The sequence below is a fragment of the Pleurodeles waltl genome, chromosome 5, assembly GCF_031143425.1.
Source record: "Pleurodeles waltl isolate 20211129_DDA chromosome 5, aPleWal1.hap1.20221129, whole genome shotgun sequence".
Taxonomy (NCBI): domain Eukaryota; kingdom Metazoa; phylum Chordata; class Amphibia; order Caudata; family Salamandridae; genus Pleurodeles; species Pleurodeles waltl.
In genome coordinates, this window is record NC_090444.1 from 365,799,340 (window position 1) to 365,871,428 (window position 72,089).

Consider the following 72,089-nt stretch of genomic DNA (forward strand, 5'->3'; position numbering starts at 1 on the left):
CAGCCTTGAGAGTGTATTTCAATGCCACACAAGTATTCTTTGGGAGGGGAGCATAGTTTACTACTAGAAAAGGAAACGTTATAAGTGTTTTCTGTGCAGAAACTTACTTGGAAATGAAGAAGATGAATACTACTGAAGTCTGGATTCTTTTGTGGAGTGAAGGGGTACACTACAATTTCCACATTGCACTTTGCAATGTCACATATTCACAGATGAATGTTAATTAAAACAGTGCCCAGTACAATACAATGCAAAGAAGCTCAAATCTGGAGTAAGCAATGAAAGTTCATGCAGCTTCGGTTTGAGGAGTTGTGATTGCTGTTATTATGAATTCCCATGTGCACATCATACAAAACAAAGGTAGCTTTCAAGGGAGATGGAATCTCATTCCTCAGTGCTTCTCCTTGACTCACGGGGGAGCGGTTTGATTGCATTGAAATAGCAGCTTTTTCAGAAGGGTGAAAGAAGTATGACCAGAAAGAGGAATAGTTCCCCTTTTCAAAGGATACCTCCTCTAAGCCATTTTTTTACCTTTTGATAGTGGCTGCATTTTAAAAGTGCAAAGGGGGCATCCATGGTAGAGCTGTTTGCTAGAGCACAAGGTTATTTTTATGAAGAGGTGGTTGAATATCAAAAAAATAGGCCAAACTCCTTGTGAGAAATTGAGTTGTTGGTTGACTGGGGTATGAGTTCTGGTCAAGCAGCAACCACAATTCTTGTCAGGGTAAGGCCCACGCAAACCCCAAATTAACCTGTGCTCACCCTCTGGTAGCTTGGCATAGAGCAATCAGGCATAACTTGAAGGCAATGTGTAAAGTATTTGTGCAACAATTCAAACAGCAACTCAGTGAACCACCATACAAAAAGAATCCCATGCCAGGTTAGGAAATTAGAACTTAATCTAATAAATAAAACAAGACCAAAATGACAAAAACACAATCAGTAGAACTTGAGTTATGAATTTTGAAGAATAATCTGTAGAATAGTGACTGAAAGCAAAAAGCACCAACTGGGGATATCTGGTCACACCAGATAGGGACAAAGTCAAAAGTACATTCCAACCACAATAAAGCATGGAGTGGCTACAGAGATCTAGTTAGGCCTGCTGAACAAAGTGCCTAAAATACTGGTTGCAGAGCATTGCATGGATCTGAGTCAAAGATGCATTGCACACCAAAGGCGATGCTTCAGTGCTGACATGTGGTGAGGCTATGGAGTGTGGTCCTGTTGCATCAGCATCGAGGATCCTGTTTACGGGGCTTGCAATACGAAGGCCTGCGGATGGGGATGCAATGCAGCGGTTCTGCTGAGTGGTGAAGCTGTGATGTGGAGCTTCGGGGTTGTCATTGAGGTTACCGTAAGATGCGCGGGCCTGCTCCAGGAAAGTGCAGCGCAGTGGAAGTTCCGAAGATGATGCGTTAAACCCAAGGTATTCGGTACAGAGGCCATGCAAGTCTTTTGTGCCTGGTCCAATCCATGCAGCTGCAGTGATGTGTCAGTGCTGCTTGAGGATCCGCTGCTCAGCCGAGGAGATGCATCAGTTTTGTTTAAAGATACACCAGCCAGGAGGGATACATCGGTTCCGCTGTCAAGCACCTTAGGCACATGGCTAAAGTTTCCAGAATAGGGTGGCACCATTTGACAGGGTTCACTGACAGGTGGCAGAGTCCAGGCGCAAGAAGCAGAGTGGTTGGAAGTCTTTTATGCCCCTAAGACGTCAGATCAGTATGCCAGCCAACTAGCCCTTGGAGTCACTCCAGGTTCTGGGTTGGAGTGATGCAGGTTCATTCTTCCCTTCAAGACAAGAAGACAGCAGGCAGCAAGTCACCATAGCAAACCAGGAGTCCAGCAGAGTGGCAGCCGTTCAGCAGCAAAGCAATCCTTCTTCATGGCAGACTATCCACAGATCCAGACGTTTCACTGAAGTGGTGGTGTCTGATGTCCATTTCTTATTCCCAGTGGTGCCATTGATGTAGGGAGACTTCAAAGATATACTTTTGGAGTGCACGAATGTCCTGCCCTCCCTGCCCTGGCTGCAGATTAACTACAGGTGGTATGCAGCCCTTTGTGTGGGTACAGGACACAACCTATTAAGGTGTAAGTGAGGGTTTGTTCTAAAAAGGAAATTCCTCTCTCTTATTTCAATTACAAAAATTATTTACACCTCTAAGTCAGAAAAAACATATGTTTCATAGAAAATTGAAAAATATTTTTATTTTTGATAATAATAAAAGATAAGAAAACACCTATATAAACTAAACGTAAGACATGAAATTACAACCAAACATGGACAACACATAAAGACTCAAGACAACTCACATAACACAACAAATACGACAGATTCAAACTCACACATAGTATTTACATAATGTATCAAAATACAATACTTGCAAAATCACACAAATAATGTCAAATTCAAAAAAATTATTCTTCAAATGGTCTATCAACCCTCAACCAATCTATATCTGAATCTTCCTTTATCCGTACTGTCAACTCGCTCTGCTTTTCATAGTCTTTAAATTTTCATTCACTCATTAATGTCTTTTGTCCCAAAGTGTTTCCATACATTTACAATGAAATATAGATGAAAATGTTCTATTTCAGCTGTAATGTTGTTGCCCACTTTATTTGGATGTAAACTGTGAGAAACTGGGGCTGATTGCAGAGGCCCCATAACTTTTTGCCCCCATTTTCCACTTTATGCTGGTGTTTTCCTGACTCTGATGGTGCCCTGGGTACTGCTAACCAGTCCCAGGGCCTGTGCTCTGTGTAAAATGGATATGCAAATTAGGCTAATTATAATTGGCTAAGTAAACCTACCTATAAGTCCCTAGTATATGGTAGGGCATGTACGTTTAGGGACCACAGCATAGGTGGTGCACACCTAGGTGCATTGCTGAGGTGCCCAGTGTCATTTTAAAAGCAAGCCTGCCTTACTGGCTGCTTTTAAATTAAAGTTATATGCAAATTCGACTTTGGAATTAAAGGTACTTCCAAAGTCTTAAACTACCTTATTTTTACATATAAGTCACCCCTAAGGTGTGCCCTATGTGCCCCTAGGGCTGGGTGCCATGTAACTATAAGCAGGGACTTTATAAAAATAGATTTATAAGCCCTGGTGAGGTAAAAACAGCCAAATTCGTTTTCCCTCATTGAAGTAAATGGCCTTCATAGGCTAGAATGGGCAGACTTTATTTTAAATTTTAAAGTCTCCTTAAATGTTACATACCAAGAATTTGGTATCAAATTGATTGTTATAATAAATCCCACAACTTCCAGTTGTTGGATTTAATATAACTAGTGCAGGTAAAAAGTTTAGACTTTACCTAAAAAGTTGCCAATTTCAGCTCTGCATTGTTTTTGCTGCTGTGCTCTGATTGGCCAGCCTGCAGCAGCTTCTGCCAGGCTACTTTAATGAGGTGTGAAGTGGCCTGACTTCACACAAAGGAATGTGCTTGGGGGAGAGAATCTCCCCTCAGCAGATGGTGAGGCAGGAAGGGGGAGGGCTGCCAAACTGGTCTTCAAAGGCAGAGAAGGACATTTGCAGCACCCAGCAACACCCCCACATCCTGCAACCCCAGACAATTAGGTGCCCCCTTGATTAGATTAGGAGAGGGCAGGAGAGGGGTGTGTTTATGATTTTTAGCCACACCAGTGGGTGGGCTCAGCCAGATCTCTCCTCCAAAAATCAGATTCATCCATTTTGGATTTTTAGAGACTGTTGCCTTCTGGGATGGATTTTTGCCACACTTCTCAGGAAGTGGTCATCACAGGGGGACGACCCTGTCCCTGATTGGAGAACCAGGGCCCCCCTGCTTTTCACCCAGGAGCAAGGATAAAACTGGCAGACCTGCACCCACGCCTCAGATCCCCTCCAGAATTCAACAAGAAAGGAACTAAGGAAGAAGAAGGACTGCCCTGCTGGACCCCTGGCCTGCACCTGGACCCTGCACTCAGAAGGACTGCACCAGCTGCACACTTGGGCTTCACCACAAGAAGGACTTTGCCTGGCTTCAACTGGTTCAAGGAGGGACTCCCTGTTTGCTACAGGTGAAAAATTGCTAACCAGAGTCCCCTGCACCAACTCCTGAAAGAAGCGACCAGCTGACCACTGCCCAGTGGCCAAAAAGGAGTTTGCGCCAGGTGCATTCTGGGAGTTGAAGTCCTCACCCCCAAGGACCATCACAGAACTTCTGGACCCTTGGGGTGAGCTGTGGACCCCAAAAGAACCTTGAAAGAACATCTGGGTGAAGCCCCAGAAGTTTGGAAAAGATTGGAGAATTTTTGGAAAAAAGCTCCATAAAGTGACCGACCCGACGCGGAAATTCTAGCCGGCTTGCTTCAACCGCGACCCGGCCTGACTTCGTGGTTCGTCCCGGTAAAGAAAAACATCCAAAAAAGAGACTAAGTCCGAACGTAAAAAGTTGACCGGGACCTTCCAGCCATCGTATCCGAGAAGGGCTCCACGGACGTCGGATCAAGATCCAGGTTTACCCCGGGCGAAGGATTTTCATCTCGAAAAAACGACTAAGTCCGAAGGTAAAAATCACCACCGAGGAAACCGACTTCGCGTATCCGGACAAGGGCTCCAGGAGGTCGGATCCAACTGGCAGGTTCGTCCCGGTGAAGAAAAACTTCAAAATAAAGACTAAGTCAGAAGGTAACTTTTTAACCGAGGCTTCCCGCGACCTGTAGCCGAGCAGGGCTCCATCGCGGTCGGCCTGAAAGTTTGACTTTGCCCCGGTCCTGGTGCAACCAGATGACCCGATTGGCGCTTTTTGTTTCTAAGCGCTAGAAAATAATAATACTTTAAAAATTCATATCTCCGGTTCCCCTGAACCGATTTTAATCGTTTTTGTGTCATTTTAAAGATAAAAATATAAGCTATTTTTATAAATTGGTTTTGGATTTTTAAACTGTTTCCTGTGTTTTATTTAATTACTGTTTTGTGATATCTGAATGCTTTACACTTTGTCTCCTAAGTTAAGCCTTGACGCTCGATGCCAAGCTACCAAGGGTAGAGCTGGGATTAATTTACTGAGACCTAACTGTACCTATGTGGAGGTTAGTGGCTTGTTGCTAGGTGTAGGTACCTACCTGCCCTACCAATAACCCATTTTCCAACATAATTGGAAGCAGCGACGGGATCCTGTACTTGTGTTCAATATCACGTTACAGTTTTAGATAAAACAAATTAAAAATCCTTTAAATTGTCCTAGTGCAAAAATTGTTTTTAATTTTTAATTTTAATTTTTTTTTTAAAGTTAATTTGGATTAATTTCAATTATTGAATTTTTGTAATTTTTCTAAATTCTTGTTTCCAATTTTTGCAAAAAGTTTTTGTTGACACAAAACTAGGGAACCATGGAGCTTGATCTGGCTAGCCTACCCACACTGACAGTAGTCCAGTTGTGTATTGAAAGAGGGTTGCCTGCAACCACTGATCTCAGGAAGCAAATCCTGATCACATCCCTGACAGCGTGGGCTGAGGCCCAAGAGGTAGAGTCAGAAGAAGCTCCAGAGGAGGGAGAAAGAAGGGAGGATGCAAGCACTAACCACTCAGGGGAGGGAAGGCATCTGAGCCCAAGTGAGGAAGAGGAGGAACGGTCCTCACTGGATACAGTCACTAGGGGCAGACCCAAAGCTAGTGGTAGGAAGAGGGTCCTTTCAGGAGGAGAGAACCCATCCATCAGGGAAAGAGAGCTGGAAGCCCAGCTAGCCTACATAGCTTTGGAAGCAGAGAAGCTGGCCCTAGAAAAGAAAAGGTGGGCATACAAAGAGAAAAGAGATGGAAGCAGCGATAAAGAAGCTGAGGTGTCCATGGGTGGGGGAGTTTGCCCCAGATTACCCAAGGGGGTGGTTCCTGCTTTTGTAGAGGGGGATGACATAGATAAGTGGCTGGGGGCCTTTGAGAGGGCCCTCCAGATGAGGAAAGTCAAGCCTCAGTACTGGGGTTCACTCCTTTGGGAGTTAGTTCCCAACTCAGGGAGGGATAGGCTTCTGACCTTAAGGGGGGAGGAGGCAGATTCATACCCTAGTATGAAGAGGTGCTTAGTCAAGAAGTTTGGTCTGACCCCAGAGCAATATAGAATGAAGTTCAGGGACACCCAGAAGGTCAGTACCCAGTCTTGGGTTGACTTTGTAGACACCTCACTAAAGGCACTAGAGGGCTGGATTATTGGCAACAAAGTAAATACTTATGAGGGGTTATACAATCTGATCATGAGAGAGCACATCTTGACCAATTGTATCCAAGAAAGGTTACGCCAGCATCTAGTGGACTCTAAGCAGACCAACCCTAGAGAGCTAGGGGAGGCAGCTGATGAGTGGTTGAGAACCAGGGTGGTTGTCAAGTCCCAGGGGGGAGACTCCAAGAAGGGGGGGTCAGGTCCCCAAAAACCTAAGGAGGGAGGTGGTAAGCCCACCACAGAGACTCCCTCTGTACCCCAGAACCCTAAGAAGGAGGAGAGTAAATCCCACTCCCACTCTGACATGCAGAGACAGGGAGACCCAGGGTTAAAAAAGCTCTTGGACAGTAGGGCTTGCTTTGACTGTCAGCAGACAGGTCACTTCAGAGGAGATGCAGCCTGTCCAAAGAAGGTGGTTAGCACTGGGCTGTCCAGTGTAGCCATAGAGGAGGATTCCTCAGATGATGAAGTCCTCCTAGCATTGTGCTGGGAGACAGGACCAGATGGTAAGCTGGTGATCCCTGAGGGTGGGAGTAGGCACTTCCACCACATTCAAGTGAATGGGATCCCTACCACTGGCCTGAGAGACACCTGTGCCAGTCACACTGTAGTGAGTGACCGGTTAGTGACCCCAGACATGTATGTCCCAGGAAAGACAAAGAAAGTCAGGATAGCCACAGGGGAGGTCACCTCCAAACCTGTAGCCATAGTGCCCCTAGAGAGGGAGGGTATCCTTGACTGGATTAGGGTGGTAGTCAGTGCTGACCTTCCCCTAGATTGTATCCTGGGCAATAACCTCCCAGAGGTGAGTCTGGTCACAGATGGGGTGGTCGCCCAGGGCGCCCCCCCAACCCAAAGTCCTGGGGAGTCAGTCCCTACAGTTAGGAGACAGGGGTCCCCAAGAAAAGGAAAGAAGAAAAGGAAGGGTAGGCCACTCTTAAAGAGAGTTCCAGGGAGCCAAAGGCCTTCTGCCCCAGTAGGGGGGGAGCCCAGAGTTGGCACTGGTGAGGCCTCACCTGACCCCAAGGAAGTCCTGAGTAGTCAGGCAGCTGTCCAGATGCAAGGTGTTGCCCCTGCACTGACAGAAGGGACAGTGGAAGGAGGGTGTCTGCCACAGGAGGTGGTAGCCCCCCACTCTAGACAGCAAGAGGGGTGCCAGGACCCCAAAGATGCCCCTAAAGCAGCTCAGCCACCTGTCAGTGGAGAGCTTAGGGTGTGGTTCTGGGTACTGACAGCTGTCAGTAGCCTCTGCTGGGTGCTAGCCTTCCAGGCAGCACTGTACTTGGCCTGGGAGGCAGACCCCAGGGCCAATAGCAAAGTAGGCCCCCTGACCCTGTTGGTCATGGTGGGGTTGCTCAAGTGTTGGGTGACCTCTTTGGGTAAGCTAGGTGTTGCCCTAGCAAAGTTAGGAGTAGGGGAGGTGGGCACCTCACTACCAAAGTTGGCAGAGAGAGAGGAGGAAGACCCCCCTAGAGGGAAGTTTCAGTTTGAAATGGGTCCTTTCATTGTTGGGGTGGGTTCACTACCCAGAGGGAGAGACCCTGACAGGAGGATGTAAGGCAGAGTAGGCCCTGCAAAGGGACAGCCAGTTTTCTTCACTGTCTTCCTCGCCTAACAAGCCAGGAAGACTCTCCCAGGGTTGGGCTGAGTCTCCTGGGCGTGTGGGCTGGGGGGGGTTGTGTGAGAAAACAAGTATTACTTCCCAGTAAGTGAGGGTTTGTCCATCTCCTCCCTCCCATCCTGTTCAGGATGACCTATAGAATCATACTTAAGCTCTGATTGTGTGGCTGTCTAGGAGGGATACACAAAGCCCCAGTCATGTGATCAGAGACAGGCTACAAGCACCAGATGGCTAAAGCAAGAAAAGGCCATCTTTCTAAAAGTGGCATTTTCAGAATTGCAAGTTAAAATCTGAATTCATCATAAGTTGGGCTTTTAAACTGTGATTCCAGAGACACCAAACTTGAATAGGTATCTCTTCCCATTTGGATATTAGGCTTATACAGTGTAATAAGGCATTTCAAATGTTAACCTTTGGGAGCGATAGGCCTTGCAGTGGTAAAAAGAAGATTTAAGGGTTTTTCACCACCAGAACATAAAAAACTAAACTAAAAAGTACATAGCCTTTGTTTTAAATCCATTGAACCCTGCCCACTGGGCTGTCTAGGACCTACGCTAGGGGTGGCTTATAAGAAGCAGAAAGGAAGGTTTGGGCCTGGCAAAAGGTTTATTTTGACTGGTCAAAAGGGCAGTTCAAAACTGCACACACAGGCTGTGCATTGGCAGGCCTGAGACTATTACCACTTCATTAAAGTGGCAATAAGTAGGGACAATTATTTATAAGTTTCTATACATTTTTTAAAAATTTGCAGAGTACCCCCGGTACTTCTTAGGAAGTACCACAGTAGTTAAATTCCTAAATAAATAAATCTGGAAAAAATGAAATATAAACTATACTACACTATGCTTTAGAAATATAGGGCCTGATTACGACCTTGGCGGATGGGCTACTCCTTCACAAAAGTGATCGACATCCCGCCCGCCATTTTAGAAGTTCCTTATGATATGATGGAACTTGTACTACGGCGGACGGGATATCTGTCACTTTGTGACAGAGTAGCCCATCCGCCAAGGTCGTAATCAGGCCCATAGTGTACTACAGTGCATTGATTTTCATGTACATATTTAATTCTTTAAAAAACAAGTCTACGAGTACTGCAGTAATACCTACGAATAACCACACAACTTAAGACAAATTACAAAAAGACTACATTTGTTTAAAAAAATTATAACTAAATACGCTATACTACACTATATTTCACTGATTGAGTATACTAAAGTGTATTTTAAATTTTTATTATATATTATTTCCTGTATCTACTCTAGTACTTTGTAGGTACTAGTGCAGTTTTCTGTAAACTACTTAAAAATTATATAGAAAAGTATAAATGAACAGCAAAAAACCTAATACTTACTTATATCTAAGGCCCTAAACTGAAACACAGCCAAAGTATCCTGAAAACGACGCAACTGCATTTATGTTTTGTAAAGACACACATTAGCTGATCATATACTGTCTTGCCATTAGCCTGTGCATGCTACACTGTGAAGCTACCATGGTATACCAAGGCATATTATATGACTTAGTAGTTTTACACTTATACCTTCAACACTAATTATAACTATAATTACATCTACTACCAAAAATAAGCATTTACACTCCTTACTTTATATTCCTGCCTTGTTGAATCTACCTCCATTCACACACTTTCATTCTATGTTGGTTTAAACTACTACGCTACACTCTACACTATTCCACTGTAGGTAACGCCACTCTATGCCATTATAATCTGTAATTTTACTCTAAACCAGTTCACTCTATGCCACTCCAATGTATGCTATTCCGCAGTATGCCACTTCACTCTACACCACTCCACTCTACGCCACTTCACTGTACGCTACTGCAATTCACCTCGACTCTATGCAAATCTACTGTAAACAACTCCACGATATGCTATTCCACTCTACACCACCACACTGTACCCCTCTACACTCTACGCCACTCCATTATACACTGCTCCACTGTCTGCAACTACACTCCATGCCACTCCACTCTATGCAATTTCACTCGACACCACTACACTCTACACCACTCTACTTTATGCTATTCCACTGTACACCACTCAACTATATGCCACTCTCCTATATGCCACTTTACAGTATGACTCTCCACTACACGCACTTCCCCCCATGCCACTTCACCCTATGCTACTCTGTGTTGTTGCACTGTACCCTGGCCTACAATACAGTATTCTACTGTAGGCCACTCCTCTCTACACCACTGCCCTGTATGCTACTCCACTGTACATTATTGCACATTATTCCACACCACTCCACAATACATCACTCTATTATACGCCACTCCACTCTACACTAGCTCACTGTGTGCCACTCCACTCTACCCCAATCCACTCCATTCTAGGCCATTCCACTGTATGCTATTACACTGTACACCATTCTATTGTAGGACACTCCATTCTATGCCACTCCCCTGTACATTCCTCCACTGTATGCCACTCCAGTTTATGCCACTTTACTGTTTGTCACTCCACTATATGACACTTCAATCTATGACACTCCATTTTACACTGTTACTCTCTACACCACTCCACTGTAAGTTATTCTACTGTATGCCACTCAACTGTACACCCCTCCAGTCTACACCACTCCTCTGTACCCTACTCCAAGTTATGCCACTCCATTATACGCTATTCTACTTTATGCAAATACTCTCTATGTGACTCCACTTTACGTGATTCCACTTTATGCCTCCCCACTCTACCCTGCTCCACCCTACCCAACTCTACTGTATGCTATTCCACTGTGCGCCAATCCACTGTACGCCACTCCACTTTACGCCACTCCAATGTATACCACTCAACTCTACACGACTCCACTCAACGCTTTTCCACACTATATCACTCCAATCTACACCACTCCACTGTATGCTTTTACTCTCTATGCTACTCCATTATACCCTATTTCACGTTACTCCATTCTACTGTATACTGTTCTAATGTATGACACTCCACTATATGCCACTCCCCTGTACAACACTCCACTGTACACTATTCCACTGTACACCAATCCATTCTAGCACACTCCACTCTACTCCACTTTACACCACTCCACTCTATACCACTCCACTCTTTTCACTACAGTAAATGCCACTCCACTGTATGCCACTCCACTGTATTTCACTCTACTCTGTGCTATTCAACTGTCCATAACTCCACTCTATTCCACTCCAAACTTTGCTATTCCACACTACACCACTAAAACTCTATGCCACTCCATTCTATTTCACTACACTGTACGCCATTCCAGTCTACTCTATTCCAGTATATGTCACTCCACTGTACCCAACCACACTCCACTCCACTGTACTCGGGTCAACAACATTTTATTCCACTCAATGACAGTCTATGCCTCTCCACTCTACCACACTATACCCCACTCAATAGTATCCTACTGTACAATAATGTTTTCCTCTCAAGTGTAGCGCACTCTACTTTACTCTAAGACACTGTATGACACTGTACTCCACTCTGTGCTACTCTATGCAACTCCCTCTTTGCCACTCCACACCACTTTATGATACTCTACTATATGAGATACTACTCCACTTTACTCCACTATATTCCAATACTGTACTGTAAGCCACTCTATTGTATGCCATTCAACTCTATCTCTATCTCAGTCTATACCACTCCACTGTTCAACAATGTAACCAATCCAACTCCACTGTACAACACTTTCTGACTCTCTACAACATGCCAGTCCACTGCACTGGATAACACACCACTCCACTTCACTGTACGTTATGCCACTCAACTGTACTCCACTACACACCACTCTACTATACACCACACTACTCCACTCTATGCTGTATCACTCCACTAGACTCCACTCTATTACACTGTATGAAACATTACCCCACTCTATGCCACTGTATGACACTCCACTCTACACCCCTCCAGTTTATCACACTCCACTCTATTCAACTCCACTCTACAAGATTGTACTACACTCTGTGCCACTATAACACAGTGTACTCCACTATATGCTCCTACACTACACATTACACCCTCTACTCCACTCTATGTCCCTACACTCCACTGTACAGCACTCTACTCCACTCTACAACACTTTCCAACACTCTAGGACACATCAATTTACTGTACAGCACAAGGCGCCACTCCAATTTTATGACAGTTTAATTAACTCTACACCATGCCTCCTTACTCTACTGCACTCCAAGCCACTATATGGTACAAAACAAAACTCCACTCTTTGGCCCTTTACTTTGCTGTATGCTACCCCACTCCACACTACACCACTCCACTCTATCACATTACATTCTGCTACAATACACTGTATGACACACTCCTCCACTCTACTGCATGGCACGCCACTTAGAAACACTCCACTCAATGACAATGGACTCTACGATTTTAAACAAATTTTCATTAAAAAAAATTACAATTAAATTAAAAAACAAAGATAAAGCCGTAGTTATAGTTAGGAACACTTTATTTCTTCATTCTATACAAACCAAAATTAAGCTACACAAACATCAAAAATTCTAAAGTTAGTTATTCTGTAAACGTATAATTTACACACCACATTCAAATTACTGAAACTTTGTTTATTTTTTATATATGTAAACCAAACTTAAACTACACAAAAATTACAGATTCTAAAGCCATACTTATACCTTTATTATTTACGCACCACCTTCAAATTATTACAACTCGTGCAGTTCCACAACCCCGGAGGTGAACACAGTAGCCACACTACATTAACTATAAATTGCGCCTTTCCATGCACTGCTTATACCCTTTCATAGTACACCAGTGATACCATCTGAAATTAAGGCATTGATAACAACACTTATTACACCACATATCATATAATTTATCAGAACACACTTTCCATCATTATGTCGAATCATCAACGACGGCTGTGTAGTTAGGATGGTGATACACGTTTTCTATTTCAATTCCATTTATTTTAATATCATAAAACTGTAAACCATTATAACTCTTACCTGTGGTACTTACACTCACCAGCACCTCTTCAGTGAATTCTGATACAGTAAGAATAAGTGTTGTAACATTAATTGGTGACAACGGTGTTCTGACAGCTGACGCTTCTTGTTAGATTTACTTTATGTAATTATTTATAACATGTAATTACAAGTTTTAGGACCAGTAAAGTGGTGAACATCCAAATTCAATCAAAAACTTGTGAAAATCAAGCAATCTTTTTTTCTCTTTGAGTGAGAGTTCAATCTCATGTGAGGGAGTGTAGCACTTATACTCAAAATTAACATGAAATGTTTCTGAACTAATGCATAATAATGCTGCATAGAAAATGTATTAATGTACTTTTGCTAAACGTGCGCTTAAAATGTGCCCACGGGGAGTGGCCGCCAATAAATATGGGGATTAATGAAACTGACTAATAATAATGAAAATGAGATGTTAATGTATGATTTTACACTAATATTAAGATTTATACATAAGGATTTGCTAATAAATCATTAGACTTTAGTTAGCATGAGTCGAGGCCCAGCTGCCCGGTTTTCATATTAAATGTGTTTTTCTAACGTGCAGTGTGCTGACTTACTGAAGGACATGTACTCGTATTTTTCCAAAGCTGAAGGATGAGTGTAACCGTAGTAGATCCGTTCTCATGAAATTCGACTTAATAGAAGAAACATTTTTGCTGAATGCAACACTGTAGACTAGTTACAGGTACAAGGTCACCTGAACCGGTACAGACAATGGACCTACTGACTGAAGATGCAAGAGGACCACGAGAGTATGAAATCATACCAGACATTCTGCCCGCTGGAGACGTCAATCATAAGAACCAATAAACTACGTGAGAACTGTTATGGGGTGACAACATTTGATACTAACACTGTAAACCCATTGTATGAAGATAGTGGGGTGCCAACCCTATCCAATCAGATATTAGGGGACTGTACAACAGAAAAGGGATAAAAACCTTTGACACGAGGAGCCATTAGGAGATGCCATTGCAAACTTTTGTTATGACCCAGACACTGTGGGGGTCATTCTGACCCCGGCGGGAACCGCCATTTGGCCGCACCGCGGTCAAAAGACCGCTGGTGCCCTTTCAACCTTCCCGGTGGGCCGGCAGGCGCTAACATTGTTAGCGCCCACCGGCCCAGCGGGAAGGGGGCCTGCAACACTGAAGCCGGCTCCGAATGGAGCCGGCGGTGTTGCAGGTGTGCGACGGGTGCAGTTGCACCCGTCGCGCTTTTCACTGTCTGCTAGCAGACAGTGAAAAGCAGGCTGGGGCCCTGTTAGGGGGCCCCTGCACTGCCCATGCCAGTAGCCCCAGGGGCTCCTAGACACCCGTTACCGCCAGCCTCTTCCTGGCGGTGTAAACCGCCAGAAACAGGCTGGCGGTAAGGGGAAATCTGGCGGGAAATCCGGCGGGAAACCGCCGGACCCGGTTTTCTGACCGCGGCTCTACCGCCGCGGTCAGAATGGGCAGGGAAGCACCGCCAGCCTGTTGGCGGTGCTTCCGTCATTTTAGCCCTGGAGATCTCGGACCGCCAGGGTTAGAATGACCCCCTTTGTCTCTTTGCATAGAGACTTTGCTGTTTGGTTCTTCAAACCATCCTTCCCTTACCTTGCCCATTATTTACCTTTCCTCCTTATGAGGGAAGTGTCCCTTCTTACACATCTTGCTGAATTCCCTGGCTGATGGCGAATCAACTGATGTCCTGAGGACAAAGACTGAATCTGTATGCTGACCCATTACGGAGGGTAACTATATGATGATGAAATTGTACTTGTCTGATTGCCTTTCCTTTCTAGGTACCAACTGCTTCTTTTGACAGAGACCATAGTTAGATGTTTTCCAAATTAGTGTTACTAAATTGTTTTGCATGAAGCCCAACATGACAATGCTAATTCGAGGTTAGTTAAGGGGTTCACTAAAGCGGACGCAAATAGACAAATGACTGGTTCAATGCTTTGTTGAATAATGCTCTAATGATACTCTGCTAAGGATAACCTATGTTGACGTCGTGCTATGTTCTAATGTTTGTGATCTTTGCTTTGATGAAATCTTATTTGAGTTGCCATATTATGACAATGCTGATGTGCTTCATGATTTTGAGATTAATAAACTTGTTAGTTGAATTGTAATCAATAGGGAATAAACATCACAAAAACATAATAAACTGGTGTGGTTATTCATGACTGAAAGGTTATGGTGGTTTCTGAGTCTAATTGATGACGTTATTGACTTGTTGATTGACATGTTGATCAGTTATCTCGTCCTAAGGTGTCTTCAATCAGGGTCAAAAGATTCATTGGCCTAAAACGAGTCCCAGAGTGAATAAAATAATTAGATTGGGACGCGTTAGCAGTTCTGGTAGCAGAGCGACGGTTACGGCCCTTTGGGGCCCTAGGACGAGGGACCATTGTTTAAAAGTGTTTTTCGAAATAATGCAAATTGGAGGTATGATGTGTCTCTAAATTCCCCATGACTTTCCCGGAATCTCGGAGCTTGCCTAAGTGAGTTGGGTATGTTCTTGGCGTTTTAGTATGTGTGAAATAGAATTTGCGCTTGCTCAGCTTCTGCATATTGCAGATGATTTGTGAAATTTGTGTGGATTTAGGCCAGGTAATGTAGTTTTAGTAGGAGTGGGCGTACTCCACAGTATGAGAGTAGGGAAGTTGGCAAACTTCATGTGAGTGTGGCGCTTTGACCTCAAAATTGTTCACGTGGTTGTTGGTAATGTACGGACCCGGCGTGGTCTAAGACTCCGGAGTATATTGACAAGTGTAGGAGACACTTGGTTTATGTTGTAATTTTTGCGGTTTAATAGGTCAATCGGGCGTGGTTGACAAGTCGAGTTTGAGTCAAATTGTGTGATTGAAACCTTCGATGGAGATTTGGCAAGTTCTAAAGTGCACTAGAACAGTAGGATTTGTGGGTCGAATTCTGCTTGCGAGTGCGGGAGCTGAGAAGGAGAGAGTAGCGGCAGAGGCTTCAAGTGAAATCTCTGTAAAGTTCTGAAGCGGTTGTGTTACCCTTCCTGTAGTAAACCAGCAAATTTGGGTTTTTGTTGTTAAAGGTGTTCACAATATATTGCATTAGTTTTGTGTGAGGAGGACAAGCCGCAAGACTTTGTCAGCCGCAGTGAGTGTGAGTGTGATGTCATTGGAGCCGCGCTGGGATAGGTCAGTTGCTGAGAGTGGTTGCGCACGGATTGGCAACCGTCCGTGATAGGCAATTGGTTGAGAAGGTAGGCGAAGAGTGTTCTGGGGATTAAAGTCACTTCCTGATTAGATTCTAAACAAAATAAAAGACGCAAAAATGAAGTTTTTCAAGGCTCTAAAGTGTGCTTTGAGAGGAGACCCATACATTACAGCGAGTGTGGGGGAGCCTACACCGCCTGAAGGTACTCCAGCTTATATCGTAATGGAGGAGAAGGGAGTCGAGCCATGCCTTTGGTTAAAGCAGTGGTGCAAATTGACAGAGAAGGAGGGATGTTTGGCGTTTCCGGAACGTTTAATATAAGAATTTTGGAAAATTTGTGATTGATGTTAAGTGTGCAAAAACCGCCCCCAAGACCAGCTCAGTATGAGGCATTATCGGTCTGGGATTTAATGGCCATACAACAGAGGCAGCAGAAATTTATGAGGAGAATGAAAAAAGCAGAAAAGACTTTAGCGGAAGCTAAATGGGATAACCAGACCAAGATGTGGAGAAGGGAAATAGTTGATGGAATTAAGATGTTTCCTGCAATAACCCAATAAGATGAGACACAGGGAAAGAAAGCCACTTGTAAGACAGACAAGGGCTCTAGTAAGCCAAAGGAGACTCAGAGGTCTTGGGCAGATGAAGATGATTCAGATGATGAAGAGTTTCTTAATCAGTTGTTACATGATCGCCTGCCACCATATGCCATAAATGATAATGGACAGAGCACTAGTGTGGGTTCTGAAGACCCAGCACAAAATAAGGGAATCACGAGTGCAGCGCAGACAAGTGATACAGTTTTGATACAGAATGGTGTCAGTGTACCCACTGCGCCAGATACACAGATACAGTTGCAGCCACCACAGATTCAGAGTCTCTATCCTGATGTTCCAGTATTAGAGACAACTACGAGTTTGATGGTGCCACCTGATCCAGTATACACGAAATCAAAGTTAGTGCAAATTGAGCCAACTCCGCAATTGCTGCCCCAGCCGCAGCAACAGGTGGTTCCGAGTTACACTTGTGTTGCAGGACCACAGTCAGTAGCTACAGCACCCAAGATGAATCAAGCTATGGGAGTTAATGCTCCACAGGGCTTGGGAATTGGACAGTCACCAGCTGCTATATCATTGCCAATTACTGTTGGTCCACCAGTACCGCTGTATGCGCAAGGTAAGCCTGGTGTATGTGACCAGGGAGTAATGACCCAAGAGGCAATAAGAGGAGGGTTTACCGGAAACTTGGTGGGAATGACACAGGGAGGACAGACAAGTGAAAGGTCTAGATCCTAGTTGGACTTTAGTCCTATTGGGGTTCCTTTGGAGACGATGAGGCAAGCAGGGTTGGGAACACTAACCCCACAGATAATGAGTACAAATACGACACAGACACCAGTGATGCAGTCTGGAAATATTTTGTTGCAAGGCTTAACAGCACAACAATTGAATGAGTGGTTAGACAAGCTCAACACTCTGCAGACTACTTCAGTGACCGCAGAGAGGTCAGAGAGAGAAGAATATCTGAATTTTGTGAGACTGGGTGTAGAAGCCACAGAACTAGTAGAAGGAACGATGGGGGTGAACAGATTAGAATCATACACGGAAGCAGAATTGAGGTATCTGTGCCCCAAAATAACCAAGGAAGTGAGCAAGGTGCACCAGAGGTTGGCAAACCTAGCAGACAAATACGGCATAGACATAGAGAATACTAAGCATTTGAAGAGGAGCTATAGGTTAGACTTTGAGCCTAAAGATTTTGATCATATGAGATCTACTGGAATGAAGGCACACCTCAAAGAGATACTGCAGAGTGCTCAAATTTGGGGAGCATTAGAGAAATGGGAAGGCAGATGGGAAAAGAAGAGAGATAAAGAGAAAGGTGATGGCCCGGAACCAAAGCAGGCGAAAGCTGCACCAGACACGGGGACAATAAAACTTATAACAATGAGAGAGACAGCTGGAGGGGTTTTAGTCCATGTACCGTGGTCCAGGGGTGAGATCCTGTCATTCACAAATGATAATCCCAGGTTGGGGGAGAAGCCGATAGAATGGTACCAGCAGACGGACAGGTTTGTGAAGCTTGCGAAATCTCTCTGGGAAGACTTGAATACCCTGTTTGAGATTATAGTTCCCGCTGACTTATGGCTTGAGTGCAAGAGGGGTGTGGATTGGCCGACAGAGGAACCAGCAAGGGACAAGGGGCCATATGTACAAACACATTTTCCCATTGACACAGAATGGGAAAAACCCTTTGGTACATCTGGCCCAAGGTTACTGGAGCACCGTCTTCTGAAGTGATGAGGTATTATCACAAAGTGATTGAGTTTTTGAAGCAGAAAGTGTCACCAAAGGTGACTGATTGGCAGAAAATTGATCGAACATCACAGGAGGGCAAAGAGTCAATACACGCTTACTATGAGAGGTTGTTGAAGGCATTCAAACACTACAGTGGCACTGAGGTCATGGAGCCGAAAGATATGAATCACCTTGTTTTCAGGTTTGTCGAAGGGCTGAGACCAGAGATTAGCCAGATGATTAAGAATCATTTGATCTGTTGGCAAGCGAAGCCAATTGATGAGGTATTGCAGTATGCGAAATACTGTAGTGACGAGATTGAATTGAAGCATAGAAAGTTGAAGGAGAAGGTGATGGTGATGCAAATTAAGGCAGCGCAAGCAGGGATGCAGGGAGATGAGATACACAATATTGGTCAGAGTGTAGATAGAGCAATTTATTATACAATCGGAACAAACACAAATGTGAATGGTAACAATGCTCATCTTCTGTTAGTCTGGGGTAATTGATGTCATGTTATAATCAGTGATTGTTGGCCTCGCGGTTATGCGTGTTGGCCATCAATGGGCCTTGGACCTATGTGAGAAAAGGATACATATCTTTATCATTTATTTTAAGGTAGTAATTTTCACTATTTACTACCATTGTAGCAATTGTTGACCTTTAAGCGTGAAAAAGCATACCTTCACCTTGGTAAGAGGCAGTGCCTCTTAGTATATCTCCAATACTGCAAATAAAGATTGTTTTTAAAGTCAATAAGACATTTTTTTGTGGGACATAGTTATATGAACTCTATGGGTACTGAACACAGTACATTGAATGAACGTTTTGGCAAAAGTGCATAATTCCTGTTTTTCACAAATCAATATGTAGCAGGATGAATGAAAATCTTTAACCTGATACAACAATAAACTGCATTTATGCTTCTGGGTGACACTGAAGTACACATTTTAAAAAAAAAACAAGTATAAGCATGTTTAGTCACTCACATTAAGGAATGATTATAGAGGGATGCTTATTCTCTTACAATGCAGTTATATTCTTGCAAGCTAATTATTCACTGAGGCAAGAATGATAATTTGAGATGGGGATTTTCAGGAAAGGACAACAGAAAGGAGCCGATTTCTATACAAGGACATGACCAGAGCACCCGGAGAGGGTGGCAGGCAGAGTCCTTCTGCCACCCACCATGAGGTACCTGGGGTAAGCAAATGCGGTTGCAACACAAGATACAAGAGCTGATCAGCCTACTAAAGAATAGACCAATGCTTTGGAGAAAGAGTGATGCAACTGAAGTAGACTGTACAAGCAGAAACTCGGTGGGTGCATGCCCTTATCCATGCCAGCAAGATAGGGTGCAGTCAGGGGCAGGATCTTAAAGTCTGCTGGAGATACTGTTTGCTGCAGTGTTTCAACACTTTCTCCAGAGCATTGCACTGCTCCTCGGCAACGAGGACAGCTGTCCATAGCTTGTCCATGGTTGCAAAGAGCTTTGTAGCATTTCCTGTGACACTCCACAATGGTGCCAGCAGTGGAAACTCCTCCGCTATCCACTCTAGGAGCGTAGAGGTCTTTAGCAGTAAAATGCAAACAATGGCTGAAGGGGCAGGCCCGGTTTACCCCTTATGTGGTTTGTGCATTGATAATATAAGCTCCGGCAAACACCTAAAGCTACCCGTAATCAGACCTAAACATGCTAGAACTGAATCCAGTAAGAGTTATTCATGGTTGAGTCAGATTTGAATCTCTGCTATGAACACATTTTCACAGCTGAAAAGGGTGGAAGCTGCATAGGATAACATTATACACTAACCCAGTAAACAGGTTAATAATGAAAAGGTGCATCAATGCTCCCGATGAAAAAGAAACAGCCATTCCTTTATTGACACAGGTAACTGACTGTAGGTGTGGTGCTGTGTGGGAAAAATAGTGCATTACTCTAGAGTTGAACTGCTACTCATGCTTCATCACTAGACTCGTGTAGAAGTATGCAGAGCTGCTAGGTTTGCAGGTTGCTTATGTTTGACATTTCCGTGGTTTCAGTGTACTTATGACTGACATTCTACTACGTAAATTGTGGCACTTCCTTCCCAGTAAAATCTAACAATAAAGTCGACATGAAGCACTAAATATCTGACATTGCAACCTTTTGTGAAATGGGAAGCACGAGCATGACTATATGGTCCATTGTAACCCCCAAAACACACTTTGAAGTTAGCCTGAACCAACCCAGTCCATCTTAACTCCATTAACAGAACCAGAAACAGCCAGCCGACCGAGTGTGTTCAAACCATACATCCACCAGATCTACTCATGCTCAATGTACTATAAGGGGTGGCTTAGGACGGTGCGACTGGTACAGCTGCACTGGGCACTGACCTGGAAGGGGGGCACCTGACCTCAGAGGGGGGGGGGGTCGTGTTGAGCAATAACTTACGGTTTATAAACACCTGCTGCAGTGTTACTTATGCATCCAGCTTTCAGGAAGCAATGACAATGCCACTATAACTCTTTTGATTAACGTTTCTGCAATAGAGAGGGATTAGAGTTTTGTCTAGTGGCAGTTTTTACTTGCCATAAAGTAGCGCAGAGGGTTAATATGTCTGTTGCAAAGAACAGATTTGTATTTTATGTGGATAGCTTGGGAGGATTAGTAAAACCAGCCCTTACCAGTACTTTCAAACAAATTAAATGTGTGAGAGAGAGAGGGGCTGTGGAGAGATGAGATGCACTTTTGTCAGGTGGTAATGGGGGAATCCAAGGAGGGGGTAATGAGGAGAGGGGTGCTAAAAAAGATCGATGCACCAGGAGCCACCAGCGCTGAAGCCGGCCCTGTGCACTATAACCCTGTTTACATTTATCAGAACCAGCCCAGTCAGTTCAAAACCATTCTAGCCCCTTTCACATCTACCAGAGCCACTGTGGTCCTGCCCAGTCCCATCTAGTAGCCCATTAACACCCATTAGAGCCAGTGTGGTCCTGCTCAGGCCATTCTAGCCCTGTTAACTCCCATCAGAACCACTGAGATCCTGCTCAGTCGATTCTAGCCCCCTTAATGCCTATCAGAGCCAGTGTGGTCCTGCCCGGTTCTTCTAACCCCATTCACACTCATCAGAGCCTGTGTGGTCCTTCCCAGTCATTCTTAGCCCCATTAGCATCCATCAGAGCAAGTGTGACCCTGTCTAAGCCATTCTAGGCACATTAACATCCATCAAAGCCCCATTAACACCCATCGGAGCCAGTGTGGCCCTGCCAAGTCTGTTTCACCCCCATTAACAACCATTAGAGACAGTGTGCCTCTGCCTAGTCCATTCTAGCCCCATTAACCTCCATTAGAGCCCCATTTATACAATCAGAGACAGTGGTGGTCATTCTGACCCTGGCGGTCTTTGACCGCCAGGGCGGAGGACCGCGGGAGCACCGCCAACAGGCCGGCGGTGCTCCAATGGGGATTCCGACCGCGGCGGTAAAGCCGCGGTCGGACCGGCACCACTGGCGGGCTCCCGCCAGTGTACCGCCGCCCCATTGAATCCTCCACGGCGGCGCAGCTTGCTGCACCGCCGCGGGGATTCCGACCCCCCCTACCGCCATCCAGATCCCGGCGGTCGGACCGCCGGGATCCGGATGGCGGTAGGGGGGGTCGCGCGGCCCCTGGGGGCCCCTGCAGTGCCCATGCCACTGGCATGGGCATTGCAGGGGCCCCCGTAAGAGGGCCCCTACATGTATTTCACTGTCTGCTGCGCAGACAGTGAAATACGCGACGGGTGCAACTGTCGGTAATCTGACGGCGGTAATCTGACGGCGGGACTTTGGCGGGCGGCCTCCGCCGCCCGCCAAGGTCAGAATGAGGGCCAGTGTGGCCTTGCCCAGTTCATTCTAGCCCCATTAGTACCCACCAGACCTAGTGTGGTCCTGCCCAGTCCAGTGTGGCCCTGCCCAGTCCTCTCCAGTAGCCCCATTCCCAATCTGAACCAGCTGGCCCTTTACAGTGCGTTCAAACACCAGCACAAAATATTCTAGCCCCATGTACATTGACCAGAACCATAGGGTAGGCACATGGCTGTTTTGTTTACCTGCTTGACCAGTAGTGTCCCAGTAGGCACCAAAATAAAGGAAAGTCTCCAGTTCCGATATTTATTCCTCCTATTAGTGCACACTTGAAACACAAAAATAAGAAGAAAGAATAACACCACCTTTTATATACAGCCCTGCTTATCATGTTTCACCTGTGCTTAGAATCCCAAATGCGACTCCAATGACAACTACCGGGCTCAGCCAGGGTGCCTCCATATGGTGGGCGGGGCAGGAGACAAGGGGATGGTGCTCTGCTGTTGTGGATTTTGCAGAGACCAGACCTGGCCTACATTACTTCAACCCATATGACGATCTGTTGCTCTTGCTACACGCCTGCCAGCACTTTTAAAGTCTGTTGTGGCACGGCCAACCTGAACTTTTAAGGACCTTTCTGGCATCCCTGCCCACTGGTGGTGGTGCTGTGGTGTTCAGCAACTGACCAACAATCAGCCAAATCAAGACCAGCAGCCTACAATCTACCAGGTCAATTTTTTAATTATTTTGGCCTGCAGTCCGGCTAATCAACAACTGTGGTGGGCAAGTAAGGCTGGAACCTGTGTGTTCACAGGGTCTGATTGGGCTCAAATATAGGCCTGAGCAGCCCAAAAATAGTGTCCCACATTCACAATTGCAGTCTTTCATGAAACGCTGCTAGACTGATATCAGGAGACTTCTTTTTTGCACATATGTGTGCTAAATTAGTCATTTTAAAACTTATTGGGGGCCATTAACATTGGTCAAGAATAGAAACACTGCACCTTTGAAAGCTGAAAACTTGTGTCAATACCTTGCACAACAAAGTGATTTCTTCTGTCCCAACCAACTATATCCTGGACTGGGATAATCATAGAAATTTAGTCTAAAGCCAAGATGGAAGGGTTTAGGCCAGCCTGCATTGGTCAGTCCTTGGTGGAAGAGAATGGGGCTGGAAGATTAAATAGATGGTCCTCTGGAGTTGTTGTCCTGGCACTGTAATACTCCTGGCTTGGCAGAGTTACAGAAAATAAAGGGTTCGGTGACCCGGTGGTTTTGGGTGAGAGATTTGTAGTTTGACTCCTACCTGGGCCAGAGTAACTGAACTAGGCCACTGAAGGCCTTGGTCTAAGCCATGATTCCTTCCTCTTAGGCAGGACAGGTGATGGCTGGGATATAAGGAATTGAAGTAGTCTGAAGCAGAAGTCTGTTGATGCACTGTCTCCAGTCCACCTGTGGGCTGGTTAGCTCCTTGCTTTGTCCTCTTCCTGTGACCTTTGGATCCTGCTGGTAGTGGACATTGCATAATTCATCTCTCTCATCTGGCAAAAGTGGGCATGGAAATCAGGAGGTGGGAAGGAAAACTTTAAATTATCTCTCCTCTTTCCTCTAGAACACTGTGGCTTGCTGAAAAAGGGGTGAGATCAGAGCCTGAGGTAGACCCTCCCGCCTGAGACGCTATTCGCTGTGCCAACATAAGCATTTTTGCTGCCCAAGGCAAAACCTAACTTGGGGCCATTATTTAGAACAGCTGTAAAGTTTTTACTCATCTAATTTTACTTTACTTCAGCTAATGAGAGCCCCAAACAACGCAGAATTAGAATTTAACCTTTCAGAAATGGGGGCATGAAATATTAGCTGCAAGCTAAATTGGCTCAGTGTGTGCCAGCCAAATAGTACCAAAATAAAGTTTGAACCAGCATAGATGAATTAATTTCTTTTAGTGTTTGGATCTAAATATTTTGCCATGCAAAATGTTTTACATACAAATCAGTGTGTACTAAGCTGGTTCTTATCATTGTAGGAAAGACATAGTAAGAGTGACTTGGTGGATGCGTAGTGGACCAGTGGATAATATTAAAACATATCCACATAGTGCTTGAGATTGTAGCTTTCATTTCTGAATAACAGCGATGAGGTAGAGAGAGGAACAGAATGAGTAGGTTACAGAAAGATACAGTGAAATTGAGAAAAAGGGCTGAATGTTAGAAAAAAAGATTTGTACAGAAAAGATGTGAAGCAGAGAGACGTAGGTGAGATAAAGAAAGAGAGGGGAGATTCAGGCAGAGAAAGAGTGAGAGTGTGAGGAAAAGCCTGAGAGGTTAAGCAGAGAGATATAAATTGAAAGAAAGGTGTATTTTTAAGAGAGAGGTGAGGTAGACAGAAATGCAGTAGAAAGGGCTGCAACAGAAATTGAGGTGTAGGTCCACTGAGATGTAGAAGATCAGGGAAGAGAGATGGAAAGAAAAGGGGTGAGATAGAAGAGCTGGAGTCAAGCAAGGGGAGAGATCTGAGACAGGAAGATAAGTGCTGCCTTGAAAGAGAGATGGGAGTAATAAAATAGGTAACATAAAGGTTGTCAGAGGGTAGGCAGTGATTTAGTCACTGGTGAGGAAGCGAGAAATGAGACAAAAAAAGATATGTATAAAGAGAAAGGAAGTAGCAAATGGTGAAGGGTAAAGAGAAGGGAATGGTATAGAGAGAGGCAAGGTGAACAGTGAGGTTGGGTGAAGAGTAAGTTAGAGGTAGGCAGACGCAAAGTAGAGAGCTCACTAAAGAGTAAAGACAGATAATGAGCCACTAGAACAAGTGATGAGTGAGGAGAGAAAGAGAGGTAGACCGAAAGGTAGAAAGTGGTGAAACATGGACAGAAAGAGAGACACAGTCCGAGGCAGACAGAGAGAAGGAGACAGAGATTCTTAGAAAAAGATAGAGGTGATAAAAAAGAAAGCAATAGATTATATCATCAAGAGGACCTTGTAAGGTTGGGGCCTTTGTAATTGTCCAAAATGACCATTCCTTAAACGTCACTTGCTGCTGACCTGCTCTGGCAGGCTGTAGAGTGCGGAAGGTAGCCCAGCCGTAGGGAGGGGAGATGGGAAGCTTGAATGTCTCTTACTGCTTAGGAGGGGAAGAACATCACCCAACATTATTTGCAACCTTATTTTAAATTCAGATATTGTCTCATTAAAGTATTACCAATGTGTTTAGAAGTGTTTTTGTTGTCCTTGAAGTGACAATACTCATTGAATGTGTTATAAACAACCTTCAGTGCTACAAAGGTTGGGAAAAGGGTATGCTCAGCTTGGTTCACTGCTAGGTTCTAGGCAACATGCAGCAGTGAGTGTAGATGCCTTGTGAAGATCCCCATGAAGGCTCCAAGGATATTTTGTCTCTCTTGCCAATACTGTAATGTGATCCAGTGAGAGAGCTTAGTGAGTTGCTACTGCTGCTGACGTCTGCCGTGAATTGCAGGTGAAGTGTTCCAATAAAGGCAAAACTAAAGCATCCTTTTAAGTTAGGAATATTTAGTGCTTTTTAATTGGGTAAAAGTGATCTTTCTATAGATAGTGCTTACAAAAATGAAGCACTATATTAATGCACTTGGCCATTCTCTATACATACACACTATAGAGAAACAGGTACGTGTATCAAAATTAGTCCTAGCTTCACAGCTTGCATCACAAAAAATGAAAGCACACCACTTGCATGCTCCAAGGAAGTGCAGCTAGTGAAGCACATGGCCCCGCTCCTCTTTCTTTTATCTCCAACTCTCCTGTCTTGTTCACATACACATAGAAAATTCTCACCTTTGGACAAAGCCTTTATCTTGTTAATGCGTCAGACCTTATTTGGTTAACTTACATTAATTTACAAGGGGGTGCATTTGTAGGTCGATGAATCTTTTGACTGCACCTAGAGTAGTTCCCACCATGCGACCCTGTACTAATACAGATGAAGAAAAATGATAATCAAGAACATCAACAATCATAGGAGTTAATAATTTCCCCACACCATGACCTTTCAGTCATGAATAACCACACCTTCATGTGAAAGTTAGAATGCTTATTTCCCTATATTAACAATGTTAATATCACGTAACTTAGGGCCAGATGTAGCAAAGGGTTTTTCCCATTCTGTATCAATGGGGAAATGTGTTCGTACATATGGCCCTTAGTCTCAAATTCAAATGGTAAGCATACAGAGACAATACTGGCTGACCAAATCTCCTAGAGAATCGTATTTTAATCAAAGCTTGGACCACTACATATTCTAAGGTTACAGTACAAATCAATAGCAAGAATAACTGTGCAAATGAAATGGCATACGTTTAGATTCAGCAAAGAAAGGACATCAACTGTTAACATGTGTAGCAAGCATCATCAGTAAGTACCCTAACTAACCTTCAGATTAGAAAAGCATGTTTGGACTTCATGCAAAACAATTTGGTCAACACAAATTTGGAAAAATATCTAACTATGGCTATATCAAAATTAGCGGTTGGTACCTAGGTACAAAAGCAGATAGACATTACAGTCATTAACATCTGGTCTTATACCTTGCCTCAGTATGGTTCAGCAACCTGTGACAGTCTTCGTCAACTGGACATCAGTTTGGTCAGCAAGCATCAGAATTCAGCAGTAAAGTTCAGGAAAGAAATGTCTCAATAATAAACATACATAATCTTGCTTCTAGGCAACAAATTTAAGGAACGTTAAGCACGTCACATCACAGTACTAACCAGAAAATAATGGAGCATTTCAACTCGGTGCAGTCTGGCTAAGTTAGATTTCCTAAAACTACTTTTTACATTGCTATTGGTCAAAGAATCATACGTTTATGTTTAGTCCAATGAAAGTAGAAGTCCAAATCTAAGAATCTAGCATTTGGTTAATGCAGTGGAAAATCACAATTTAATTATCTAAGCAGCCATTTTATAATTTGCCTAAGAAATGCAGCTTGACATGAGGCCATGCAACTAGGCCCAATACCTCACTAAGTTTAGGACTACGATTAATAAAGCAAAGACATAATACATAACCCTTACTATGACATACTACTACATTAATCAAAAGATAAGCTCAACATTTTACATTAATAAGCTATTAATAAGTACACTTTGTGACATTCGCGGCAACTCAAGTAGGCGCTTTTCAAACGCGTGTATTATTTCTCTACGTTAACCAATTTTCTATGCAAATTCAAAATTCAGGATACATGATTATTCATTTGTACAATTCAGATTTAACAATCTCACTATGTCTAGTCCTTTTTGTTCTCATTTTCACCGTATTTAAGCTCTCAATCTCTCTTCCACTCACAGTACTCCCTCTGTAACTTTCTCTTACCTGTTCCTTTACCACAATTGTACTCTTTCCACCCAACACTTTCTTTCCAAGTTTTCACTATTTGAGTCTTTCTGTTCTTCTTACTCTTTCGATAGCCCTGTTGCTTCCTTTTCCTCCCTCCTATTCCACACCTCATCGCTCTTTCTCTTCCCCTTTAGCATCTTCTCTAATCTTTTTTTCCCCCTTCCTCGTTCACTTGTCTCTCCTCATTCTCCCTCAATGCCTCCTCCTAGGGTAACCACAAGGCCTGTGGGGTGGGCTCTCACAAACACACCGCTGCAGGGCATGTGCAGAGAGCCTGACATGTCAGGGACAAGGCAGTGCAATGCTGGTGTTCCGCAAGGAGGTGAGAATGTGAAATGTCCCACCTCACCTGGGTTCTAGCAATACTCCTCAGGATCCCACCCCACGTCTATCATGTGCCAGCTGGGAAACGGAGGGGCCAGATGTTGGCTTCATATATTGAGGAGAGGGATGAAAATGGCTTTTCACAGCCGGACTCCAGCGATGCTGCTCCTAAACATCCCTTTTCTTCCAGCTCAATCTGGTCACATTATTGTGTGTCCATAACCAGCCCAAGTTAGCCCCACACACTTATATTAGGCCATCCTAAGAGGGGACTAGTGAGGATGCTGCCAGCCCCTGTCAGGAGGTGAGGGGACAGGATTAGATCTGTCCCAGCTATAGGCTTTCACAGTGCGTGCTTAGGCTCCAGCGAGTCACTGGCGAAGCCGGACACTACAGCTCATCCTGAAACCACTCAAAACGGGCACAACAAGATGAAAAAAAAATCAGCCCACAACTGAGCCTTAGGCACTTGCCTTTCACCTGTTGCCCAAAGGCCTGTTTTACCAATCCGACCTTGTGTGTTCACGTTTATGGCACACAGTGCCAATGAAATCCACATGGGTAAATCTCCTACCAAAGGACTGAGGGGTAGGCTGGCAGAATAATTTTACAACAAAAATTCAGGGGGGCCTTGGTCTAGGACGTCGCCATAGCAACTCTCACAACCAGGGTCTGGCTATTCTTATTGGTGGGGTAACACCCCAAACAAGGCCCCTGCCCCCCAAAGCTACGACTCTGGCAGCGCACAGCAAGTGTTGCTGGCTGAATACAATATTATTCTACAGAGCTGTCTGCAGCACCTTCTTGGGCTGCTAGGACATACAATTATGTGTGGCTAAGTATTTGAGTGCAGTGACGGGGACACCAGCACAATAGTGCCTTATACCTGATTTAGATGTGGGCAGAGTGAATACACTGTCAAAATGTGTCAGATATCCTCTCCGCCGTACATTCCCCATAGGATATAATGGGATCATAATACAGCGGACAGGATATCTGTCACATTTGTGATGGAGTATTCCCCTCCGCCCAGATCTAACTCAGGCCCTTTGTCTAACCCCTGAAGCACGGTACTTGGATTGGCTGAGCATGGGACATAGGTTCTATAGTTAAACTTGTAGCAGTGGAGGTTGCTTTTTTACTCGGCTGAAACGTTTAAAGATTGTTTTATATCATGGACAGTAGCAGCTGCCCATGAGCCCTTAAAGGAAGAAAATATATTTTTAAGCTGTGCAAGAAAGCAAGTCCGACCACAACTCCACCCATCCTGTTTGCCATGCAGGGAGTGAAAAGAGCAAAAGAGGCTGACTACTTCTCAGAAAGGTTCTGAAGTGTTTATATTGAAAATGCTTATCAGAATAAAAGCTCCTCAAGAATTTTCTATGTAATTGACATTAACTCTGTGCAGGCGTTTGGAAGATGGGTATAGGCAGGTGTATGATAAATCCCAAATGAGTTACCTGAATGGTATCAGGTGAATCTAGATTATTTATATGAACAGTATATATGCAAATCATAAAGCAACACTGAAACCGAGAATGCCTACTCTTGTGTAGGCCCCTCCATCTAAACAGAAATTCGATTTGGCCCTAGTTAAGCTCAAGCAAATGGATAGTTTCAGGATAACAGCTGTGTTAAAAATGTATTGATGATAAAACCCATAATGAGTTAAAACACGCTTGCTTACTTGTTCTTTTATTTAGTTTGTTTCTGAAGTAACCGAGTTTTACAAAATACAAGGTTATAACCCTCTAAAACTCAGACATGTCACAATTTTCTGCATTCCCAGGCCAATAAACTGCTGTGTCTGACTTCAAAAGAGTCATTGGTTCTTAAAAGATGTTTTTTAATGCCCAGCATGCAAAGAAAAGGAACACAGATCCACCATCTGATACCACTTAGTGGCATCGTCTTTAATAAACAGTGCAGCTTTTCTTTTACATCTATGAATGCATGTTGCAGCAGAATAATACCCCACCTCTTCTTATGAGAGTAATTACAATTGTTCTTCATTCTGTCAATAATACAGTCCTTTTAATGGGACATAATGTGGCATTCAAAACAACTTGATGCCTTCCATCGATATTTATAGAATACATTATCAATAAATTGCAGTGAAACTAGTCATGCGATTTTATCAATTTCGTTAAACAACTGGACGCTACGGGAATTGAAGCTCTTCTACAATGGCAGGCAAATTAGCAAATTGTCCTCTAATAGGTGATAAATGGTGAAAATTATCTCCAACATTTTTGATGGTGACTAATCATAACTTACAGCTCTTTCTAGATTAACTATTAGAAGTAACCACCAGAGGGTAATGGTTTGAAGTGTTAAAAGGAACCTTTGGCAGCACAAGCTATGGTTCCGGTAAGAACGCACATTAGTTTTGACTCTAAATTACTTTAATTCTTGGAGAATTATCAAGACTGGCTGGGTAATATGCATAAACCCAAGGAGCAGTACATTAGAAATTTGGAGTCAGATACAGAAGCAGCATAAAGAGACTGCATGGGTCTGATTCACAAAGATAAACTTACACTTAAGCTTACACAGTAAGCTTACTGTTTTTGTAGGTATTCACAAATTATCAGTTAAATTTTACTTATACCAATTTTACGACTTCTTTTATTTCATCTTTCAAAGATGTCAGGATTCGCTTTGACCCGAGCTCACCAGGTTGATAAGCTGTCATGTGTTGACTGCTCATATAGGCAACTCTGAGGTGAGACACGGTTGAGTGAAGTGTGCAAGAAATTAATTCGAACACATAGCTTCATGCAAAATGCTTCTGGAGAGGAATGGTAGCATATCATAATATCCCAGGTGGTGGATTTGACAAATAATAGGCTTTTAGGGTGAAGCACGACCTAAGATCTTTTCACCTTCAAATGGGGCAGCTAAAGCAGCCACCTGGGGTGCCTTAGCAAGAATGGCTTCTTGTTCATACATGAAACATGGCTTTCATTAGGAAATGTGTTGAGTGAGGGAGTGTTGGAGTGTGACCTTTAAATTTAATATTAATATGAAAAGCTTGCAATATATTCTGTAATGAAGCTGCATAGAAAATGTGTTAACATAGAAAATAATGTACGCGTTTGAAATGTGCCCACGGGAAGTGGCCACCAATGTATACGAAGACTAATGAGACTAATTAATGATGAATTAATAATGTACTAATGTGCGGTTTTGTACTAGCGTATCTTAATTAGAGTCATGTATTAGGTGGCTTGCTAAACTAAATTAATAGGCCTTAGTTAGCGAGGGTCTGGGCCTAGTTGCCTGGTCTCATATTAACTGTGTTTTTCTAACGTGCAATGAGCTGCTTTCCTAAAGGACATGAAGCTGTACTTTTCCAGAAGTTAGAGATATGTGTTTGTAGCCGTAGTAAATTCTTTCTCACGGGACCTCACTTGCTCAAGGAGACATTCTTGCCGCATGCAACAGTGTAATTCATAACAGGTGCAAGGCCGCCTGGACTAGGAGAAGACAATGGAACTACTGACTGGAGCGTAAAGTGTAACTTTTCTTACCTGACATTCCATCCGATGAAGACGTCAATCACAGGAGCCAATAGACTGCATGAGAACTGTGTTTTGTGGAAAATTCTAGTAAGGTGTGTGGAGAATTATTGGACAGAGATAATGATGCACCAAAATTGATCCAATGGAAAATTAAGGACTAGTTCGACTGTTTTAATATAATCGCATGACTCAAGGAGAAGCCAGCCATTATTTGGGACATTCCCCACCATCCTTCACCATTCTTTGCCATTATACTTTGAGACTTTGCTATTCTGATATCTTAACCATCCTCTATTGAATTCTTACCTGATATTTACTTCTCCTCTTTATGAGGGAAGAGCCTTATTCTTAGCTATGCCCTATTGAGACTTTCCCTGTCCTATCTTTGCTGATGCTGAATCGACTGCTGTCCTGAGGACGAAGACTGACGCTGATTGCTGATACGTTGGAGGGGTAACTATCTGATGAACATTGTAATTGTCTGTTTGCCTTTTCTTTCTAGGTACCGACTGTTCTTTTGATAGAGGCCATAGTTAGATGTTTTTCCCAATTTGTGTTTGCCAAATTGTTTTGCAGGAAGCCCAACATGCTGATGCTAATTCGAACTTAGTTAAGGAATTCACTAATATCAGATGCAAATAGACAAATGACTGAATTCTTGCTTTGTCGAATAATGTACTAATGTTACTCTGCTAAAGTTGATTCATATTAACGTCGTGCTTCATTCTAAATGTTCATGATGTATGCTTTGATAAAGGTTTGCTCTGATTGCCAAGTTATAGTGGTATTGACGTGCTTGTTGATATCGAAACTAATAAATATGATATTAGATTGTAACTAATAGGGAATAAATATCCTAACACATAACTAAGTTTGTGTGGTTATTCATGGCTGAAGGGTCATGGTGTGTTCGCTGTATTGATCTATATTAAATGTTATTGATTAGCTTAAATGATTAGTCATTGTGAGAATTGAAGGAGTTATTGACATATTGATTGTGATGCTAAAAGGATATCTCGTTCTGGGAAGTCTCCAAACGTGGTCAAAAGGTTCATTGGCCTAGACGTGTCTCCTTGTAAGTTTACTTATCAAGGTTCCTACATGTTATCAGGTGGAACATGAGAAAGTGGTCAGAAACGGCAGCGCTCCATATAGCTCATCCTACTACACATATACTGATCTGTGTATTATCTGAGAGGTATTTATCTGGGTAATAAGTGGATAGAGCACACACAGAGACAAATATGTAGATATATACTGGTTGCCAGTGAAACAGGCACTACTCCTTCACAGGAGGGATGGTTTGGTGTAGTTAGTATGGAAATGGTAAACGTATTTGGGGAGATTACATAGCTCCTTTAATGAATCGACTGAAGTCCAGCAGTGCAGCCAAATCACTTTAAAATATAATTATGGTGTTTCATTGTATTTAAGTATGTATACCCACTACTCACACCTGCAGTGGGTACACATAAGAAATTAGTTCCATAAGGGTGAGCAACTAAGCAAGCCATGTCAGATAATGTGTCTCTTATTTGTGCAGGTGCATGAAATAGCCTCTTCCCTAGGGCACCCCTGGCGTACGTGGAGACTAAAACTCAAACTGGCCCAGCTTTCAAGGGCCCAGTAGGTAACGTAATTTATACTTACTTCAAGGAGAACCAAAACCTAGGACAGAATGAGAAGCAGTGCTGTTGGTGGTCAGGGGGGCATACATTTCATATGTTAAGGGGGTAAACAATATCTTGCTCTGGAAGGAGAGTGTAACATGACAAATCAAGGCAGTGGTGAGCAAATAGTCCACTGTGGAAAAGATTGACCTAGACCTGGTTATGAGAGGGCTCTGCCTGAACTAGAAAAAGTTTACTGGAAAGTGTGAACTGCACACGAAATGGGGTCACATCTGGAAAATGGCTAGTTTGACTAATCAGATGAGAATCGGATGCTACTTAACACACAAAATAGAGTGTCCAATGGTAACTCACTGTTGTACATAAAGTTATGAATGAATAGCCAGTCCGAATAACTTTATTCAAATGTCAGAGACACAGAGACAGTCATACAAGTTCATAAAAATACAAACACATAATAAAACCAATAGAAAAGTTAAAAAAGCAGAGTTACGACAAAGTACATGCGTTTTCATAAACGACCCTACTCTAAAAAAAAAAACACCTCAACTTCTACCAATCATAATAAGTATAATACATCTCTGCATTTAATAAATGTATGTTTTTAAAAGAGGCGATAAAAATTGGTATGTAAAAATTCCATAAAATTTACAAAAAAAGGTAAAAGTGCACGAGACTAGTCCGAGACACCATCACAAAGGCAAACACGGACAGTGGAAACTATTTATTATCCTAGAGGAAAGCAGAAGAGATGACGGATTGTGCCAGCTCTAAATCTAAATAATAATGCTCCTCCCATTGGCTTCGTACCTGAGTCAGGGAGGGCTCTATGCCGCTGTAGGTTTTCTAGGGTAGCAAAGAGTCTCGCGTTTTGTTTAGTTAGCTCTTCAACTTCCCTCGTTAAGTGCCTACATGCTAAAAATATTTTTCAATCTGTAATTTGTCCTGTTTACAAATTGAGGACGGATTCTCAAAGCGGAAATACCACCCCAAACCTGCTAGGCTCTGTTCAACATATGCAAGTCAAGGCACTTTTAGCCCTCTGTAACTCAGTAGGCAATCCCTGATTATCCAACAGTTTAAGGCCACCTGAGGGTTGACCCAAATTGATTACCACAAAGATATGGGTCTCAGCTTAACAAAATCTTCTAAGACAGAGGGACCAGGTTCCTCATGACAAATGTAGTACAATGTGGAATGGGACACAGAGGAAAAGTGTGTGCAGAATTGATTTTCCTCCACCTGTAAAGCGGAGTAATTAGGGTTTTTCCACACCTCTTCCCATTTGTTGACATAGGAACATACTGGGTTTTATGGATCTAAAGTAGGGCTATAATTGGTTTCTCTCCTAAGGAATGAGATAAATTAAAGAGGTGTCGTGGCATAATTAAACTTTCGGTGTCAATGAGAAATATTGGTCATCTAGGTCTCAGAGGAATCAGAGAACACCCCCAAGATATATCAAGTTAGTTATCCTTCCCACTCTGTTATCATTTATGGTTAAAGTGTGCACGCTCAGACGTTAAAGTCAACAGCCATTGGATGTAACTTGGTAAAATTAGTAGCAAAATGGAGATCAGCCATAAACTGCATAAAAGTATAAATTAGCCAATGCAAGGCCGCATGCATATGGATCAATAGCACAGCGATTTTGCGTTCAAGGACTTGGATAGCAACTGAATTATTCAATGGTACATCTGGGCAGAACTCCGCCATGGCCAGTCCCAATCCCAGGTGTGAAAGGAGGAGGGTTATGCATGGGGCTAGCTATCCTACCATGTAACAAAATTCTAGCTGCAGAAATGGCAACAAAAAGACCAAAAGACATCCCAGCCTTGGGAATAGAGGAATCTCCTTCACAGAGAGCTATGACTCCTTGTGGTGAAAGGCAGATATCTTTGGAAGCCACAAATCTGATCCACCTGCTTTTGACCCAGACCATCACCATCAGCACATAGACAGCCCACGTGGCAGCAGAAATGAAAAAATACAAACTTGCCCTGCTTGGCATCAGCAAGATCAAATTGGCACAATCTGGACTGCAAAGACTGGTTATAAGAGGAATGCTGCTGTAATCTAGGCAGAAGGAAGACAACTCCCCACATATTCAGGGAGTGGCACTGATACTAGCACTAGCAGTCAACACAGCTTTGATTGGATGAGAAGTCCACGGTTCCAGAATCATCACAGTGAGCTCCTGCACAAAGAAAAAGAGGATCAACATGAACGTTATCCAGTGCTATTTACCTACAAATGAAAACAAAGACGGAAAGGAACAGTTTTACACCATTCACCAGTCCATCCTGGAAAAATACCTTGAGAGAGACATCACCAAATGAACAAGGGATCTCAGTGCCCAGATTGGAAGCAACAACAGTGGGTACAAAGTAGTCACAGGCAACCATGGTCTTGGCAAAATGAACGAGAATGATGAAAGTCTCACAGAGCTATGTGCCCTGAATAGTCTGGTGACAGGCAATAGTGTAATCCCACACAAGAGAATACACAAGGCAATGTGAGTGTCACCAGACCATGCAACATTTGATCTACCATGTCTGCATTGAAAATACATTGTGGAGGTCCCTGAAGGATGTGAGAGTGATGAGAGAATCAAGTGTGGTGTCAGACCACCACCTTGTTGCGGACAGGCTACAGCTAAAGCTGAAGAAAGCTTGGATTCAACTGAGAAACCAGTGCCAGTGATATAACACTACCCTTCTCAAACATGCACAGAAACGGAGTGAATACTCAGTCACCCTCAGTAACAAGTGGCAAGTCCTGCAAGAACTAGCAGATGATAACGACCCAGTAGCAAGTCAGTGGGAGAAGATCAAAGAAACAGTTAAATCAACCTGCCAGGAAGTATTGGGTCCCAAGGAACACTTGCATAAAGAATGGATCTCCACTGAGACTCTCTGCAAAATCCAAGAGAGAAGGGAAAAGAAAGCTGCAGTCAACACCAGTCTAATAAGAACAGAAAAAGCAAAAGCTCAACGTGAATGCACAAAAACCAACAAGGAAGCAAAGAGAAGCTTAAGAACAGGCAATCAAAGATTAATTGATGGTCTTGCCTATGAAATCCAGGAAGCAGCAAGCCATGGAAACTTAAAAGAAGTCAACGACATAACAAAGAAACTGTCCGGCCCGTACAGCAAGCAAGAAGGACCTGTTAAGGACAAAGCTGGAAACAAAATCATGGGTAGCAAAGGGCCAACAATAAAGATAGGTAGAACACTTTCAAGATCTGTTGAACAAGCTCATGCAGCAGCTCCCACCAGACATACAGCCAGCTGACAAGTACTTACCAATCGACTGCAGCAGACCAACCACGGAACTAATACACAAGCCCTCAAACATTTGAGAAATGGGCAGCAGGACCTGCCAACATTCATGCAGCGGCACTGTAGGCAGACATTGAAGCATCAGTAGACATCCTCTTTCCCATGTTTGGAAGGGTCTGGGAAGGGGAAAAGGTGCCATTAGATTGAAAGGAGGGCTAACACATTCAGATCCCCAAAAAAGGTGACCTGAGTAGCTTCGCAAACTACAGAGGGAAAACTCTAACAACCCCAGGCAAAGTGTGAAACTGAGTCATCCTGAGCAGAATGAAGGAGCAAGTTGATGCTCAGTTGTAAGACTAACAATCCGGCTTCTGCAAAGATTCATACTGGCACACACCAGTTTGCAACACTGAGCTTCATCAATGAGCAGTCGATGGAATGGAATTCCCGTCTCTCTGTCAATTTCATCAACTATGAGAAGGCATTGGATAGCACAGACAGAGAGACCCTTTGGAAACTCTTATGCCTCTATGGTATGGCAGATAAACTCGTAAGAATCATCACGAACTCACAAGAGAATAACCTGTAAGCCCATTGAGCACAACTCACAAATTCCTTCGAAGTGAGGACTGGAGTCTACCACAGTTGTTTGCCCTTGCCTTTCTGCATCCTGCTGGCCATAGATTGGATCATGAAGACATCAACAGCAAGGAGAAGAAATGGGATCCAGTGGACACCATGGATGCAGATAGACAACCAGGATTTGGTGGATGACCTGGTCTTACTGTCCCATACCCATCTGAAAATGCAAAAGAAGACTGACAATGTGGCAGCCACATCAGCCTAACTTGGCCTCAATATCCACAGGGGAAAACCAAGATCCTGATGGCTCACACAGCCAGCACCACTGCAGTCACTCTTGCAGACAATGCACTGGAAGAGATTGAGGCCTTCATCTACTTGAGCAGTGTCATAGACAAGCAGGGCAGCACAGACACTGAAGCCAAGGAAAGAACCAGCAAAGCAAGGGCTGCCTTCAAACAGCTAAAGAAGATCTGGAGCTCCAAGGACCTAACGTTGCAAACCAAGATCAGGCTTTTCAACATCAACGTAAAATCCATCATTCTGTATACAGCAGAAACTTGGAGGACAACAGTGACCACCACCAACAAACTGCAGACCTTCATCATTATCTCTCTAAGGAAAATCCACCAAATCTGCTGGCCAAACACCATCAGCAACAATGACTTGTGGCAGCAAACCTTCCAATTTCAATTGTGAGTCTTATGCCATTTCACCACTTCATTGAGGCCAGCTTTGTGAGTCTGTTCAGAAAAAATCGATCAAGCCACTTTTTTTATACAGTGCTTTGTCTGCTCAAATGCATCTTTGGTCCAGTCTCTCCAAAACACTTCACTCCTTTTTGTCTGTTCACTGCTTTTTATGGTGCACAGTTGGGTGACAATTGGTCCTCATGCCCTGATGAATTTGCCTGTAAGTTTTGCTTGGCAATGAAACATGTCAGCCATTCGCAGAAAACTGGTCTGAACATTTTATGTTTTTAATCATGAGCCAAGGCTTAGAGTTAAATTTAGGTGACATGCTGTGTTTGACTCATTTTTATGCTTTCCTTTGAGGGGAAATTACTAGATTCCCTCTTCCTTTTTTGAGGACCTGCAGGAGTGTGATGTACCCTGGAGACGCAGAATATTAGTTACACACACTGTGCATTAATAGTGACATTCATTGTGCTAGGTCCTCCTGCTACTAAAGGAAAGTGCCAATGATGATACAGCAAGCCAGCTGGTGAGTGACAACCAACAGGCTCATGGTGATTGTGTAGATGAGGCACTTTCCATCATTTTTAAATAATTTTGAATTCCTATATTTACAGAGGTCCTGAGGCACCATACCTCTTAAAAAAATTACACCATAACATAAGATCTGTCTCTAAGTTTTACTGGTGCATTACTGAGCCCCATACATGACAATTGATATAGGGCTTTGTAACTTACATCCTCTTTCATGAGAAATATTGGTGTGAAGGGCATCAGGTTTTTTTTGTTGTAATTATCCCAAAAGATGCAAAATTTCTCTTGTTCACTCACATCAGCAAATATGATTACTCATGTGAACAAGGGTGCCATGTTGCCATTCAACACCTACATTACATCACAATCTCTTCTTAGTGGCCTAAATCATGGTTTCAGGTAATTGTATTTAAAGGAAAAAACAACAGAGGCGTCCTCAGCTCGAGTGTATTACAGAATCACCACATCATTGCGTAAAGTGCCTGACTTGATTGGGTAATTCTGGGAATTGTGGTTGCACTAGCTCATCGTATCCGTTCTGCTGGTGAGGTGGTAGGGTTCCACCCAAAGTGTGGGCTACTCATTTCAGGAGATATACTGGACAAATATTCATGCAGTTGATTAATCTGTGTAAGTAAATTCATTTTGCAGTTCGTAAGCCTTAACCAAATAAAAAAGAAAGTTTTAGTGGATATCAAAAAGTGATATGGTGGTCACAAACCAACTAATATTGTGAATTGTATTGTTTACAACTACAAAATGATTTGGTACATCTGGTCCCTAGTGATGCAAGGAGAAAAAATCTGAAAGCCTTTGTTGGAAATGGCTTTTCTGCAGGGTCATCCCAGACTTTTTGCCTTCCTCCTCCTCTTTTTCAGATCTCATTTTTGCTGGCTTTAGGACTCTGTGCACTTTACCACTGCTAACCAGTGCTAAAGTGCATATGCTCTCTCCTTAAAACATGGTGACATTGGATCATACCCAGTTGGGCTATTTAATTTACTTATAAGTCCCTAGTAGAGTGCACTATGTGTGCCCAGGGCCTGTAGATTAAAAGCTACTAGTGGCTGCAGCACTGATTGTGCCTCCCACTTAAGTAGCCCCTTAACCTTGTTTCAGGCCTGCCTTTGCAAGACCTGTGTGTGCAGTTTCACTGCCAATTCGACTTGGCATTTAAAAGTACTTGCCAAGCCTAAAACTCCCCTTTTTCTATATATGTCATCCCTAAGGTGTGCCCTAGGTAACCCCTAGGGCAGGGTACTGTCTAGGTAAAAAGCAGGACGTGTACCTGTGAAGTTTACATGTCCTGGTGGTGTAAAACTCCTAAATCTGTTTCTACACTACTTTGAGGCCTGCTCCCTTCATGGGCTAACATTGGGGCTGCCCTCATACATTGCTTGAGTGGTAGCTGCTGATCTGAAAGGAGTAGGAAGGTCATATTTAGTATGGCCAGAATGGTAATGCAAAATCCTGCTGACTGGTGAAGTTGGATTTAATATTACTATTTTAGAAATGCCACTTTCAAAAAGTGAGCATTTCTCTGCACTTAAATCTTTCTGTGCCTTACAATCCACGTCTGCCTGGGTTTAGTGGACAGTTCCTTGTGCATTCACTCAGACACACTCCAAACACAGGATACTCAGCCTCACTTGCATACATTTGCATTTTGAATGGGTCTTACTAGGCTGGGAGGGTGGAGGGCCTGCTCTCACACAAAGGACTGCCACATCCCCTACTGGGACCCTCGCAGACAGGATTGAACTGAAAGGGGGCCTGGTGCACTTCTAAGCCACTCTTTGAAGTCTCCCCCACTTCAAAGGCACATTTGGGTATTTAAACAGGGCCTCTGCCCTACCACCTCAGACACTTCCTGGAGAAGAAACCTGAACCAGAACCTGCACGCTGACAAGAAAAACTGCCTGGCTGCCTAAAGGACTCACCTGACTGCTTTCTGAAGAGGACTGCTACCTTGCTGTTGCCCTGCTGTCTTGCCACTCTCTTGCTTTGCTGCAGAAGTGCTCTCCAAGGGCTTGGATAGAGCTTGCCTCCTGTTCCCAGAAGTCTCAGGACCAAAAAGACTTCTCTCCTGCACCTGAAATCCCCGTGCAGTGAAGAATCGACGCACTGCCTTCCAAGAACAATGCACAGCCTGCTTGCGGTGAAAAATTCACCACACGCCGAGTACGGAACGACTGTGCCCGACTTCGCGACAGAAGATCGACGCAGCGCCAGCGACCAGAACTTCGACGCACAGCCCTACTGGATCGACGCAAGCCGACTCAGAATGATGCCGCCCGAATTCCTGAGAGGAATCGATGCAGTGCCTGCTGTGCGGAAGAAAATTCCACGCACCACCTACTGGAATCAACGCAGCCCCTGTGACTTCTCTCCGCAAGCCCAGGATTCCACGCATCATCCCTGGGGCATCTGAAAACCCCACAATCGGAAGAGGATCCAAGTCTGCGCGCCGGAAATCGATGCAACGTCTTCCCCGCGTGGAAAATAACGACACAAGTCCGTGTGCGAACGGGAAAAACCAATGCACACCCACTGTTTTCTACGCATCTCCTCCTCTGCGGCCCCTTGTGAGGATTTTTCAACGCAAACCAGGTACTTTGCCCTGCAAGAGACACTTGTTGTTTCTAGTGGAACTTAAGACACTTTTTATTGCTTTTACAAAAATATTTCAACTCTAAGACACTTGGGCGGTCATTCTGACCCTGGCGGTCATGGACCGCCAGGGCCGGGGACCGCGGGAGCACCGCCAACAGGCTGGCGGTGCTCCCAAGGGCATTCTGACCACGGCGGTATGGCCGCGGTCAGAAACTGAAAACCGGCGGTCTCCCGCCGGTTTTCCGCTGCTCTGAGGAATAAGCTGCGCCGCCATGGGGATTCCGACCCCCTCACCGCCATCCTGTTCCTGGCGGTTGTGACCGCCAGGAACAGGAACGCGGTGAGGGGTGTCGTGGGGCCCCTGGGGGCCCCTAAAAGATTTTCAGTGTCTGCCATGCAGACACTGAAAATCGCGACGGGTGCTACTGCACCCGTCGCACCCTTCCCACTCCGCCGGCTCCATTCAGAGCCAGCTTCCTCGTGGGAAGGGGTTTCCCGCTGGGCTGGCGGGCGGCCTTCTGGCGGTCGCCCGCCAGCCCAGCGGGAAACACAGAATAACCGCGGCGGTCTTCTGACCGCGCAGCGGTATTCTGGCGGCTCCCGCCGGCATCGCGGTTACCGCGGCCGGCAGGAGTCAGAATGACCCCCTTGATATCACTTTCAGTGATATCTCTACATTTGCTTATTTCATTTTTTATTGTTTTGACCTGCATTTATCCAGATAAATAATATATATTTTTCTTAACACTGGGTGGTGTATTTTTGTAGTGTTGTATTGTGGTATTGGATGGTTTATTGCACAAATACTTTACACATTGCCTTCTAAAATAATCCTGACTGCTCAGTGCCAAGCTACCAGAGGGTGGGCACAGGATAATTTGGATTGTGTGTGACTGACCCTGACTAGAGTAAGGGTCCTTGCTTAGACAGGGGGTAACCTGACTGCCAACCAAAGACCCCATTTCTAACAGCCTTCCTCTGTAATGCACAGAGAAACTAGAAAAAGATTCTCTTATTCTGAAATCAAATGAAGACACTCCTCTTTGTACATCATCTGCCTACGCAGAGAAGTCTCTTCATTTGATTACAGAATAGGAGGACGTAGGAACCTTCTACCCCCAGTATCTCTCCACTAAATTACCCCTCTACATGCAAACACCCTCTAGAATCGTCTTCTCCTATGTATTGTCCTCTTGTTTAGTTTTTCTCTTCTCTATATACCCTTTTTGAATATTGAGCTGTTGCTTTGTAAGTATGTTCATGCTAATTAAAGACTATACATATGTACATACAAGGTAAGATTGGTGAAGCAATTGAATCTATAGGTGGATATAAACCCTTGGACAATGATCAAATGGGTATTGTACAAAAACATCATGCCCCTCATCACGAGTTTGGTGGTCTTCAGGCAAGACCGCCATGGAAAATCCCCCCACCATCCCACCAGTGTTGGCAGTACAGTGTCCATCGTATTATGAGTCACAATCACCATGCTGATGAAACATTGCCAGAAATCCAACACCGCCAGTGCCACTGATGGCAAAAGAGTGACTGTCCATGCGGACACCATTCCGGCCGCCATATTATGAGTTACATTTCAGCACGGCGTGAAACCATTGGCGGTGTGAACTGCAGCGGGCTGTTCACTGGACCATAATACACACTCCCTCACACCCTTTCAAACCATTGTGAATACTACCACGACCCATAGACTCATGACCGACAAACCACTGCACATTGAGCATTGATTTCAGACGGCGCACGCACCCCTGCAACGTGTCACTCCACAAGCACCCACGCTTCACCGACAATGAGTTGCGGGTCATGGTGGATGAGATCGTCAGAGTAGAGTCACAACTGACGGGAGCACAAGTCCAGCAAACTTCTATGGACAGGAAAACAGAACTATGGCAGAGGACCGTCGACAGTGTGAACGCTGTTGGCGGCTACCCACGCACAAGGGAGGACATCAGAAAGAGGTGGAACAACCTCAGGGGGAAGGTCCGTTCCATGGCATCCAGGCACAACATTGGCCTTAACAAGACTGGTGGTGGACCCCCACCTCCTCTCCTTGACTTGATATGCACCACTGGAGGAGAAGGTCTTGGACATTATGCATCCTGAGGGCCTGACTGGAATCATCAGAGGGATTGACTCTGGTAAGGAAGCAACACCTAAACACTGAGCACTAACCACTCCAGTCCTGCATGCCACCCAAGCACCCACCACTCCCCATTCTATCACAAACCACAAGAATGCCCCCGATAGAACCCTACCTTCCTACTCTGCATGCCACAATATCCCTTTCCCACCATCCACACATCCACCCCACACAATGAACGCTAAACCTTCACTATCTCCTCAACTACCACTCCCACAATCCATCACTAAGTACGACGGATCTGAGTCACACTCACACCTCACAATGAAGCACCTGCATGGACAATCATCCCACAGCCCACCTCGACTGCTAGCCAACCCTGCTTCACTACCTATGGCAATTACAGCAATGTCAAACAGCAAACCCACAACTACATATGATATGACAAGCAGGGCTCAAAGCCCATTCACCATGCAGTGTCTGCATTGCTGCAAATGTCATTGCCATTCCTGGGTAACGAATCCAACCACTTCAAGCAGCACACCATGACACTACAACGATATATTCACGTACTAACTCTCACCCTTTCCATCCACAGCTAACCCTGCTACTGCCACCCAGCAGAAGGACCCAGTGGATGTCTGGAGGACGACGAATTACCAGGGCCTTCCGGGTCGACTGGCCAGTCCAACCCCAGCAGCCCCAACCTGGACACCCTGGACTCACCCTCCCGTGTGGCTACAACACCTCAGCTAGCCCCTTCTCCCCAAACCTGTGCCTCAGGGACCACTCAATTAGAGGTGTGCCCTACAGTACAGAGGTCTGAGTCAAGGGCACCCGCCCCAGACAATTAAGGTCCTGGTGCTACTGGGAGTGGGCACACTGTGCCAGGGGCACAAGCACAGTGAGCCAGGGCTAGTGGGAGGGGATTTGTGGTCCAAGGGAGGGGGCAGCAACAACACCAGACTGGCCAGGAGGCCCTCACCCAAGTTCTTGGTGCATACCTCCAAACCCACAACACCATGGCCCAGATCCTCACTACCCTGCAGAAGACCCAGAGGCTTCAGAGGGAGAACCATCGGGAAACCATGCAGCAGTGGCAGACCCACTATGCCACCTTAGCCTTCATAGCATGGGTGATGATGGAACTTACCACCAACCTGCATCAGTCCACCTCCCACCAGCAGGCCCCTACCATTAGCCAGATCACATCTGAGCCCTCCACGTCAGCCTCAGCCAGTGGAATGGAGGCCCTGCCACAGGACACGCAGGACACCAGCACCCCTTCCCCTGTAGCTGAGGAGCCCCCACACAAGCAAGGACGTCAACCAGACATCCCGCCTCCACTGATGCCAAGGCCAAGACCACTGCCAGGAAGTGAGGCACTTCTGGACATACCCCCTTGTGTGTCACACCGACACACTGTTGACTGTCCTCTATCATACATCTTTTTCCACATGGCCATCACACTGGACTTTGACTCCCCAAAGGTGGGCTAAGTACTCTGATGATCCCACTCGACATGACCCCACTCATCAGCCCTTGCACTTGTATAATTCAAATATACACCTTTGAGTACACTTTCTGCCTACGTCTTTATTTTCCATGAATACAAAATATACAGCCATGACATGTGCAACAGGCAGACCATTGTCCTACCAATGTATGTGACAGTGCCAGAAGAGGGAGCAATAATTCCCAAATTCTTTAATACAGATATCAGCACCATATCTAAAGAAATGGGCTCACCCCAATACCCACATTGAACACACAACCCTGGTAGAAGCCATGCAAATGGCAGAGATTGCTACTGGGTACATAGCATGGCTTTTACATATACCTGTGTGTCAGTGAAAGTATTGTTGTATCAGCTCTGCTCTGGAATCAGCTGCGCCCTTGTCATCCCCCTCTTCATCATTCCCCATGTCCCCTTCATCAGCCACTGGCACAGTTGCACCCTTCTCAGCATCCAGTAATGGGAAGTGATGTCTGAGAGCCAAATTGTGTAACATGCAGCACGCAATGATCTGCCACACTGTCCCTGGTCTGTACAGTAGGGCCCCTCCAGTAAGGTGCAGGCACCAGAATCTGGCTTTCAGCACTCCAAAGGTGAGTTTCATGACCCATCGGGTCCTACCATGGGCCTCATTGAAGCGGTTTCTGCTGCTGTTGTCGGATGCCAAAGAGGTGTCAGTAACCATTGAAGTTTGGGATAACCCGAGTAGCCTGTGTATGAGGTAATAGGCATATTGAAAACTGTAGGTAAATCTGAAAGGTAGTGTTCAGAATGCAGAGGCACACATATGACACATTACATACCAATGAGCCAGGCACAATCCCTTTGCAATGGTGCCATCAGGTGTGGGATGCTGCTGTTCCGCAGAATGTAGGCATCATGCACTGAACCTGGGAACCGGGTAGTCACTTGGGTGATGCAGAGGTCTGTGAGATATACCACCTGAACATTGGTTGAGTAGAAGTTTTTATGGTTCCTAAACACCTGTTCACTCCTCCTGGGTGGCACCAGGGCAATGTGGGTCCCATCAATAGCCCAGATCACATGTGGCACATGTGCTACAGCGTAGAAAGCTGCTTTCACATGGGCAGTTGGTCACGTTGGGGGAACCTGATATAGCTGCCAATATGTTTGAGTATGGCACATAGGACATTCTTCAAGACGTGGCTGGGACATTCCAGCAGCCCAGCCCACTGTAATTCGGAAGGACCCTGGGGCAAGGAAGTGGAGGACTGGCAACACCTGTACTGTGGGTGTGATGGCATTGGAATGACGAATACCAGCCCGCATATCCGGCTCCAACAGCCTCAAAAGCTCCATGATAGTCTGACGGTTTAGCCGATAGCACTGGATGATGTTCCGCTCTTCAAGGGTCGCAAGATCTACCAGGGGCCTGTAGACAGAAGCATTCCTCACCATCATTCTTCCATCGTACCTGGGAATAGGAGAGAGTAGCAATCATTATGTGCATAAAGGACTGTGTGGACGCAGTGGAGCTGTGCACAGGTCACTGCAAAACATCCATGATGCACCTCATTAACCCCCTCTACACACATTGTAGAAGTAAAATGGCAGCCGCCTGTCCTGCATGCACAGGACAGATTGAAGTGAGCGAATCCCGCCGGCATAAGACGCCATTGCGGTAGGTAGTTGCAACCGTAGAGCAACTACTCATTGGTTAACATGGTTGCCTATGGGAGACATGAGCCAATGGCGATCACCGCCGGCGGAGAGGGTGATGTCCGCGGCGGACGTGACTGCCATTTCATGTACTCATGTTCACTTGACTCCTGGCACTCGTGCTGAGAAGACCTCCACTGCGTGTGCTGCTGTGTTCTGCCACTGGTGACCAAGATGCCACGTGCTGCAGGGGATAGGACCACAGCCTTCTCACAGGAAGAACTAGAGAAGCTTGTGCAGGGTGTCCTACCCCTGTATGCCCAGTTGTATGGGGCACCAGTGCAGCAGGTGAGTCCACCATGATTGTACTGTCTATGAGTGGTTCAAATGTGGACGGGGACCATGGAACGACCTGGCTGAGGGCTGTGGGGACACCTGGAATGTTGAAATGTGCTTATGTTCAGGAGATGTATTGTGTCCAATGCAGTCCCTAAGATGCCACGCTGCATGACTGTCTTCTTTTCTCTGTGTCATCCATGCAGGTGAGCGCCCATCAGAAGAAGGGGATTTGGCGTGCCATCGCCAAGCAAGTGCAGACCTTGGGGTCCATGCCCGGCGGAGCACCCGCTGCCGGAAGTGGTGGGAGGACCTCAGACGCTGGGCGAGGAAGACCGGTGAGGTCCAGCTGGGGACGTTCTCCCAACGAGGGAGGGGTGACCGTTTTCAACCCTGACCACCCCTTATGTCCCACATTTCAGCAGTGGCATACCCTGAGGTGGATGGGGGCTTGAGGGCAGCACAGCAGCCACAAGGGGGTGAGTTCACATTCGTACATAGGTTATGTGGTGAGTGATAGGTGCAGCCTGTGCAGTGTGTGAAGGCTCTGGAATGTGTGCTAGGTTGCTACTGTCGGACTAGTCTTGGGACACATAGAGGCCAGATGTGCTACATCCATTTGTTAAATGCCGTGCAGGATGTCAGTTGAGGTTAACTTAACTGTTAAGTAGTATCGATGACATGGCAACTGTGTAGTAGATGAGCAGGGTATTTGATGTGGACAGGGCTCCTGCTTCTGGAGTTCACACACATTGTAGTCCCAACTATCCAAACAGTGTTGCTGGGGCCATATCCCTGTCTGCTGGCATGTGGTGTATGTGTAGTCTGCAAAGTCTGAGGTTTCACATCAAACAGCTATATGTGCATGGGTTATGTGGCTATGCAAGTATGCCTCTAAGGGCCACATGTACGAAGCAAACGAATTGCGAGTCGGAAATAGCGACTCCATGTGAACCGCTATTTCCGACTCGCAAAACGGGATGTAGGTAAAAATCGCAATACCAATTTGCGATTCGGTGCGGAGTCGCACCACAATTTGCGATATCGCAATTTGCAAAATCACTATTTGCAAAATTGCAATTTGCGATATCGCAAATTGCACAAGGGTGTGGTCCGGAGTTGCAAATTGCGACTTGCTCGCAAATTGCGCGCAGGTGATAATAAAATAGGTGAAAACACACTGACATCAGAACCAGGAAGTATCCCCATGGAACAGGGAGGAGCCTACCCAGCAGAGACAGCAGAGGCACACCCAGCTGAGAGGAGCAACTACAGCCATGTCAGCTCAGGACAAGGAGACACCCACTGCTGGGAAGAAGAGGAAACTCAAGTTTTCTGAAAAGTATCTGGAGGTCCTGACTGAGGAGTGCTGCCTGCACCATGATGTCTTGTTTGTCAAGTCATCAATGAGTGTCCCTGACACACAAAAGAAGAAGATCTGTCAGGACATCCTGAGTAAGATCAATGCGATCGGAGTCAGCCATCGCACCATCGATGAGGTCCGCAAAAGGTGGTACGACCTCAGGTCCAGGACCAAGGAAACGGTGGAAGAGCGGATGAGGGAGATGCACGGAACTGGAGGAGGACCATCAACAGTACCACCTCCTACAGCCATTGAGAGCATGGTGGAGACCACTCTGGAGCCGGAGGCTGTGGTAGGAATCAGAGACTTGGACAGTTCTGCACCGGGAACATCCAAAAGTAAGTACCAAAAATCACTTATTTACACCACTCAATGCACCATGCACACAACCACAGTACACAAAATCATGCATCCTCCAGATATGCTCCATTCCCATATTGCAACCTACAGAACAATGCATTATGGGCAATGTAGTACAGTAGTCCAACTCTTAAGAAATATTTATTGTGATACACCAAACATATGAGAGGCACTGACAGTGTATCCCCTCTGTCCCACAGGTCTCTCACAAGTACCCACCAACAACCCTACTGTGCAGGGAGAAGAATCTGCAACCAACACAGCAGACGAGGCAGCCAGTGTAACAGCAGGGGAGTGCATGACTACCATGCACCATGCACCAGAGACCACCGAGGACACAGATATTGATCTTGAGGCAGGCAACCTGACACCAGGGCCACAGATGAGTGGGAGTCGGCCACATAGGTCAGCTGGGTCTGGGCAGAGACGGCAATGTCCAACACAGTCAGCCAGTGACGAGGATGTCACCAGTGAACAATTCCTAGGACTGGAGGCATCCTTACTGAGCAGTCACCGGCTAAAAAATAAACACATGCGGGTTATGAACAGGAACCTGCACAGACTGCAACAGACCCTCTCCCAGGGTTTTGCCAGTGTTGACAACCAATTCACTGCCATGAACAACAACATGGCAAACCTCACCAGCTCCATCAATGAATTGGTCATGGAAATGGTGGCAGATAGGGCCCATGCAAGGCACAGAGAGCGCAACACTGCTGCCCGTTTGGACCGTTTGGACCAACTGAGTCAGTCAATTGGCCGCCTTGCAACCACTACTACCTGCCTGTCAAGGCGCAACGTAAAGCTGCAGGTTGAACTTGGCCATTTTGCTGGTGATGTAGCAAGGGGCCCAGGGTACATCAGCCATGCAGTGGACCTAATAGAGACCACCCAGGCAGCAAGGGTCATTGGCGATACCCCTCAGGATAGTGAGGACATCTCCAGCGTGAGCAGTGTTTCTGCTTCAGATGCACGCATCCTGCGGAGTAGCAGTGCCCGCCAAGGATCAGGGGATCAACCAGGATTGGGCCATCGTGGCTGTAGTCGCAGGAGGGTGTGAGCTACTTATCCTGTGTTTTGCCTGAGGCACATAATGTGTCAGACATTACATTTTGCTTTTTTCTTGCTGTTGAGATGTCAAACGTTCATCATTACATTCCTGACATTAAAGGGATTATTTTTCGTATTGCACAACCTGGCTATGTGTGTCTTACATTTGTGAGTGTTGTCACGGTTGCCACGTACCTGCCAAAGTAGTGAGTTGTAATGTGGTCCCGTCTCTGTCTGCCCTCCAATGCGATGCTACCATCCCCAGGCTGTTGGTGTGGTAGCTCTTGCTCCTCATCCTCCGAATCCGTGTCGTCAAGGGTGAGATGTCACCCTCGTCTGGTGGCTATGTTGTGGAGGATGGCACATGTTGCAACAATCTTGCATGCAGTCTCTGGGGCATACTGGAGTGACCCTCCACTTTTGTGCAGGCACCGGAAATGTGACTTCAACAAGCCAAAGGTCTTCTCATTGACAGCTCTGGGCTGCCGATGTCCTATGTTGTATCGCCTCTCATTCTGATTGCCAAGTGTTAGGTATGGGGTAAGTATCCATGGCCTCAGAGCATATGCACTGTCACCTGTGTGACAAAAGAGCCAAAATTAGTATGGTATCACATGGTTATGCAATGACATGTATTTAAGACATAAGAGTGTACTAAACAGTACCTAATAAATATCCTTCGCCAAACTCCCCACGTTCTAGGCGTCGGTGTATCCCACTGTGCCTGAATATGTATGCATCATGTGTACTCCCTGGAAATGTAGCCACTATGTCAGTAATGACATTATGGGCATCACATACTCCCTGGATGTTTAGTGAGTGGGTACATTTCCTATTGCCTAACACATATTCCAGATTTGCTGGCGGGCAAATTGGTATATGTGTACCGTCCACACACCCTAGTACATGGGGGAAGTTGGAAATTCTGTAGGAGTCCAACTTGGTGCTGTTAATTTCCGCCTCATTCCTGGCAAGGTATATATATCTGGACATGTGTGCGAGTATGGCATCTAGGAACCGTCTGAAGAATCGTGACACCCCACCAGCAACAGCAATCACCCCCTGATAGCTACCCGAGGCCAAGAGGTGCAGTGAGCAGAGCACTTGCACATGTGTGGGGATGGAGCAGCCGCGCATTGTCTGGCGTTGTAGCTGAGGTTTCAGCAGTTCAATAAACTCTAGGATAACTGCGCTGCTCAGTCTGTATTTCTCATAAATCTCGTCCTCAGTTTGTTGAAATAGGGTCTGCCTTGTTCGGTATATCCTCTCCTGTCTCTGCGTCCTCCTCCTCTGCAGGGCAGCCTGGACTCTCTTGCTCCATGCAATCATGTATAGTGCAGCCATTTTGGGAAACCCTGATGTATTCTGGGTCTCCTTTTATACTTTGGTTCTGGTTACCAACTGTTTGGAATCAGTGCAAATCTGGGTGTGAAAACCGGGCTGTTTGCGACTAGTCACAATTTGCGACTGCCTTTTGCATTCAGTTTGCAACTTGCAATTTGCGACTTCTTAATTGCGAGTCGCAATTTCAAGTCACAATTTTTGCGAGTCAGTAATGGGTCGCATTGCTATTTGGAACTCAGAAATGGCATTGGAACATACCATTTCGCTTTTTTGCGAGGTTGCAAATAGCTCTGTGACCGATTTGCGACTCGCAAAACTTTCGTACATCTGGCCCCTAAATGCCCATAGAGTATTTAGTTTGGGTCTTGTGATCGTCAAGAGCCATGACCCAATGGGCTGGTTCAGCCATGTGTTGAGGGTATGGCTTTCATCCTGTACAGGATTGAATGCATGTCAGCATCAGTGACACTCATGTGCATGACTGAGGTGGCACACATGGGCTGTTATTGGAGTGGCATTGTGAGTAAAGGCATGTCATGTAATGACATGGCATTAGAGTATGTTGAAGTGACTTGTGTGTGGCTGTTGTGCTGGCATTGACCAATAGGTCCCTGTCTCTCTTTCTTCCACCCTGTCTCTCACTGCACCACTCTCCCTCCTTGTCCTCCTCTCTCTCTCTCTTTGTGTACATTAGCATCATCTGGTGAAGGATAAGGGGCACTGGCAAGTAGGGAAGCTGCATCCCGCGGGACCCAGGAGGCTGATACCAGCGGAGCCGAGGGGACCAGTGGGACATAGGGCAAGTGAAGCCCCACGGGAGCGACAGGAACATCTACACCATCATCAGATTCTTCCTCAGATGGTGACTCTCTGGTGGAGGTGGAACCTTTAGGCCCTATGCCTGCGCCATCCTTCTCCGCCACCCCCCTTAAAAGCACCACCCTCCCTGCAGCTCCCCACCCAGTTGCCTGTGCCCGCTCACCCAGGTTGGTGGACATCTCCGTCTCTGCAGGCACCTCTGCCCCTGTCCCAGTCAAGCCCTGCTGCCCTCAATGAGCAGGCAATTGAGCTCCTGAGGTCCATATCTGTTGGGCAGACAACCATCGAGAATGCCATGCAGGGACTGGCATCCCACATGCAACAGTCAAATGCGTTCCTGGAAGGCATTCGAGATGCCCTGTCTGCCCTTCAGTGATCGGTTCAGGCTCTGGCCTCCTCACTGATTGCAGCCAGTGTTCCTTCTTCTTCGGTCCTCCCTCCAACTACCTGTTCCCACTCCCACATCCCTCTCCCTTTTCCCATCCAAAGCACACTTTCATTCCAGCATGCATCCCCTCCAACAGACCCAGAGTGCAAGGATAATCACATGCACCACAAACGCCACCACCACCACCATGCACACGCCCACCATTCAGACGCACACACAACAACGTCCACTCCCTACACTGTCTCCCCCACCTCCTCCCCCCTCACAGTCACGTTGTCACTCGCACATGCAGACACCACATCATCAGTCCCAGGTCCCGTCACATGTGCCGTCACTGCCACTGCCACCACAACAGCAGAGCCCCATACAAGCACCCTATACACCACATCTGCACGCACAACAGTCAACACAACCACAAACAGCACATCCACCCTACCTGCACACACCACCCCAACATTCACTCACACGTTCCCCCTGCCATCTCCCTGTGTCTCCTCCACTCCTCCTCCCAGTACACCTATATGCCCACACTCATCTACCCAACACACACCCACACACACATATTATTCACCCATGCACCAGCACCCAAACCACATCCACGTACACACCTGTCAAACATCCCCTCTCCCTCCACTCCCAAACACCTTACCCATAACCTACCCGCTGCCCCTAAAAAAAGATTCCACCATGAGTTTTCCCTCTTCCCATCCCCTTGTCTAGTCCCTGTTCCACCCAAATGTCCTGCTACCTTTGCCAGACACCTCCCTTTGACCTCCCTGTCCTCCTCTGGAATGAGCCATGCCCCACAGACAGCAGTCTGCAGTGCTGCCACAGCAGGCACACCTGCCCCTCATGCCTCGAGCCCTGGTAGCACTCCATCTGGGTCTCCTGCTGTTGTGGCCTCCACTGCCGTTCCACCAAATAAGGCAGGAAAGAGGTGCAGAGCTAGGGTGTCACCCCGAAAGCAGGACAGTAAGGAGGGGAAGCCTAAAAAGAAGAGTAGGGACCCCCATACAAACCCTGGTCACCCACTGCCCCACCCCCCATCCCTGAGGTGCCTGTATGCCCAATTGATGCCCCTGCCCTGTGGAGGTCTGCACATTGCAGTCAGGGGTCAAGTTGGACACTCCTCATATGCCCAGTGTGCCCGGGACACTTGGATATTCATGCACTGGCCCTTGTGGCATTTTGTAAATAGTTGTTTTATTTATGTATTTTATATTTCATATTATATTTATCTACTACGGCACTGTTGGTGTCGATGCTTCATAGCTTGTCCTGGCCTTTCTTGCGCATGTATGTGTGGTCACTGTGCGTTTGTGCATGTGTATGTGCATTAATGTCCTGTCCTCCAGTGTGTGCTAGGCTGGGGTACTTACGGCTGGTGTCTCTGTCGGCGTCGCTGGTCCGGGATGTCAATGGCCAGCAGGAGCATTGGAAAGACTTGCAATCCATGTGCCATGATGCCTACTGAAAAGCCTGTGTTCCAGAAGGTGGGTGCTTCCCTTTTTGTTGTTCATTTCCACCATGGTTTTTGATGCTAGTAGACCCCCTGGAAGTCCTGGCGGTGTGCAAGCTCATAATACGGTGGGTGGAAACTGTTTAACCACCAGCCTGAAGAGGCCTTCCACCGGCAACAGCAGTCCATCTACAATGGCGGTCCAGATGGAAATTTGACTGTATTCTGCAGGTGCCTTCTCAGTACTTGTAATATGGCGGTCTATACCATCAGGCCCGTGGTGGTGCGACTGCCATCTCCACCACAACAGTCCACTGACTGCCAAGCTCATAATGATGGTCCCAAATGTATATATCAATCTGAACTTACATCACAATACACCACAATAGTTGATGTAGAGTTAAGAATGGAAATCTGTGCTTCCCAATGTCTGCTTACCTGGATGATATATAAGTAGTCACTATTATGAAGTTGACATAAGTGCTAGTCAACATTATAGACCTCAATATTTTTATATGCAACCAGAGGTGTGGCACAACAGTTCTGCAAGGCTATAAGCTGAACCTACATAAACTTAAAATACATAAGTAGGCTGTGGGACCTCCAACATCAATGAGGAAGCCCCTAATTGCGCAGCTTCAAAACCCAATAAATATCTGAATTTATGCTCCTCATACCACATGCTGTCTATCATATATTTAGTTGTCCAAATCCTAAGCAAAATAATTGCCCTAAGAAGTCAGCAAGTGATTTCCAGCATTGTGGATACAAAGCAAACTGGATTCATGCTAACCAGAAAACGTCCATGGATTTATTTACTTTCAACATGTCATTGATGAGATGCAGGAATGGTTAGAGGAGAGTGCAGTGTATCATTGGAAGCCCAAAGAGTATTTGATTTGCTGTACCTTGACTTGATGTTTTCAAGAGTAGTTAAAACAGTGAATATTTTACGGTATAGGAAACCGCTAACTGTGGTTAAAACTGGTTTCATTATTTCAGAGAGCTAGGTGTTACACAAAACGTTTTGGATTCTACATTAAACCACTGTATTGTTGATTCAAGGAGAATGTGCTGCCTCGTACATATGACTGTTGGGCATCCTCATTTTATGTGAATATTTTTTTCCTATACACTATGGACCCTATGGTTGATCGTCCATATGTGAGAAACTATAAATGAAGTTGAGGCTCGGCCAGGTCCCAAAGATAACCAGGACAAATTGTTACTTTGTGGTGACTCTCACTGACAAAAGGATGAATGACAAAGCCTGGCATTCTATTAGGAATCAATACCATTTTGATACTTACATGTGCTAGTACACCATTGCCCAGTAGACACATACAATATGGTTCAAGAAAGTCGCTGAAGGGAAGGGTTGTCATCGCATCTGATATGCAAAACAGCACATTGTAAGAGAGTGGCTTTTCCAAGAATGTTGTATTATTTTGTTATATGCCATAAGTGATAAAAACTTTGCTTGCAATCACCTGGAGAAATGTATTATGAGGCTATTATGATGCTGTATATGGTGAGGGTGTCAATGTTTCTCCCAAATGAAAGGGGTGGGCTCGCTGTACAGGACAATTGGCCTCAATACTTTGCAGCACTTCTTCAATATGCAGCGCAAAGGGCAGAACAAATAGTGGACAGGATGGCTAGTGTTTATCAGGTCACACTTCAAACATGTTAGCTATAGGGAAGCCTAAATACATTCCCCAGGTTATTCAAGAGGAGCATTAAGTGTGGTGTAGTGAAAGCACAAAGTGGCCTGCCTAGAGCTTCCATTTTTAAATGCATGTTTTAAACTTAGCATTCCTTTTCTGTCTGTAACCTTGTACATGGCTTCTCGTTTATGTGATAATATAATGCAAAATCATTGTACATGTTGCTTGTTCCTAGTAAGTATGGATGCCATCTGTTCCCTTTGTCCAAGGCTGAGTACACAGAAGACAATTCATAAACATTTTCATTGTCCCTGGAGACAGCTCTGCGTTTGTAGACATATCACAGTGTCTAGCTTGCACCTCTGCCACAGTGTGACATTGAGAGTGCTTGTATTATAAAAACTGAATGTGGTACGCAGTGCCTGAGGTTCAGCTTGGCGAAAAAAGTTGTTAGGCTGTATAGTTTTTCTATTTGAAAAGCGTTGCCTGTTCCATCTCTTTAGTAGTTATCCAATTGCCTTTTGTTCCATTGTCAGTCATGCTTTTGGGCAATTGGACACAAATCCTTCTATAACTCCTATTGTACGGGGAAGTTTAGAATTGTAAAAGATGTAGAGATGATCTCCGAAATCATCCACCATCTCCTGGTCGTCCTGTATCTGACCTCCCCCTCTGTCTTAATTCTGTAGATGCATCTCTTGCCCTCTTCTCTCTTGTTTAACCATGCTAGACGTTCCCTTGGCTTGTTCCACATATCATATAGCTTTTCCAGGGTGCTTGAGCTGTGTGGCCATTCCTCATTAGTAAGTAACTCCCTATATACCTATCTTTTGACCTGTAATTGTCTGCCCAGTCACTTCTCAGGCCCCCTGTTCTCAAGCCTTTCTAGGCAGAGAATGTTATCCTTGTTTGTGTTTGCTTTGCCTGTTTTTTTCCTTCCAGTTAATCTTGATGTGAAGTGTCTTCTTTTGCCTTGTTTGGTTTGTACGTCTCCCATATTATTGAGGTTCACATTACTGAGTCTGCATTCTCCGTGAAGTATTGGTCTATTGCAGTTTTTACATCATCTACAGCTCAGGGGTGCCCAACTACTATACATTTAATTACCTTCCCTTGCACACCTATCTCTATCGGACATCAGTGTCACAGTGTTTCAATACCCCTCTTGCTAGATAGGATACCTCCATGAATCTGCATGCATGTATGTTGTTAGTGATTATATAATCTACCTTTGAGTGTGAGTATTTGTTGGGGCCCATAGTAGAAAGAGAAAGTGTGGCTCCTCGCACCAAGTCTCCTCCATTTGGCTTGTAGCCAAATGTCCAGCCAAACACATCTTAAATTAGTGGTAGCAGCCTTCCCTATCTCTCTGGTTGAGGGTCTCTCTAGCCTACTGTCCATCGCCATGCTGAAGTCCCTCCCATCATCAGTATTGCTTGAGGCAGCTGTAAGAGCAGCATACACAAGATACTCAGCATTACGGACTGCAAACACAGGGGTACATACACATTAATAAACAGCATTTTCTCTCCTTTCCATGTTCCTAATACTGACACATACCTCCCACTGTCGAATAGCTATGTGGTTTCTAAATGGAAAGCATCAGATTACAAGGATGTTTATCCCAAATGGAAGAGCAATTTATATCTTCCTTTGTAAATAAAGTGGCAATTATTGTCCATTAAATGTGTATCTTGCAAACAAAAACACAACCTTGTACCCCTTTCAGATAAATTATTTCTGTGCAACTCCTCCCTTAGTCCAATCTCACAGCCCATTGACATTTCACAACATGCACTTTACCAGTCTTACTATTGTGTCTCGTGGAAGAACCATTAACAGTCATATGACCCTGGACAATAGCAGTAAGGCATATTTAGTTTAAGCAGTAAAATGCCAAATACAATGTTCTAACTGTGGCATTTTCAGAATAGTAATTTAAAATGTAACTTTACCAGTAAAGAGCATTTTAAATTACAGTTCAAATGAGTGTTAGAAGTATTTCTCAATTTCTGCTCCTAAACTGAAGTTATCACTTCTTAAGTTAGTAAGGTAACCCAATTTTAGTCTATCGGAGAGGAAGCCTTGCTGCAGTGAAAAATTATTTTCAGAGTTTTTCACTGTCATGACATGTCAAACCTAAATATGCATGTTCTACACTTTAAATACAATGCACCCTGCCCTGTTAGCCTTTAGGGTATACCTTAGGGGTGAATTATAAGTATTAATAAAAAGGAAGCTTTAGGCCTGGCAATAGGTTTATTTTGCCTGATCAAAATGGTGGTTTAAACTGCACTACAAGGTACAATAGCTTTGCCTGTGATATGATTTTACTGTGCTACTTTAGGGGTAGGCACAATAAGTTCTGCAGCCCACCGGCAGCAGTTAAATTACAATCACTAGGTGCATGTAGTACCATATACTAGGGACTTATAAGTAAATTAAATGTGCCAATCAATGGTAGGTCAGTTTAACTGTGTTAAGGGATGGAGCGCAAACACTGATTAACAGGGGTAAAGAGTACAGGGTCCTAATTCCAGCAAAAATGGGTTCAGCAAACACAGGGTGTTAGAAATGGGGTCTCTAGTTGACAGACGTATACACCCTTGTCCAAGTAGGGACCACAATCCTAGTCAGGGTAAGTCACACACAATCCAAATTATCCTGTGCCCACCCTCTGGTAACTTGGCACTGTGAAGTCAGGCTTAACTTAGAGGCAATGTGGAAAGCACTTGTGCAATAAAGCATGCAATAACACAGTAAAAACACCACAAAAATACACCACACAGCTTAAAAAAAATATAAGATATTTATCTGAGTAAATTAAGGTAAAACAACTTGCAAGTGCAAGTTAAAATATCAATTTTGCAATAAGAAGAGTCTTAAGTCTATAAGAATCAACAAATGTCTCTTATGAGCACAAAGTACCTGGTATGCATCAAAATTGCATGCACAAAGACTGCAGAGAAGGAGATGCGTGGAAAGAGGAAGGTGTGCGTCGGATTTCCTGATGCGCACAGATGATGTGTTGATTCTTCCCATGCTGCAAGGGCTTTGTATCGATTTACGGCATGCAGTCTTGGATCCTCACTGTGATGCAGTGTCTTTTAATGCCCAGGGACGATGCGTGGAAATCCTGGGAATGCAGGGTGAGGTCACAGGTCCGGCGTCAATCTGGTGTGGTGATGCGTCAGAGTTTCTGTTGCATGGCAGGCGCTGCATAGATTCTTCATGAAGGAAGTCAGGCTGCGTTATTCTGGCTTGGCAATGCGTCGATCTGGTATGGCTGTGCATGAAAATACCAGTCGCAACACAGGTGATGCATCGATCTCCGCTCGGGAAGCCAGGCTGCGTCGTTCCGGTTCAGCGATGCTGTTATTCTTTCACCTCTGGGCAGGGTGTGCGTCAATTCCGGCAGGCTGTGCGTCGATTTTTGCTGCACAAGAAGTTTCTTCAAAGAGGAGAAGTCTTTATGGCCCTGATACTTCAGGAACAGGACACAAACCCAATTCAAGCCCTTGGAGAGCACATCTCAGCAGAGCAAGAGCTCAGCAAGGCAACAGGGCAACAGCAAAGCAGCAGTCCTTAAAGGCAAAGCAGTCCAGGTGAGTCCTTTGGGCAGCCAGGCAGCTCCTCTTGGCAGGTTGCAGGATCTGGTTCAGAGTGTCTGTCCCTGGAAATGTCTGGGTTGATGGGATCAGGGACCCAGTTTATATACCCAAAAGTGCCTTTGAAGTGGGAGAAACTTCAAAGAGTGGTTTTGGAGTGCATAAGGTCCCCTTTCAGTACAGATCTGTCTGCCTGGGTCCCATTATGGGGTTTGGCAGTCAGTTGTGTGAGGGCAGGTGTAGGAGGCTGGCCTGGCTTATAGTGGGTACCAATGGTAATTATACCTTGTGCCAGGTCCAGTTTTCCCTTATTAGTAGAGTTTAGTAGTGTTCTAGCAGCTTAGGCTGATAGAGGTAGCTATAGCAGAGCAGCCAAGGCTGAAATAGGAGACATGCAAAGCTCATGCAATACCACTTATATCATATAGGTATTATATCACAAGAAAGACAATATTAACAGTTACGAAAACTAAAGGTACTTTATTTTAGTGACAATGTGTCAAAAATATCTCAGAGGATATACTCCCTTAGGAGATAAGTAACATACACAAAATGTACACAACAAACCAAATCAGGTATATAAAACAGTCAGAAAGTAGTGCAAACACTGTAGAATACAATGGGATGCAATAGGCCTAGGGGCAACACAAACCATGAACCACAAATGGACCCCTAGGCTAGTGTAGTGTGTAGAGGGTCGCTGGGAGGGTAAGAAAACACTAAGGGTGTAAAAGATACCCCACCCCAAAACCCTGGAAAGTAGGGGTAAAGTACTACTATTTCCCAGAAACACCCTAAAGTCGTGATAAAGGATTTTGCAAGGACCACAATAGACTGCAAAGCACTGAAGACGGATTCCTGGACCTGAAGACCTGCAAAGGAAGGGGGCTAAGTCCAAGAGTCGCTAAAGTGTCCAGGGGAGCAGGAGCCCACTAAACCCCAGATGAAGGTGCAAAATGGCTGCCTCTGTCTGGAAGAAGCTGCAGGTTTTGCAATAACAAAAGGAGGTAGGAAGTTCTTCTTCATGCAGAAGATGTCCCATAGCATGCTGGAGGATGCAGAGTTGTTTCCTTGGCAAAATACTTCAAATAAGCCTTGCTTGCAGCAAGAGTCGTGTTTAAAGAAAAAGGGTCCAGGAAGGACCAGGATGTTGCAAACTTGGGAGAGGAGACAGAGGGGGCCCTCAGCAACATAAAGAGCCCTCAGACAAGAAGAAAGGACCCGCAGAAGTCCATGAACACGGGGTTCAAGAAGTCTGAACACAGCAGTCATCTCAACACTGCAAAGAGAGGTCCCACAACACCGGAGATCAACTCAGGGAGCTGAGCATCGCAGGACAGAATGCTGGAGACCTAGGTTCAGCTGTGCATGCAGGATTTCTTGGAAATGTGCACAGAAGCCCTTGTAGCTGCAGATAACGCGGTGCACAGGATTACTGTCTGGGGAGGGGAGGCAAGGACTTACCTCCTCCAAATTTGGACAGTTGGACCACTGGACAGTCTACGTCACTTGGGTCCACCACCTGTGTTCCAGGGAACCACGCTCATCAGGATGAGGGGGGACCCAGAGTACTGGTGAAGCTGAAGTTTGGTGCCTGCTGAAGCAGGGGGAAGATTCCGTTGACCCACAGGAGATTTCTTCATGGCTTCCACTGCAAGGTGAAGCCAGACAGCCCCCAGAGCATGCACCACCAGGAAACAGTCGAGAAAGCCGGCAGGAATAGGCGCTACCATGTCGCTGGTAGTGTTCTGGCTAATTTGTTGCAGTTTTGCAGGCGTCCTGGAGCAGTCAGCGGTCGATCCTTGGCAAAAGTCAAAGAGAGAAGTGCAGAGGAACCCTGATGAATTCTTGCAAGTCATAATCTGGGGAAAAGCCCACTGGAGAGACCCTAAATAGCCCTCAGAGGAGGATTTGCCACCTAGTCAGGTAAGCACCTATCAGGAGGGTCTCTGACTTGACCTGCTGGCACTGGCCACTCAGAGGCCTCCAGAGTGCCCTCACACCTCTGGAAACAAGATGGCAGAAGTCTGGGACACACTGGAGGAGCTCCGGGAACCACCCCTGGGGTGGTGATGGACAGGGGAGTGGTCACTCCCCTTTCCTTTGTCCAGTTTTGCGCCAGAGCAGGGACTGGGGGTTCCCTAAACCAGTGTAGACTGGCTTATGCAAGGAGGGCACCATCTGTGCCCTTCAAAGCATTTACAGAGACTGGGAGAGGCTACCCCCCCAGCCTTTAACACCTATTTCCAAAGAGAGAGGGTGTAACAGCCTGCTCTCAGAGGAAATGCTTTGTTCTGCCTTCCTGGGACTGGGCTGCCCAGACCCCAGGGGGCCAGAACCCTGTCTGTGGGGTGGCAGCAGTGACAGCTGCAGAGGAAACCCCAGAGAGCTGGTTTGGCAGTACTGGGGGTCCATAGTGGAGCACCCAGGATGCATGGAATTGGCTCCTCAATACCAGATTTGGAATGGGGGGACAATTCCATGATCTTAGACATGTTTCATGGCCATATTCGAAGTTACCATTGTGAAGCTGCATATAGGTATTGACCTACATGTAGTGCATGCGTGTAATGGTGTCCCCGCACTCACAAAGTCTGGGGAAATAGCCCTGAACTCTGGGGGTGCATCTTTGCTAGTGCAAGGGTGCCCTCACACTTAGTAACTTTGCACCTAACCTTCAGCAAGTGAAGGTTAGACAAATAGGTGACTTATAAGTTACTTAAGTGAAGTGAAAATGGCTGTGAAATAACGTGTGCGTTAGTTCACTCAGGCTGCAATGGCAGTCCTGTATAAAGGTTTGTCTGAGCTCCCTATGGGAAGCAAAAGAAATGCTGCAGCCCACAGGGATCTCCTGGAACCTCAATACCCTGGGCACCTAAGTACCATATACTAGGGAATTATAAGGATGTTCCAGTATGCCAAATGAAATTGGAAAAGTGGTCACTAGCCTATAGTGACAAATTTAAAGGCAGAGGGAGCATGATCACTAAGGTTCTGATTAGCAGAGCCTCAGTGACACAGTTAGGCACTACACAGGTATACACATTCAGTCCAAAAACTATGAGCACTGGGTTCCTGGCTAGCAGGATCCCAGTGAGACAGGCAAACACATACTGACATACATGTAAAATTGTGGGCAACATGCTAAGAAAGATGGTACTTTCCTACAGCAGGCCACTTCCCTTTGCAATGTAAATGTCAGGCCCCAACACTCTTCCAGCCCAGGAAGACCCATTCAGTATGCAGATGAGTGCAGGTGTGACTGAGTATCCTGTGTTTGTAGTTGTCTGGGTGCAATTCACAAGGGAGCTGTCAACCAGCCCAACCCAGACATGGATTGGAGACAGGCTGTAGGGCACAGATGGATTCTAAGTGCAGAGAAATGCTCACTTCCTAAAAGTGCCATTTCTAAAATAGTAATATAAATTCCAACCTCACCAATAAGCAGGATTTTGTATTACCATTCTTGCCATACTAACCATGACCTGTTTACCCATTTCTGATCAGAATCTACCACTGAAACAGTATATGAGGGTAGCTCTAATGTTAGCCTATGAAAGGAGCAGGCCTCACAGCAGTGGAAAACGGATTTAGGAGTTTTCCACTACCAGGGCATATAAAACACACAGCTATATGTCCTGCCTTTTACCTAGTCAGCACCCTGCCCTCTGGGTTACCTAGAGCCTACCTTAGGGGTGACGTATATGTAGAAAAAGGTGAGTCTTGGCAAGTACTTTTAAATGCCAAGTCAAGGTGGCAGTGAAACTGCACACACAGGTCTTGCAATGAGAGGCCTGAAATATGGTTAAGGGGCTACTAATGTGGGTGGCACAACCAGTGCTGCAGACCCACTACTAGCAATCAATCTAAATTCCCTGGGCACATGTAGTGCACTTTACTAGGGACCTACAAGTAGATCAAATATGCCAACTGGGAAGGAACCAAGGTTATCATGTTTTAATGGAGAGAGCATATGCTCTTTAGCACTGGTTAGCAGTGGTAAAGGTCACAGAGTCCTAAAACCAGCAAAAACAGGGTCAGAAAATGGAAGGGAGGAAGGCAAAAAGTTGGGGGATGACCATCCTAAGGCTGCCAGGTCTAACACAGGGTAATTAAGGCAATAAGTGGGGAAATACCATGTCAAAGTGGTCAGGTCTAACATACAGAAAATGCAGGACTGCAGTCATGATGTAGGAGACAGACTCAGGAATCTCTAATTCTATTTCTGCTGCAAGATGGACAAATTGTTATGTCATATAATAACCGACTAAGTCAAATGATTACCAACGACATGTTTGTCTTTACAGGTGGAGCATCATGCAAGAAAAACAGCTCAACTAAATTGAGATTTATTGGTATTGTGGGCTGGCAATCATATTAAAATAGACTAGAAATTCAGCAGAGCCCTGTGAGCAAAGCTTCAGGGACTGGGACTTGATCAAACAGCTGTCAACAGAAATGAGCATAAGAGCAACCACTACTTGCCATTAATATCTCGAGTTGGCGCAGAAAAAAGGGGACAGGGATAGTTGTACGTGATATAAAAAATTTCTATGTATGTTTAATATCAACATTCTTAAAAAAGTAAAATAAAACGTATCCTTTTGAGCCAATGCTGATAGCAAGCGGGCAAAAATATTGCCTTTGTTACAGTTGCATAATACAAAAATCTGGGCATGATCAAACATGTAAAATAACCTAAAATTGTAGAAAAAAAATTGTGGTGCATGGTGCGTGGGTTATCGCCCACTAATCCCAAAGCTAGCAATCTGTTTAGATCTTGTTATGCCTTATATTAGTTGTACTGAGAAAAGACTTGCAAAAATATGTATTAGAGAGATGTAAACTTCTGTGATTAGAGGAAAAGGGCAAAAACCTGAAATGGCTACGAGACAACTAAGTCAAAACTAATGTGTTTATATGATATGCGGAACATAGATTCCCTTCTCAATGTAAAAGTGAGATAAGGATGAAATTGAATGAATTAAATAAAAGTACCATCCCGAAGAATAATGCAGTTCAAACGTACTTGTACATTAGCAGTGGAGTTAGGGATAATGTAGAATGTAAATGTTACTTGAAAAATGGTGATATTGAAAAGTGGAACGGAACACAAATGGGAGGGTGAGGAGAGGAACATATAAAGAGAGAACCATGGGATAGAAATACCAGGAGTAACAGAGAAAGATATGCTCTCCCCTGCAATGCCAAAAAGAAAAGAACAGAGCTCCCATCAATGTCAGCAGCTGAAGTGCTCAACTCCTCTAATCGCTGTGAGACAAAAATATTCCTGTGACGGGAAAACACAAGAATAGGGTTGAAATGGGTTGAAAGCCATTGAATAACGAGTAGAGACCTGTGATAGACATCAATGTCACCCAATCATGATCATGGGCGTGGACCAAAACTCACTTTGTATATGTAATGTATTGGAAACAAAAGGTCTAAAATCTGGTATGACTCTGCATTGGCAATAGTAACTGCTGATATTTGGAATATAAAGATCCACCCCATAGAAGGCATGTGTGCGTATAGTGTCACCACTTTATAGTGGTCTGCTTTTCTATAGAGTGTCTTTTGGTTTGCTTATAACTTTGGCCACACTTGCCGAATCTTCACAAAACCTTTGAAAAACAAAGTTCATCCATCTCAGCTCCTTCCTGGAAAGTTTCTAGGTGATCTGTTAAGCAAGGGGCAAGAAAAAAGGAGCCCAAAACACAAATTCTCTATGCCTTAAGACAAGGCTACAGCAAAAACTGCTGAATGGAATTACATCTTAGTTCGCAGATTGTGATTTTAGTGATTTGGTGTAAATCCACTCATTAGTTTTTAGAGATACAACAGTTGCAGGTGCCTTGAGCACAATTTACTCTTTTAACACCAGTATAGCAGCAGATTCCTATAGTGCCTAGAAAGCAAATTCACATACCCCAAGCCCCGATGGAGCAGCAACACATTATGCTTACTCAACAGGTCACAGGTCAGAGACCAGATAACAGTAACCATACAGTACACCAGTTCCCATCTCACAGTGAGGATTAAATAAACAATGAATGGGTGAGTGACAGTTCAGATGAAGGAGCTTGTATTCTTGCCGCATCCCTAGAGGTAGATCAGAGAGGGCCTTTCGTGAAGGGAAAGCTAATGGGACATAAGGTCTTGTTCTTGGTTGATACTGGAGCTACGTGCTCCACAGTGAGGAGTGTGGAAGTACCAGATTTACCTCTTTCTGGTAGGACAGTTCAGGTTGTGGGAGTGGAAAATAGGCAGTTAACGAACCCCATTACAGAACCAGTGCAAATTGAAATTGGAAATTATTTGGGACTGCACAGATTTGTGGTATGTGATTCAAGTCCTGTGTCTTTGTTAGGCAGAGACTTGTTGTGCAAGACCAAATGTTTCATAAATTGTACAGAAACAGTGATGATAAGGAAGAGCATGCGTCAGCCATGGTACTTAATAACGCATCGAAGAGTACCCATTGATTGAGATTTTTCCGATGTTCACACTGAAGGAGTTGCACGCAGATTTGTAGGGAACTATAAAGGGGAAAGTCTGGGATTTGACAGGGAAAGAAGTGTGATTGATCAAAGGAGTGGAACCTATTAAAATCACTTTGAAGCCAAATGTTGAGTTTACGAAACTTCCACAGTATAACATTGCGCAGGATGTGATGATGAAAGTGGCCCAGATAATTGGAGATTTCCTGAAGCAGGGGATTCTAAGGGAAGTGTTGAGCAGCCCATGTAATTCATAATAATGGGTTTGAAAAAGCCTTGTGGGAAAGTACAAATTGTACAGGACTTGCAAAAACTGAATGACATGGTGGTGAAGTGTTGTCTGATTGTGCCCAATCTAGCAGTGATAATGTTTCAGATTCCATGAGAGGCAGAGTGGTTCACTGTAGTCGATCTGTCACAAGCTTTCTTTTCAGTGCCACTTCATGAGGATAGTCAGTTTCTTTTCAGTTTCAAATTCCTAGATAATGTCTACAGCTGGTGCAGGCTTCCACAAGGGTAGACTGAGTCCCCATCCTTGTTCAATAAGATTTTGAAAAGGAATTTGGAGTCGTTAGAATGACCTTCTCAATCGACTCTAGTGCAGTACATTGATGACTTATTGATTGCATACAGAACAAGGGATGAGTGTAAACACGACTCGATTGCCCTGTTGAATCGTTTGGGAGAGTTTGGACACAAGGTCTCGCCAGCAAGGTTGCAGTATTGTCAGAAGTCTGTTGAATATTTGGGTCATCAAATTGAGAAAGGGCTGAGAAGAATCTCCTGAGAGAGGATTACAATGATTCTGCAGAGAAATCCTCCGACTTCCCAGAAAGATGTGTGCATCTTTTTGGGAATGGTAGGGTATTGTAGAAAATGGATTCTGAATTTTGCTGAGATAGCAAAACCCCTACAGCAGTTGACACACAAAGGAGTTACAGATCCCATTTGTTTAGATGAGGATCAGATGAGGGCTTTCCCTGAATTGAGAGAGAGTTTGTGCAAAGCTCCTGCGTTGGGAATGCCTGATTACACAAAGCCTTTCACATTGTTTTGTCATGAACGTGATGCTTGTTCTTTGTCTGTTTTGACACAGGTCCAAGGAGGTGCTTATCGCCCAGTAGCTTATTTTTCAGCTACCTTGGACCCAGTTGCAGCAACTTAGCCAGGTTGTCTGCGAGCAGTAGCCGCAGTTGGTCAGAGCCTTTCCCAATGTGAAGGGGTAGTCATGGGATGCCCAGTGACGGTAATGGTACCACATTCTGTTGAAATCTTACTGACAAGAACGAAAACACAACATTTGACGGGGGCCAGACTGACAAGGTATGAGACGACCATATTGGGAGCTCCAAATGTAACTCTGAAAAGATGTACTGTAGTGAATCCAGCAACATTATTGCCAAGTGATACTGTTGAAATTGAAAAAAGAGGAGGACAGAGAACTTGATTGTCTTGAAGTGACAGAGCCATGTACAAAGCCTAGACCTGATATCAGAGATACTCGATTAGAAGAAAATGACCAAATTGTTTTTGTTGATGGTTCATGCCTCAGAGATGGAACAGGCACATTGAGAGCAGGATATGCTGTATGTACAATTACAGGAACCCTAGAAGCATCTTGGCTTCCTGGTGTATATTCAGCATAAGTTACTAGAGCATGTTATGTTTCTACCAGGCTGCGAGTGACAATATACACTGATAGTCAATATGGATTTGGAATTGTTCATGATTTTGGTCAATTGTGGTCGCAAAGAGGGTTTATGACCTCAAGTGGAACTCCAGTACTAAAATGGTGACAGGATAAAAGAATTGCTGTATGCAATACAATTACCTGAAGAAATTGCTGTAGTGAAATGCAGTGCACACCAGAAAACACCAGACTACATTTCCCTGGGAAACGGGTATGCAGATCAGGTAGCAAGGTTTTGCGCCCTGAACTGTATCTTGTTTAAGGATAAGTGGGAACTAATGCCAGAAGAAGAGACCAGTTGTGCAAATTTTGCATTAAAAGTAAATGACACCCTAGAGGAATTGAAAACATTGCAAGAAAATGCAGACAAGGAAGAGAAAAAGCTGTGGGCAAAACTGAAATGTTTACAGAGACCTGATGAGATCTGGGTATCTGAGGAGGGTCAGATGGTATTGCCGAATTGTCTGTTGTCTCAGATGGCTCGGTATTACCATGGTCAGGCACACATTGGAAGGGATACCATGATTAGGTTGTTCAAAGTTTATTGGTTCAACCCGAAATTCAAACAAGCAGCTGAAGCAGTGTGTCACAGATGTGTAATCTGTCAGCAACTAAATGTGGGAAAAGGGACAGTGGTAAATTTGAGCCACATTGGAAGGGCAGGAGGACCATTCAGCATAATGCAATTGGATTTCATTGAGATGTCTGCATGTGGTGGATTGAAGTACGTGTTGGTGATTGTGTGTGTATTTAGTCACTGGATTGAAGCATACCCCACACGTAGAAATGATAGTCTCACAGTTGCAAAGCTACTCCTTAGAGAACTGATACCAAGGTTTGGATTTCCGATCTCTTTAGAATCAGATAGGGGAACACACTTCAATAACGAAGTGATTAAGCTCTTATGTGCAGCATTAAACACTGAACAGAAGCTCCACTGCAGCTATCGTCCGGAGGCATCAGGACTTGTGGAGCAAATGAATGGTACCCTGAAGTCAAGAATTGTCAAAATGTGCGCTGCCACAAATCTGAAATGGCCGAATGCATTGCCTCTAGTGTTGATGTCAATGAGAAATATACCTGACAGGAAGACAGGATTGTCCCCACATGAGATTCTCATGGGGAGAGCAATGAGATTGCCAACAATACCGGCCAATGCTTCTGTCAATATTACAGATGATATGGTGTTGGACTGCTGCAAGGGTCTAGCTGATGTGGTTCGATCTTTTTCTCAGCAGGTGCAAGCCGTTACCCTGCCACCTATCCATGACACAGGCCACAATCTAAGAGCGGGAGATTGGGTCATGATCAAAAAGTATGTGCGCAAGACTTGCCTAGAGAGGTCCACTCCAAGTGGTGCTGACAACTACAACAGCTGTGAAGTGTGCAGGATTGCCTAACTGGATACATACGAGTCATACAAAGAAAGTGGTGAGTCCTCAGGATGAAGAAGTGTTGCTAAGGACGCCAGCAGCCGCAAAATGAATAGTTCTACCCGAACCAGAACCAGAGCAGGTTGAGCAGGAAGTGGACCCAGAATTGGCAGAAGAAGGATCAATAACCCCAGTAAGAGACGAGGGAGTGGAAAATCCAGAGGCAGATCGAGAAATCGATGCAGCAGAAGTGACAAGAGATCCATGCACAGGAGAGGTTCTCACAAAAACAAAGAGTACTGAAACGCAAGGAGATCAAGTGCCAGAACCTGAGGGGGAAAGAGCTGAGGCAGGTCAAAGCAAAAGTGATCTGACTCCTCCTGAACCCATTGAAGGTTCATCAAGAGAAGGCACTCCAGACAAAGTGAAGGAGAAAAGTCTGATCTTGAAGAGATTGTTGACGAAAGGAGTGAGAAAAGGAGATCATTGGCCTGAGTCTCAAATAGGCAAGAAAAAGGACTTGGTAATAAATGAGACAATAGAGGAAGAACTAGAAACCACAAAGAAAGACGAATTGAGTGATAGTGAACTAACAGGTGAAAGGAGGTTAAAAAGAAAGAGAGTGGCAAGTCGAAAATACGTGGGACCAGAGTGGGCATATGCAGCGACAAGTGATTGGCAAAACAAGTTTATGTCCTTTTGTTTTGATAGAGAAGTTCTGAATCAGTATTTTTATGCAACCTGAAGGAGAAAATCAAATAGTCTGAGTCGTTTGCGCCGGAATTGCATCGTTTTTTTTTACGCAATTCTGACGCAAAACTAACTCCATATTTATACTTTGGCGTTAGACGCGTCTAGCGCCAAAGTCCATGGAGTTAGCGTCATTTTTTAGCGTGGACACCTAGTTTGCGTTAATTATATGCAAGGTAGGCGTTCCCCTCTAAAAAATCGACTCCGAGGCATGTGCGTCGGATTTATACTCCCGGGCAAAATTCACGCCCGGGAGTGGGCGGGTCAAAAAAAATGATGTACTGCCGCTTTTGCGCCGTTTTTTAGCGCCTGCAAAAGGCAGGCGTTAAGGGACCTGTGGGCTCTGAAGGAGCCCAGAGGTGCCCTCCCATGTCCCCAGGGACACCCCCTGTCACCCTTGCCCACCCCAGGAGGACACCCAAGGCTGGAGGGACCCATCCCAGGGACATTAAGGTAAGTTCAGGTAAGTGTTTTTTTTTATTTATTTTTTTGGCATAGGGGGGCCTGATTTGTGCCCCCCTACATGCCACTATGCCCAATGACCATGCCCAGGGGACACAAGTCCCCTGGGCATGGCCATTGGGCAAGGGGGCATGACTCCTGTCTTTGCTAAGACAGGAGTCATTTCTATGGGGGTTGGCGAAAAAATTGCCTCAACCTGACTTGCCCCATTTCTTGACGCCCAAGCCCCATATCCCCGTACGCCGGCGCTGCCTGGTGTACGTCGTTTTTTTTAACGCACACCAGACGGCGCCGGTGGCTAACGCCGGCTAATGTCATTCAATAAATACGGCGCCCGCATGGCGCTTCAGAATGGCGTTAGCCGGTGCTAATTTTTTTGACGCAAAACTGCGTTAGCGCAGTTTTGCGTCAAAAGTATAAATATGTGCCTAAGTAACCTGGAGATGACCAGCTGCTAACCTATTTCGACAAAGGAAGTAAAGGGGTCCTGTTGTGTGAAATTGAAGCATGAAGAAAGAAGTATATTTTAGATTTTAGATTTTTTTTGTGTTGCATATTAATTAAGAGTTAAATTCTGCTTTCTGATTCTTTACAGATCATGGCTGGATTAGATAATAACGTGAGGCATATTAGGTATTGTAGATATTTGAGTGTAGGAATGGCGATTGTGTGTGGAATATTGTTTATAATAATGATTGTGGGAATATCAATTCATGAAGTGAGAGAAGCAAAAGTTACATCTCTTCATGAGACTACTACACTAACAGCTTTAGAGAAGTTTAAATTAGATGAGCAATATTTGCATGATTATACTAATGCAAGGGGAGAGTTGTCTTCTAACGTATTTTATCATTTATTGAGTGAGTATGTGGAAACAATGGATGCAAGGGATTGTCTTGTGTGTACGCAAATACCTTCCTCCGTAGAAGAAGGGGTCACTTATCATAGTTTACCTCTGACTTACGGAATAACTTGTAATTTGATACTAACTCGATTCTATAACCAGGAATATATTCAGTATTTCTATTCTAACTATGATTTAGTGTTTTCCTTTGTTCCCTTAATTAGATATTTGAGTAAGATTGCTAAGGATCAGTTAGAGGATTCTTTGAGCCTAAACTGACCTTTGGCACAGTGTATGCACATCGTAACAATTTGACTTGCTTATTAACACCTATGGAAAAGAGCTTTATTGGGCATATTGACGATAGGAGAAAAGCACTAAAAGAAAAACTAGAAAAAGGGTTAGAGAAGAGAACTTGCAAGAATGATTATGCATACACTGCTATTAAAACACAAGGGAAATTAGCTTTAGATGCCTTACATGTAGGGAAGCTTTGTATATAAAGGCCAAAATCACGCACTGACACTTTATTTGTGGGAACGAGTGAATGTAGGCATGTGTTTTTGTTTCAGAGTAGGTGGACATTCATGCTGAATGGTGTGGACCCTGTGATTCCTGGAATTTATTATATTTGTGGACTTAATGCTTATTACCGATATGGGACATGTTACTTGGGAATAGTGTTTCCTAAGATTTATCAAATAGATGATTTGAAAAAGATACCGAAAATGACTGAGTTACACCAACAGAGACAAAGGAGAGAAACAGCCTCTACAATAGTAGGGGATATTTTTGGAGCAGTAATTCCTTCTGTAGGAGTTATATTAAATGCAAACAAGATTTGAAAGGTGTCAACTATAGTAGATAATATGTTATCTAACTTTACAGGAGCTATACTTTTACTAAACACTGAATTAGCTGCAGATAGAGCTATGACGCTTCAAAATAGGCTTACTTTAGACATAATATTGGCGAAAGATGGAGGAGTTTGCAAAATGCTTAATGAAAGACACTGTTGCTCTTATATACCTGAGAATGAGAAGGAGATAAAACATTTGCTTACTAATTTAACTAATGCAAGTAAGGGTTTCAAGGAGCTGAAGGAACCAGGAGTATGGGAAAGGGTTGGAAATGGATTTCTCACAATAGGTGATTGTTTTAGTCAAATTTGGGGTGGGATACTGTGGAAAATTGTTCAAGGAATATTGATTCTGATCATTGCTATATTAGGATTATGCGGGGCATGTAAATTATGGTGCAAAATTCAGTTAAGAAGAGTTAAAAATAATCAGAGGAGGGAAGAACAACCCAGAAGAAGAATCTATAGGGAAAACATAAACAGAAGAGATCAAAATGTATCTGAAAGTAATTTGTAATGATTGACAAAAGGAAGGTGTGATGACATATTTAGTCATCAGAGGAAGGACTGTTGGAGCAGATATGCTAATATGAGAATATTCTAATGATTTGCGTATACATATTCATGAGAAATAATGATAATTGAAGCTAATAATTGAAAATAGCGTGTAATGTGCAAAATGTGCCCACAGGGAGTGGTCACCATCTGTGTTAACTGTACTAAAACAATGTGAAATTATAAGAATGATGTACTAATATGCCATAACTGATGATATAACCTATGTTTTATGATGCTTTGTATTCTTAACTTAGCCGAACTAGAGGATTGGTCGGCGCTGGGCCTTGCTTGCTTAAATGTAGAGACGTGATGAGCCGCAGAGGACTGGAACTGGAGAAAAGGACCTTGAACTGTACAGAGTTCAAATTGAGCTCTGCTAGAATTTTCTGCAATGTACTAGTGGACAGGAGACGATCAGAACAAATTGATACAATTATGTGTAGAGTAGGCTAAATGTACTTTCCCAGGATTTGAACAATAGAAGCACTGACTAAGAGACTGTGGGCAACAATTTCGTTACCTGAAGAGCCGGATGATGTTCTCATCGACGGAGGGACCAATCATATTAATGGAACTTGAGGCTTGAACCGACGCAAACAAGTGGTAAACAAAGACTATAGGTTAGAGGCAACCCCTGATAAGGTTGACCAATTAACAATTTGTGGGACGGACTGAGAGACCCTAATAAAAAGTCATGACGCGAGAAGGGAAATCAGAGTGGAGAAGCGAAAGTTGATGACGTC